The sequence below is a fragment of the Nomascus leucogenys genome, chromosome 17 (assembly GCF_006542625.1).
Source record: "Nomascus leucogenys isolate Asia chromosome 17, Asia_NLE_v1, whole genome shotgun sequence".
Lineage (NCBI taxonomy): Eukaryota > Metazoa > Chordata > Mammalia > Primates > Hylobatidae > Nomascus > Nomascus leucogenys.
The window spans coordinates 92,826,553-92,896,941 of NC_044397.1; the positions used below are offsets into that span (position 1 = coordinate 92,826,553).

Here is a 70,389-nt window from a genome sequence, read left to right on the forward strand (position 1 = left end):
TGCTGGGATTACCGGCGTGAACCACCACGCCCGGCCGAGAGTTTTAAATAAACACAGGGAGCGCCTGGTGGGGTCCGGCCTCCTGTGCCCTCGTCGCCTGGCCTCGGGATCTCCAGGTCTCTGGACCCCAGGCGTCCGCGCCCACGCAGGACAGCACGGTGACGTCACGCACGCGGGTCCCGTCCCCACCAGGACTCCGCCCCATGGGACTCCTAGCCCTTCCTCTTCTCCCCGAACAAGGGGCCTTTCCGAGGGGAAACTGAGTCTGGAGTTCCCGCGCAGTCAGGAAGGAGGACGCCGCACCCTCCCCGGACTGGGGCGAGTTCTCCCAGATCGGCGTGTCCCGGGCTGGAGGGTCAGCCACGCGTGTTCTCGACGAGCCCGTCACTCAGGAGAGAATTATTCAATCAGGACAGGTAGGGGCGGGGCCCAGGGAACTGTCCAATCAGAGACATTAAGCCGAAGTGGAGCCCCGTCCAATCAAGGGCGCTAGGGGGACGGACTGGGGAACTCTCCAATCAGGGGTGCGGAGTCGACAGTACTGTCCAATCAGAGTCGCGACTTCCCAAGATCTGTCCAATCAGACGGCGAGGACGGTAAGCCGCGTTCCTCTCTGCCGTGCGCGCTTCCCCGCCTACCCCGAGCGGCTCAGGTGTCCTGTCGTGTTCACCTGCGCCGGCCGCTGGACCGCGGGGCGCTAACCCTGGAGAGCCCAGGAGCGGGCGGGGCATGGTGAGTGCGGGGCGGAAGCCGAGCCCGGGCCCAGGGCGTGGTGGGGCGGCAGGAACCGGCGTCCCCCCCGAGTTCGCAGCCGGAGGAAGCTGAGGGACTCGCGGGGCGGCGCAGGACGAGCGCCTGGGCCCCGGGGACGCGGTCACAGCGGCCGAGCGGTAGGGCTGGGGGCAGTCTGGGGAGACTGCAGTGGCGGTCAGGGGCTCGAGGGGTAGTTTCTGGGGACAGTAGAGGTCAGGAGTTTGGGGCAATTTAAGTGGACAGTAGAGGTTTAAGGGGCACGAGGGCAGTTTGCGGGGACAGAGGCGGTCAGGGACTCAAGGGCGGTTTTGGGACAGTGGAGGAGGGGAGGGGCAGTGTGCGGGAACAGACATGGTCAGGGGCTCGGCGGCAGTTTGGGGGTTCAGTAGAAGGGAGTCAGGCTCAAGGTCAGTAGGGGGCCAATAGCGGTCAGGAACTCGGGGACAGTTTGTGGGGGCAGTAGAGGCGGTCATGGGTTCGAAGGGGCAGTTTTGGGGGACAGGTGATCGGGGCTCGAAGACAGTTTAGGGGGACAGTAGCTGCAGTCGGGAGTTTGGGGGTAGCTCGAGGGGACAGCAGAAGAAGTCAGGGGCTCAGGAGCACTTTAAGGGGGCAGTAGAGGCGGTCAGGGGCTTGAGGGCAGTTTGGAGGAACAGTAAAGGGAGTCGGGCTCGAGGGATGTGTTGGGGGACAGTAGAGGCAGTCGGAGGATCGGGGAGAGTTGGAGGAGAGGGCAGGGGCCGTCAGGGGCTTGGTGGTCAGTTTGGGAAGGTCTGCCTAGGAGGAGGTGGTGCCCTGTCCTGGAGCCTGTGAAATAAAAATAAAATCTTGGGCCGGGCGCGGTGGCTCACTCCTGTAATCCCAGCACTTTGGGAGGCCGAGGCGGGTGGATCACCTGAGGTCAGGAGTTCAAGACCAGCCTGGCCAACATGGTGAAATCCCATCGCTACTAAAAAATACAAAAATTAGCCGGGCATGGTAGTGTGTGCCTGTAACCTCAGCTACTCGGGAGGCTGAGGCAGGGAGAATTGCTTGAACCCGGGAGGCAGAGGTTGCAGTGAGCCATGAACACACCACTGCACTCCAGCCTGGACAACAGAATGAGACTCTATCTCAAAAAAAAAAAAAAAAAAAAAAAGTTTGCTAAAAAAAGTTTTTCTTTTCTTTCTTTCTTTTAGTCAGGTCTCACTTCTAGACTGAAGCAGGCCTCCTGCCTCAGCCTCCTGAGTAGCTGGGACTACATGCATGCCTCACTGCACCCAGCTGATTCTTTTTCTGAGACAGAGTCTTTCTCTGTCGCCCAGGCTGGAGGGCAGTGGCCCAATCTCGGCTCACTGCAATCTCCACCTCCTGAGTTCACACCATTCTCCTGCCTCAGCCTCCCGAGTAGCTGGGACTACAGGCACCCGCCACCATGCCCGGCTAATTTTTTGTATTTTTTAGTAGAGACGAGGTTTCACCGTGTTAGCCAGGATGGTCTCGATCTCCTGACCTGGTGATCCGCCCACCTCGGCCTCCCAAAGTGCTGGGATTACAGGCCTGAGCCACCGCGCCCAGCCCCAGCTGATTCTTAAAAAAAATTTTGTAACGGCCAGGTGTGGTGTCTCACACCTGTCATCCCAGCACTTTGGGAAGCTTGAGACCCGAAGTTTGAGACCAACCTGGGCAATCTAGTGAGACCTTGTGAATTTTTTCTTTTTCCTTTTTTTTTTTTTTTTTTTTTGAGGCAGAATCTCGCTCTGTTGCTCACTGCAAGCTCCGCCTCCCAGGTTCATGCCATTCTCCTGCCTCAGCCTCCCAAGTAGCTGGGATTACAGGCGTCCACCACCACGCCCGGCTAATTTTTTGTATTTTTAGTAGGGATGGAGTTTCACCATGTTAGCCAGGATGGTCTCGATCTCCTGACCTCGTGATCTGCCCACCTCGGTCTCCCAAAGTGCTGGGATTACAGGAGTGAGCCACCGCACCCGGCCTTTTTTTTTCCTTGTAGAGAAAAATATGTTGTCCAGGCTGGTCTTGAACTCTTGGGCTCAAGTCATCCTTTCCCCTTGGCCTGCTAATGTGATGGGATTACAGGCATGAGCTATTGCACCTGGCCTTGAAGCAGTTTTTTGTTTTGTTTTGTTTTTGAGACGGAGTCTAGCCCCATCACCCATGCTGGAGTGCAGTGGCGTGATCTCAGCTCACTGCAACCTCCGCCTCCTGGGCTCAAGAGATTGTCCTGCCTCAGCCTCCCCAATAGCTGGGATTACAGGCTTGGGCCACCATGCCTGGCTAATTTTTGTATTTTTAGTAGAGACGAGGTTTCTCCATGTTGGTCAGGCTGGTCTTAAACTCCAGACCTCAGGTGATCCGCCTGCCTCGGCCTCCCAAAGTGCTGGGATTACAGGCGTGAGCCACCGCGCCTGGCCAATTTTTGTATTTTTATTAAAGACAGGGTTCACTGTGTTGGCCAGGCTGGTCTTGAACTCCTGACCTCGTGATCTGCCTGCCTCAGCCTCCCAAAGTGGTGGGATTACAGGCGTGAGCCGCTGCACCTAACCTGGTGAATCATTTCTGTTGACAAAGAATGGGACTTCAGAGGGTCTGAATCTGACCTTGTCATCTGCGTGAATCTTGTCTAAGTCGTATGGGAAGGGAGGGTCCTGGCTGTGCCCAGTTCCAGAGCACAGCAGGATGGGGTTTCACCTTTGCTGGTTTCCAGGAGCACAGAGCTGAAGTCAGTTCAACATTGTCACCTGACAGCTGTGAACAGCCTGGTCTGTGTCCACCTCAGCACTGGTATTGTTCCTATTTCAGCCCCAGGTTTTAGTAAATGTAAAATAATGAGGCTGGCCTTGGGGATGCGCACCTGTGGTCCCCTGTGGTCCCAGCCAATTGAGAGGCTGAGGGGGAAGAATTGCTTGAGCCCACGAGTTTGAGGCTGTACCACTGCACTCCAGCCTGGGTAACAGAGCTAGACCCTGTCTGGAAAAAAAAAAAAAAAAAAAAAAAGGCTGGGCGTGGTGGCTCACACCTGTAATCCTAGCACTTTAGGAGGCCGAGGTGGGCGGATCACAAGGTCAGGAATTCAAGACCACCCTGATTGACATGGTGAAACCCCGTCTCTACTAAAAATACCAAAATTAGCCAGGCGTGGTGGCAAGTGCCTGTAATCCCACCTACTTGGGAGGCTGAGGCAGGAGAATCGCTTGAACCCGGGAGGGGGAGGTTGCAGTGAGCTGAGATCATGTCACTGCTCTCCAGTCTGGGTAACAGAGCTAGACCCTGTCTCAGAAAAAAAAAAAAAAAAAGAATAAATGCTTTTTGCCTTTTTTTCTTGTCCTTAGCGAGGGCAGTCAGTGTCTCGGATGTGTTCTTTGCCTTCTACCACTGCCTGGTGTTATACCATGGCTTAGCCCAAGAAGGCTGCTGTGGAAAAACTCTCAAACTCGGAAAACGTTGCATGTTCCATTAGGATGAGGGGAAAGGCGCACACACAGCCCCATGCCTTATTGTGAGGTAGGCGAAGGTGTGGATTGAAAACATTCATGAAACTAGCACTGACTTAGGCAGGGTGCAGAGTTTGTGACAATGTGTGACCCTGCTCCGTCTCCTGTTAGTATCTGAGCAGCAGATGGATGCGCATTCTGTAAAATACGACCCACAGTACTGAGACCCACAGTACAGAGAAGCGGCAATTCCGATTAGGGGCTTGACGAAGAATTTATCATGAGGATAATCATTAATTGATACCTGTTTTCCGCATGGACCCTAATCATTAACTGATACCTGTTTTCTGCATGGGACCCTTTGTGGGATAGAAAAACTTCTAGATCTTCTAGAATCCACCACTCACCGCTTTGTCCTTTAACACGGGCTGAAAGTGGTGATTTGGCTGTGTTCTTACTTATTTTTATTTTTTTTTTGAGAGTCTCACTCTGTCACCCAGACTAGAGTGCAGTGGCTTGATCTCGGCACACTGCAACCTCTGCCTCGGGGGTTTAAGTGATTTTCCTGCCTCAGCCTCCCAAGTAGCTGGGATTACAGGTGTGCACCACCACGCCTGGCTAATTTTTGTATTTTTAGTAGAGGTGGGGTTTCACCATGTTGGCCAGGCTGCTCATGAATTCCTGACCTCAAGTGATTCTGCCGCCTTGGCCTCCCAAAGTGCTGAGATTATAGGTGTGAGCCACCTAGCCTGGGCTTTTTTTTTTTTTTTTGAGGTAGGGTGTTTCTCTGTCACCCACGCTGGAGTGCAGTGGCGACATCTTGGCTCACTGCAGCCTCAACCTCCTGGGCTCAAATGATCCTCCCACCTCAGCCTCCGGAGTAGCTGGGACTCCAGGTGTGCACCACCATGCCTGGCTAATTTTTGTATTTTTTGTAGAGACAGGGTTTCACCATATTGCCCAGGCTGGTCCCAAGCTTCTGGGCTCAAACAGTCCTCCCACCTCAGTCTCCCAAAGTGCTGGGAGTATAGGCCTGAGCCACCAAGCCCAGCTGCTGATAGCATTTTATTGTAAAATAGAACACATGTAGAACTTTTGTAAGACAATTACAGAGTCAACGGAAACATCCTAAAGTGAGCAGTGTGTAACGACAGCCAGGCCATGCCTTGAGAGAAGCCTTGGCATCCAATTTGAAATGAGAGGTAATGGTAGGCTTCTCCCTTCAGATCAGGCCAGTATCCTACATTCTTTTTTTTTTCTCTTTTGAGATGGAGTCTCACTCTTTTGCCAGGCTGGAGTGCAATGGCGCCATCTCGGCTCACTGCAACCTCTGCCTCCTGGGTTCAAGCGATTCTCCTGCCTCAGCTTCCTGAGTAGCTGAGACTACAGGTGCCTGCCACCACGCCCAGCTAATTTTTGTAATTTTAGTAGAGGGGGTTTCACCACGTTGGCCAGGATGGTCTCGATCTCTTGACCTTGTGATCCACCCGCCTCAGCCTCCCAGAGTGCTAGGATTATAGGTGTGAGCCACCGTGCCCGGCCTATCCTAAATTCATTAAGCCTTTTTTTTTTTTTTTTTTTTTTTTTTGATAGAGACAGGGTTTCACTGTGCTGTCCAGGCTGATCTTGAACTCCTGAGCTCAAGTGATCTGCCTGTCTCGGCCTCCCAAAGTGTTGGAACTACAGGCGTGAGCCACCACACCTGGCCAATATCCTAAATTATAAGGAAATAATCTCCTTGCTTTTCTTCATAGTTGTATTTTTAAAATTAATTTAATTTTTTTTTTTTTTAAGAGACAGGGTCTTTGCTCTGTCACCCAGGCTGGTCTTGAACTCCTGGCCTCAAGCGATCTTCCCACCTTGGCCTCCCAAAGTGCTGATATTATATCTGAATAAGAAATAATAAAATTTCAGTAAGTCATGTCAATTTCCATGTCACCTGAATGATGGATTTATTTTATTTTTTTGAGAGTGGGTCTCACTCTGTTGCCCAGTCATAGTTCACTGCAGCCTTGAACCCCTGGGCTCAAGCGATCGTCCCTCCTCACCCTCCTAAGTAGCTGGGACTACAGGTGTGTGCCACCATGGCTGGTTAATTTATTGTATTTTATTTATTTATTTTTTTTGAGAAGGAGTCTCGCTCTTTCACCCAGGCTAGAGTGCAGTGGCGCGATCTCGGCTCACTGCAGGTTCCACACCCCAGGGTTCACGCCATTCTCCTGCCCCAGCCTCCTGCGTAGCTGGGGCTACAGGCGCCCACCACCACGCCCGGCTATTTTTTTGTATTTTTAGTAGAGACGGGGTTTCACCCTGTTAGCCAGGATGGTCTCGATCTCCTGACCTCGTGATCCGCCCGCCTCGGCCTCCCAAAGTGCTGGGATTACAGGCATGAGCCACCGTGCCTGGCCTGTATTTTGTTTTTTTTGTAGAGATGGGATCTTGCTATGTAGCCCAGGCTGGTCTCTAACTCCTGGCCCTAAGCAGTCCTCCCACCTGAGCCTCTCAGAGGACTGGGATTGCAAGCATGAGCCACCAGCCTTAGCATAATGACGTTTTCAGAGTTTTCAGTGTTTCCCCACCCTCAGACCTGCCGTTTCTCAGTAATTCTTTGTAAGTCTCCCGCAGAGGCCGTCATTGCGCTTTGCTCCCTGTTGGGAAGGTACTCACGGCATTGAGTGTACCGCACTTTTTCATACTGTTTGTCACCTCTCACAAGAACATAAGCTCTGTGTGGCTCAGTTCCCCAGGCTGTCAGCCTTACCCCTCTTCCTGCGCACATGGGGGAGGCGGTGCCTTTGCTGAAGTGGGATGTGTGGAATGTTTTAGGACTCCGTGGTCTTTGAGGAAGTGGCCGTGAACTTCACCCCAGAAGAGTGGGCGTTGCTGGATCATGCTCAGAGGAGCCTCTACAGAGATGTGATGCTGGAGACGTGCAGGAACCTGGCCTCCTTGGGTAAGGATGGCATCATTCCCTCACTGCGTCCTGGAGAGCAAAGAGACTTTGTTTTTCTTTTTTTTTTTTTTCTTTTTTGAGACGGAGTCTTGCTCTGTCGACCAAGCTGGAGTGCAGTGGCACGATTTCGGCTCACTGCAAGCTCCGCCTCCCGGGTTCACGCCATTCTCCTGCCTCAGCCTCCTGAATAGCTGGGACTACAGGCGCCCGCCACCACGCCCGGCTAATTTTTTGTACTTTTAGTAGAGACGGGGTTTCACCGTGTTAGCCAGGATGGTCTCGATCTCCTGACCTCGTGATCTGCCCGCCTCGGCCTCCCAAAGTGCTGGGATTGTACAGGTGTGAGCCACCGTGCCCGGCCTAAGAAACCTTGTTTTTCTTTTTATTTGAGCTCAAAAATTGAAATGTGTTGGAAAAGAGATAGACATGATCCCAACACCCATGGAACATGGGAGTCAAAACGCTTCTCCATGAAAACAAAGTTTTGTGTATTATTGATATTTAGGTTTTCTTGATCACCAGTCTTGGGCTGCCCACATTTCGTAAGTATGAGCAGAGTATTCTGTGTCACGTTGGGGCAACAAAAGCAGCTTTGTGGTTCACCGCACAGAGTAACTGTACTTTGAAAATCAAAGTACACTGTGATAAAGTAAATCAGAGTTACACTATGAGTAATCCACGTTTGACATGGTAATTTTGCTGCAGTTAAAACTCACACTCAGCCATCATCGGTGATCTGGGAAGTCAAAGTGTTGGCCTGTCTCAGGGGAACATTTGTTGCCCTTCACAATCCTTCCTCATCATGTGATTCTCCAGGAGTGGGCGGTGCTCACACCTGAGGGCAGCCGGGTACAGTGGAGGAAGGACTGCTGTAAGGGCCCTGTGCCTGTGAGCACCAGGAGAGCAGCAGCCCTCGGCCGGAGTGGGTTCTGGATAAGAAGGTTCTGTTTGGCAGTGTGGGTTAGAAACACAAACCCTTGGTCGGGCGCAGTGGCTCACGCCTGTAATTCCAGCACTTTGGAAGGCCTAGGCGAGTGGATCACCTAAGGTCAGGAGTTCAAGACCAGCCAGGCCAACACAGTGAAACCTCGTCTCTACTAAAAATATAAAAACTAGTCGGGCATGGTGGCGGGTGCCTGTAATCCCAGCTACTCGGGAGGCTGAGGCAGGAGAATTGCTTGAACTCAGGAGACGGAGGTTGCAGTGAGCCAACACAGTGCCACTGCACTCCAGCCTTGGTGACAGAGTGAGACTCTGTCTCAAAAAACAAAACAAAACAAAAAAAATAAACACAAACCCTTCTCTGAGAAGGAGGAGGTGTGTCCTCTCTCAGCTGCCCTGTTTGACTTTTCCTCCACCTTCCTGCACTGTCCTCCTTCGCAGGGGAAAGCCTCTGTATTTCCTCGTATACAAGGAGTGTTTGTGCATATGCATTTTGCCCACCAACTTCATACTTTGCTTTTCTGATAATATTTTACTTAACATCAGTCTCCATCTGTTTGGAACTCTTCTATTTCTTAGTAAAAGTAAACAGGTTGCCGTGTTCATCTCTCTTTTTTTTTTTTTTTTTTTTTTTGCAACAGTTTCACTCTTACTGCCCATTGCCCAGGCTGGAGTGCAATGGTGTGATCTCAGCTCACTGCAACCCCCACCTCCCAGGTATAAGTGATTCTTCTGCCTCAGCCTCCCGAGTAGCTGGGATTACAGGCACGTGCCACTATGCCTGGCTAATTTTTTGTATTTTTAGTACCGATGGGGTTTAACCATGTTGGTCAGGCTGGTTTCGAACTCCTGACCTCAGGTGATCCACCCGCCTTGGCCTCCCAAAGTGCCGGGATTACAAGCGTGAGCCACAGCACCCAGCACTATTCTTTTTTTGAGAGAGGGTCTCATTCTGTCACACAGGCTGCAGTGCCTTGGTGCGATCATGGCCTACTGCAGCTTTGACCTCCTGGGCTCAAGTGATCCTCCCTCCTTGGCTTCCCAAGGAGCTGGGATTATAGGCACACAACACCACGCCTGGCTAATTTAAATTTTTTGTTGTTGTTTAGAGATGAGGTCTTATTTTCCTATGTTACCCAGGCTTGTCTTGAACTCCTGGGCTCAAGCAATTCTCCTACCTTGGCCCCGCAGTGCTTTGGGATTGCAGGCATGAGCCACTGCACCTGGCTCATCTGTTTTTTATTATTGCCAAATTCTCAAATAGATGAGGTCCTCAGAGTCTCACTTTGATAGCATGTCTATTCTTCCTTATAAACTGTGGGTACATGTTTGAATTACTATATGAAAAGAAATCCGTATGTGGTCTATTTTATTTCCTTTATCCCAACATATTTCCCCTAAGAAATTGTGTAATTGATTGTTGCAGATTGTTGCATTTATGTTAGAACCAGTGGATCAAGTTCTCAGAGGGACATTTTTGGGAATGGAATATCCGATGATGAAGAAATTGTAAAGTTCACAAGAAGTGATTCCTGGTCTATTTTTGGAAAAAATTGGAGATTTGATAACATTGGAGATCAGCACCAAATGCCAGAGAGGCATTTGAGGTGAGTGGCTCTCAACCAGAGGGATGGGCCTCTCCACAGAGTGTCAAACTAACTTGCAATTAAAAGAAAAGTATCGGCCGGGCACAGGGGCTCACGCCTGTAATCCCAGCACTTTGGGAGGCCGAGGCGGGCGGATCACCTGAGGTAAGTAGTTCGAAACCAGCCTGGCTAACACGGAGAAACCCCATCTCTACTAAAAATACAAAACATTAGCTGGGCGTGGTGGCGCATGCCTGTAATCCCAGCTACTCAGGAGGCTGAGGCAGGAGAATCGCTTGAACCTGGGAGGCAGAGGTTGCAGTGAGCCGAGATCGCGCCATTGCACTCCAGCCTGGGCAACAAGAGCAAAGCTCCATCTCAAAAAAAAAGTATAAACCAGCTACACAATTGCAGACTCACAAAGACATTTTTTTTCTTTGTTTTCTCTTTTTAAAAACATATTTTAATAATTACTTTTATTTTATTATTATATTTATTTATTTATTTTTGAGATGGGGTCTCACTCTGTCAACCAGGCTGAAGTGCAGTGGCACGGATCTTGGTTTACTGCAACATTTGCCTCCTGGCCTCACCTCATCCTCCCAAGTAGCTGGGACCATAGGCACACACCACAGCACCTGGCTAATTTTTGTGTTTTTGTAGAGACGGAGTTTCACCATGTTGCCCAGGCTGGTACCAAACTCCTGGACTCAAGCAGTGCACCTGTCTCGGCCTCCCAAAGTGCTGGGATTACAGGTGTGATTCACTGTCCCTGGCCAAGACTTTTCCTAAGAGAGTATTTTCATAAATGTGATGTCAATGTCACGTGTCTGAAACAGTTGGAAACAAAATCAGGAAACCTCATCTATAAGAAACACTGTGGGCTGGGCGCAGTGGCTCACGCCTGTAATCCCAGCACTTTGGGAGGCCGAGGCAGGCGGATCACTTGAGGTCGGGAGTTCGAGACCAGCCTGACCAACATGGAGCAACCCCATCTCTACTAAAAAAAAAAAAAAAAAATACAAAAAACAATTAGCCAGATGTGGTGGCGCATGCCTGTAATCCCAGCCAGTTGGAAGGTTGAGGCAGGAGTATCGCTTGAACCCGGGAGGTGGAGGTTGTGGTGAGCCGAGATTGTGCCATTGCACTCCAACCTGGGCAACAAAAGCGAAACTCTGTCTCAAAAAAAAAAAAAAAAAAAGGAAAAGGCCGGGCGCAGTGGCTCACCCCTGTAATCCCAGCACTTTGGGAGGCCGAGGCAGGCGGATCACGAGGTCAGGAGATGGAGACCATCCTGGCTAACACGGTGAAATCTTGTCTCTACTAAAATACACAAAAATTAGCTGGGCGTGGTGGTGGGCGCCTGTAATCCCAGCTACTTGGGAGGCTGAGGCAAGAGAATGGCATGAACCCAGGAGATGGAGCTTGCAGTTAGCTGAGATAGCGCCACTGCTCTCCAGCCTGGGTGACAGAGCAAGATCCCGTCTCAAAAAAAGAAAAAAACACTGTGAAATTTATGGCTGCAATTGAGCCTTCAGCTAGAGCATTAAGCTTGTTCTCCATAGAAACCAGGCAGACAGTGCTGAAAATAGACCCATTCAGTGAAATTGGCAAATATGTAATCAAAATAATCACTAAAAACCATTAATAAATTAATCACTTACAATCATTCACAACTAGTAGTGTGCTTCCCATTTTGAACAGAAGTCAATTGGGGAGCCTCTGTGAAAGTAATGAAGGTCATCAATGTGGAGAGACCTTGAGCCAGACTGCGAACCTTCTTGTGCACAAGAGTTACCCTACCGAAGCTAAACCTTCTGAGTTCACTAAGTGTGGCAAAGCCTTCAAGAATCGGCAGAGATCTCACACTGGACAGAGACTGTATAAGGAATGTGGGGAAGCCTGCAGCTGCCTCTCCTGCCAAAGCCCTCCTATGAAAACGCAGACTGTAGAGAAACCCTGTAATTGCCAGGACTCAGGGAGAGCATCTGCAACATATGTGAAAAGTCTCAGCAGTAAAAAGTCTTATGAATGTAAAAAATGTGGAAAAGCTTTCACTTGTCCCTCATCTTTCAGGGGACATGTGAATAGTCACCATGGGCAGAAAACCCATACATGTAAAGTATGTGGGAAGACCTTTATGTATTACTCCTACCTTACACGGCACGTAAGAACTCACACAGGAGAGAAACCCTATGAATGTAAGGAGTGTGGGAAAGCCTTCAGCTGTCCCTCATACTTTCGAGAACATGTCAGAACACACACTGGAGAGAAACCGTATGAATGTAAGCATTGTGGAAAATCATTCAGCTGTTACTCCTCCTTTAGGGATCACGTGAGGACACATACTGGAGAGAAACCCTGTCAGTGTAAACATTGCGGAAAAGCATTCACTTGTTACTCGTCTCTTCGAGAACACGGGAGAACGCACAGTGGAGAGAAACCCTATGAGTGTAAGGAATGCGGCAAAGCCTTCAGGTACCCCTCCTCTCTGCGAGCACACGTGAGAATGCACACTGGAGAGAAGCCCTATGTGTGCAAGCAGTGTGGGAAGGCCTTCGGATGTCCCACTTACTTTAGAAGACATGTGAAAACACACAGCGGGGTGAAGCCCTATGAATGTAAGGAGTGTGGGAAAGCCTACAGTTTTTCCTCCTCTCTTCGAATCCACGTGAGGACGCATACTGGAGAGAAGCCCTTTGAGTGTAAGCATTGTGGGAAAGCCTTCAGCTGTCACTCCTCCCTTCGAGAGCACGTGCGAACCCACAGCGGAGAGAAACCGTACGAATGTAATCAATGTGGGAAAGCCTTCAGCCACGCTCAGTACTTTCAAAAGCACGTGAGATCACACAGTGGGGTCAAACCCTATGAATGTACTGAATGTGGGAAAGCCTACAGTTGTTCCTCTTCCCTTCGTGTGCACGTGAGAACACACACTGGAGAGAGACCGTATGAATGCCAGCAGTGTGGGAAAACCTTCAGGTATCTCGCGTCGCTTCAAGCACATGTGAGAACACATGCTGGAGCATGAATCTACGAATACGGTGGACCTGGGAGAGTGTTCAACTGCAAAACCTTGTTGTAAATGCGAGAAAACACTGGCGAGAGACCTTATTTATGTAGAGCATGTAGGAAAACCTGGTATAGCCCTTATTTTGTACCTAAAAACTCAGAGTAGGAGAGAAATCTCTTAATTATGATTAATATGGTATTGCCTTTACATGCCTCAGCCTTCATAGTGATTCCTTGTGTATTAATTTCTAGTGTATGTTTGTGATGTAAACACTTAATAAATATCCTGTTTTGTACGCTTTCAGCTATACTATGTATATTTTGTCATTTAGGACTTTAAATAATTGTAGTTGTATAAAATTTGTCTCATTTCCATTGAAATGTCTTTTGGACCCGGGGTGATTGTTTTTTTTGTTTTCATGCACAGCTTGGTGTGAGTTTAGATGAAACGTTTTTGATTCCTACTTTCTTGTTTTTTTTTTTTTTTTTTAGACGGAGTCTTGCTCTGTCGCCCAGGCTGGAGTGCAGTGGTGCAATCTCGGCTCACTGCAAGCTCCGCCTCGCAGGTTCATGCCATTCTCCTGCCTCAGCCTCCCGAGTAGCTGGGACTACAGGTGCCCACCACCACACCCGGCTAATTTTTTCTATTTTTCAGTAGAGACGGGGTTTCACCGTGTTAGCCAGGATGGTCTTGATCTCCTGACCTCGTGATCCGCCCGCCTCAGCCTCCCAAAGTGCCGGGATTGCTGGGCGCGGTGGCTCACGCCTGTAATCCCAGCACTTTGGGAGGCCAAGGCGGGCGGATCACGAGGTCAGGAGATCGAGACCATGATGAAACCCCGTCTCTACTAAAAATACAAAAAATTAGCCGGCGCGGTGGCGGGTGCCTGTAGTCCCAGCTACTCTGGAGGCTGAGGCAGGAGAATGGCGTGAACCCGGGAGGCGGAGCTTGCAGTGAGCCGAGATCGCGCCACTGCACTCCAGCCTGGGCGACAGAGCGAGACTCCGTCTCAAAAAAAACAAAAAACAAAAACCAAAGTGCTGGGATTATAGGCGTGAGCCACAGCACCTGGCCATTGTTTTTTTTTTTTTTTTTTTTTGAGACAGTCTTGCTGTGTTGCCCAGGCTGGACTGCAGAGGCATGATCTTGGCTTACAGCAACCTGAACCTCCCTGGTTCAAGCAATTCTCCTGCCTCAGCCTCCCAAGTAGCTGGGACTACAAGCATGTGCCATCACGTCCAGCTAATTTTTGTATTTTTAGTAGATATGGGGGTTTTGCCATGTTGGCCAGGCTGGTCTCAAACTCCTGACATCAGGCGATCTGCCCGCCTTAGCCTCCCAAAATCCTGGGATTACAAGTGTGAGCCACCGTGCCTGGCCTGATTCCCACTTGCCATTATATTTCCAGTGTGTGATCATGAGACTGTTATTTCTTTTCCAGTCCACTATTGCAGGTACTGGAATTTGCTGTCACTCTGCCTTTCCCTTCAATCATTTTTTTTTTTAATTAAAAGTTTTATCTTATAGAGGTGGTGTCTTGCTATGTTGTCCAAGCTAGGCTCGAACTCCTGGGCTCAAGCAGTCCTTTCGCCTTGGCCTCCTAAAGTGCTGGGATTACAGGCATGAGTCTCCATGCCCAGTGTCCTTCAGTCTTTATTATTTAAAGATGTGTCTTCCAGCTGGGTACGGTGGCTCATGCCTGTAATCCCAGCACTTTGGGAGGCCGAGGTGGGCGGATCACAAGGTCAGGAGACGGAGACCATCCTGGCTAACACAGTGAAACCTTGTCTCTACTAAAAATACAAAAAAATTAGCTGGGCGTGGTGGCGGGCACCTGTAGTCCCAGCTACTAGGGAGGCTAAGGCAGGAGAATGGTGTGAACCCGGGAGATGGAGCTTGCAGTGAGCAGAGATCGTGCCACAGCACTCCAGCCTGGGCAACAGAGCAAGACTCCATCTCAAAAAAAACAAAACAAAAAAAAGACATGTCTTCCACATTTGTTCCTTGTGGATACCACTTGTGTGTAACTCAGATACATTAGTCCTTATAGAAGACTCTTGACAGACATCATTCTCAACTGGTTTCTGGTCATATTTTGAATTACAGGCGTGAGCCACCACGCCCGGCCCTATTTTCTTGTTCACTGTCCTTGATCTTGGTTGGAAACTGGACAAACTGCATTAAGAAGAAAGACCTTTTGACATGAAGATGGAAGTTAGTGTATAGCTTGTTCTACTTGATAGTACTGTCAGCCCTAATAAGGTTGGAAACTGTATATCCCAGAGTCCCTTCTGTTTATGGTTCTGAGTTAATGTTCATGAGAAGATGAAGGCACATGAGTTTTGAAAAGTAGAAGTGAAGAAGGCATTATTCTCAGTTCTTTTTTTTTTTTTTTTTTTTTTTGAGATGGAGTCTCGCGCTGTCGCCCAGGCTGGAGTGCAGTGGCGCGATCTCGGCTCACTGCAAGCTCCACCTCCCGGGTTCACGCCATTCTCCTGCCTCAGCCTCCCGAGTAGCTGGGACTACAGGCGCCCGCCACCATGCCCGGCTAATTTTTTGTATTTTTTCTTAGTAGAGATGGGGTTTCACCGTGTTAGCCAGGATGGTCGCGATCTCCTGACCTCGTGATCCACTCGCCCCGGCCTCCCAAAGTGCTGGGATTACAGGCATGAGCCACCGCGCCCGGCCTATTCTCAGTTCTAATAGACTACCCGGAAACAAACACGTGGTAACCTTATGGACCTATGTTGCAATACATTTTTCTGACTTCTGGCTCTGCTAGTCTAGAACAGCCCCCAAAACCAACATGACATTTGACTTTAGTTTCCTCTTAGCACACTCCACAGACTGTTCCACAAGCATCCCCACCACCATCCCCTCTTTAGGATTCAGGTACACAGAGATCCTTGGATTTCACCATCCCTCTGGTTTTCTTTCTTTTTTTTTTCTTCAATGGCTTCTTTTTTTTTTTCTTTTTTTTCTTGTTTGAATATTTTTTTAATTAATTTTTTTTGCACGCAAAACAATAAACATTTTCTAAAAATACATACAAACAAAAAGATACGTATCAAACATATTAGGAAGGTTGCACATGGGAAGATGGGGAATAGAAATGGGGAGTGGGAATTAAAGAAAATGAATGAGAGAGGGACTTTGTATGGATCAATGATAATAACTCAATCCTCTATTTGACAAAGAAGAAGGAGAAGGAAGAGGAAGAAAAAGTGGGATAAAGGATCAGAAAGGGAGGAAAATAGAAAAAATTAGAGTATGACTCCAGGGTAGACCTGTTTTGTTGTCGCTGGGTTGGTTGGTAGGTTTGTCTGTTGTATTTTTCATATGTTTCGCCATGTTGGCCAAGCTGGTCTCGAACTCCTAGCCTGAAGTGATCAACCCGCCTCGGCCTCCCAGAGCGTCGGGACCACAGGCGTGAGCCACCACGTCCAGCCCCCACATTGCTTCTGGCCTCCGTGGTAGACCTCCCAGACAGGGTGGCCGGGCAGAGGCACTTCCCACATCCCAGACGGGGCGGCCGGGCAGAGGCGCTCCTCACTTCCCAGACGATGGGTTGGCCGGGCAGGGGCTGCAATCCCAGCACCCTGGGAGGCCAAGGCAGGCAGCTGGGAGACGGAGGCTGCAGCGAGCCAAGACCAGGCCACCGCACTCCAGCCCTGGCAACACTGAGCACCGAGTGAGCAAGGCTCCGTCTGCAGTCCCAGCACCTCGAGAGGCCGAGGCGGGCAGAGCACTCGGGGTTAGGAGCTGCAGACCAGCCTGGCCAACATGGCGAAACTGCGCCTCTAGCCAAAGGAGAAAAAGCAGGCAGCGGTGGTGGCATGCGCCGGCAATCCCAGGCAGGCCGGGGCAGGAGAATCAGGGGAGCCGGAGGCAGGGGGTCTGCAGTGAGCCGACTAGATTCCAGCCTGGGCCACAGAGGGAAGAGAAAGAAAAAGAGAGAGAGAGAGAGAGAGAAAGAAAGAAACATCCCTCTGGTTTTCATCAGGCCATTCCAGGCTACTGCATTTAGTGATCTCCTCTCTTCCTGTGAACCCCTTTATCTCCAACTCTTCTCATATTTACATGATTTCTGTAGTAAGCATCTTGTTCCTTAATCGTAACCTGTTTCCTCACTCCACCCTGACAGTTTTAATGTTGCAGCCAAGAATGCATTCATTGCATTGTTGATGTTGAGTGGCGGCAGTGACCACTGAGCCTCCATTTTCTTTTTTTTTTTTCTTGAGACGATTTTCGTTCTTGTTACCCAGGCTGGAGTGCAATGGCACAATCTCAGCTCACTGCAACCTCTATCTTCTAGGTTCAAGCAATTCTCCTGCCTCAGCCTCCCGAGTAGCTGGGATTACAGGTGTGCGCCACCACAACTGGCTAACTTTTTTGTATTTTTAGTAGAGACGGGGTTTCACCATGTTGCTCAGGCTGGTCTCAAGCTCCTGACGTCAGGTGATCCACCTGCCTTGGCCTCCAAAAGTGCTGGGATTACAGGCACGAGCCACCACACCCACCTTTTCTTTTCCTTTTTGATACTGAGTCTCACTCTGTTGCCCAGGCTGGAGTGCAGTGGCACGATCTTGGCTCACTACAAGCTCTGCCTCCCAGGTTCAAGTGATTTTCCTGCCTCAGCCTCCTAAGTAACTGGGACTACAGGTGCACACCACCACACCCAGCTTTTCTGTATTTTTATTTATCTATTTATTTTTTTTGAGACAGTGTCTCACTCTTTTGCCCAGGCTGGACTGCAATGGTGCGATCTTGGCTCACTGCAACCTCTGTCTCCTGGGTTTAAGCCATTCTCCTGCCTCAGCCTCCCAAGTAGCTGGGACTTCAGGCATGCGTCACCACACCCGGCTAATTTTTGTATTTTTAGTAGAGACGGGGTTTCACCATGTTGGCCAGGCTGGTCTCGAACTCCTGACCTCAAGTGACCTGCCCACTTCGGCCTCCCAAAGTGCTAGAATTACAGGCGTCGAGTCACTGCACCCAGCCTATTTACTTATTTTTGAGACAAAGTCTCGCTCTGTTGCCCAGGCTGGAGTGCAATGGCACAATCTTGGCTCACTGCAACCTCCAATTCCCGGGTTCAAGCAATTCTCCTGCCTCAGCCTCCTCAGTAGCTGAAATTACAGGAGTGCACCACCACACCCAGCTAATTTTTTGTATCTTTAGTAGAGATGGGGTTTTCCCATGTTGGCAAGCTGGTCTCAAACTTCTGACCTCAAGCGATCCACCTGGCTCGGCCTCCCAAAGTGCTGGGATTACAGGCATGAGCCACCATGCCTGGTCTTCTTTTTATTTTTATTTTTTTTTTTTTTGAGACGGAGTCTCGCTCTGTCGCCCAGGCTGGCAGTGGCGCATCTCGGCTCACTGCAAGCTCCACCTCCGGGTTCAGCCATTCTCTGCTCAGCCTCTCCGAGTAGCTGGACTACAGGCGCCCCACGCCGCTAATTTTTGTATTTTTAGTAGAGACGGGTTCACTGTGGTCTTGATCCTGACCTGTGATCCCCGCCCGCCTCCCAAGTGCTGGATTACAGCGTGAGCCACCGCGCCGGCTGTCTTCTTTTAATTATTAAAAAAAAAAAAATAGAGACAGGGTTTCACCATGTTGCCCAGGGTGGTCTCGAACTCTTGAGCTAAAGGGATCCACCCACCTTGGCTTCCCAAAGTGCTGGGATTACAGGGATGAGCCAGCGTCCTTGGCCTCTATTTTCTTTTTTCTTTTTTTTTTTGAGATGGAACCTTGCTGCTTCAGTCAGGCTGGAGTGCAGTGGAGAGATCTTGGCTCACTGCAACCTCCACCTCCCGGCTTCAAGCGATTCTCCTGCCTCAGCGTCCTGAGTAGCTGGGATTACAGGCGTACGCCACCATGCCCAGCTAATTTCTGTATTTTTAGTAGAGACGGGGTTTCACCATGTTGGCCAGGATGGTCTTGATCTCCTGACCTCATGATGCGCCCGCCTCAGCCTCCCAAAGTGTTGGAATTACAGGCGTGAGCAGCCACGCCCGGCCCTATTTTCTATTTTGGTTATTTCAGACTAGGAATACAGAGACGCAGAAAACCACAGCTATGCACTGAGACCACTGACACTTGGGAGTCACCACACTCCAGGCACAGGGACCGCCATGAACAAGTGAGTCCTCCCAGACACGCAGGAGTAGCCCCCAAGGCTGACAAAAATCACAACATTTGTTCCGGGGACAAAAGGATGGACAGACACATCCGGAGACACGGACACACCCACAAATCATCGCCCCCACTCTTCAGCCTCACAGCGCCCCCCTGGTCCCTCCAGAATCTCTGTCATCAGTCACCCCCATACACAGAGCATCATCCATCGTGGGTGGGGGCCCCGCCACACAGATGCCACTCCCCAGACCCAGAAGATGACCGCAAGCTGCTGCAACGCAGGGCAGGGGTTCAGGGTGTCCGTAATCTCCCGCCTCGCCCTGTCTGAATCCCCTTTTCCGTCGCCTGGAAAAACCACAGCAGCCGCCCTCGCAGAAGTACGGAACTTCGCCCGTGCCACAGCGGCTTCCGTAATCCCAGGGCACGAGGCTTAAGAGGCAGGGCGCGCTGTATGCCGGGAGGAGCTCGATGGGCGGGGCTTTGAGCGTCTGCGCAGCCTCCGTTTGAGGTCGCCGTTTCCCACAAGCCCCCGGGGCAGGGACCTCGCCGGCGCAGTTGTCTGGCCAGGACTGCGCGGGTGCTGCGGTGAGCTTCGGGGACTGGTCTGGCTGGTCCTTGTGCAGCCACTGCCTCCGGCCTCGGTGAATGCGAAAGTGAGGGGCAGTGGGTGCAGGTGTGAGGGACCGAGGGGCAGTGGGTGCGGGTGCGCCTGCAGGTGTGAGGGATCGAGGGACGGTGGGTGTGGGTGGGCCTGCTGGTGAGGGTAGGTGTGGGTGCGTCTGTGGGTGTGGGGGACCGAGGGGCAGTGCATTTGGGTACGGCTGCTGGTGTGGGGGGCCGAGGGTGGGTATGGGTGCGCCTGCAGATGTCGGGGACCGAGAGGCAGTGGGTCGGGGGAACCTAGGGTGGGTGTGGGTGCTTTTGCGCTGGCCGTGGTGGGGCGCCTTTGAGGTTGGTGGTTGCGGTTGTCCTGGGGAGCCGAGGTGGCTACGCGGTTGTGGGGTGGCTGTGGCCGTGGTCGGCGGGTGTCCGTGGAACATGGACCCAGCCACTCTTTTTCCAGCGCTTTCTCCCCGCAGCGGCAACTGTGCTTCCGAGAGGGTGCAGGTGCAGGTCTTTAATGAGGCTTGTGGGGAAGGAGTCATGGAACTGGGTTATGGGAGCTGGAGGGTCGAAACTGGCCTGAAGCCAAGTCCTCGGCTGATGCCTGAGGATTAGGACCCCCCACTAGGAAGGGTCCCTTTTGGGAGAACTGGAGTGCGCCTTTAGGTTTCAAAACCGCAGCATCTCCAAAGATCTGACCCTGGGGACCTGAATAAACTCAACTCTCACAGAAGCGTTCTTGGCAGGTGCGGCCGGAAAGGGCATTTCCTAACATCAGTACAGGCAAGTTTGGGGCATGAACCCTCCTTCCTCAGACCTTCAGTGCTTCCTAAGTATCCAAAGGTGGTAAAAGAAACGTTGCACGTTTTCTTTTCTTTCTTTATTTCTTTATTTAATTAATTAATTTATTTATTTATTGAGACAGAGTTTCGCTCTTGTTGCCCAGGCTGGAGTGCAGTGGCGCTATCTCGGCTCACCGCAACCTCTGCCTCCCAGGTTCAAGCGATTCTCCTGCCTCAGCCTCCCGAGTAGCTGGGATTACAGGCACCTGCCACCACGCCCGGCTAATTTTTTGTATTTTTGTAGAGATGGGGGTTTCGCCATGTTGGTCAGGCTGGTCTTGAACTCCTTACCTCAGGTGATCCGCCCACCTCGGCCTCCCAAAGTGCTGGGATGACAGGCGTGATCCACTGCGCCCAACCACATTGCACGTTTTCAAAGTTCAGGAGGGTTTACATTTTCTCTTAGTAAGAGAAAGCGGTTTGTTGTTTTTTATTATTTTTAATATACATACAGTAAGACACTTTTAAGCATATTTCTATGAGTTTTCATAAATGCATGTTTACACCACCAAAATAGAGAACATTCTGTCGCTCCCCAAATACTCTTGGGTTGCTCATTTGTACTCAACCTTTCACCCCTAACCACTGATCTGCTTTAGCTACCTGTATCTTTGCCTTTTCCAGAATGTCATGTTATGTGAAACATGTAGCCTTTTAAGCCCTGTTTGTAAAATTCGATGCCATATTTGTAAAATTAGCTAATTATACTTGTCATTTATTGATTGATTGAGACAAGGGTCACATCCTGTTACCTAGGCTGGAGTGGGAGGGGCACAGTCATAGCTCACTGCTGCCTCAAACGTCTGGGCTTAAGTGATCCCTCCCGCCTCAGCCTCCCCAGTAGCTGGGACTCCAGGCATGCATCACCATGCCTTGCTAATTAAAAAAAATTTTTTTAGTAGAGACAAGGTCTCCTTATGTTGCCCAGGCTGGCCTTGAACTCCTGAGCTCAAGCAATGCTCCCACTTTGGCCTCCCGAAGTGCTGGGTTTACAGGCATGAGCCATGGCGCCCAGCCTATTATTGTATTGTAGAGTTCTCAGTTTAAAAACTTTTGACGGGCCAGGCACAGTGGCTCACACCTGTAATCCCAGCATTTTTAGGAGGCCGAGGTGGGCGGATCACCTGAGGTCAGGAGTTGGAGACCAGCCTGACCAGTATGGAGAAACCCCGTCTCTACTAAAAATACAAAAAATTAGCCGGGCATGGTGGCACATGCCTGTAATCCCAGCTACTCGGGAGGCTGAGGCGGGAGAATCGCTTGAACCCAGGAGGCAGAGGTTGCCGTGAACTGAGATCGTGCCACTGCACTCCAGCCTGGGCAACAAGAACGAAGCTCCGTCTAAAAAAAAAAAAAAAACTTTTGACAGAGCTAAGTAAAAGAGGTGGCAGATAACAGCCCTTCAAAACTGAGAGGTTGGCCGGGCGCGGTGGCTCACGCTTGTAATCCCAGCACTTTGGGAGGCCTAGGCGGGCAGATCACGAGGTCAGGAGATCGAGGCCATCCTGGCTAACACAGTGAAACCCCGTCTCTACTAAAAAATACAAAAAATTAGCCGGGCGTGGTGGCGGGCGCCTGTAGTCCCAGCTACTCGGAGAGGCTGAGGCAGGAGAATGGCGTGAACCCAGGAGGCGGAGCTTGCAGTGAGCCGAGATTGCGCCACTGCACTCCAGCCTGGGCGACAGAGCAAACTCCTCTCAAAAAAAAAAAAAAAAAAAAAAAAAAAAAAAACTGAGAGGTTAAATTACTATGTTTACATCAAGATATGTGAGTTAAGGTTAAGATTCTGTGTTCCCTGTGCTTAACTTTCTTCTTTTGTATGATGGGAGGGAAGCTGGGAATAGGAGGTGCAATGAGATGATAAATCATATTCATCTCCGCAGTACTTAACTCGAGAAATTGACAGAATTTCATTTGCTTTCCTCATTAACAAAATGCAAAGCTATTGGCCAGGGGTGGTGGCTCTCAGCTTTAATCCCAGAACTTTGGGAGGCTGAGGCGGGAGGATTACTTGAGTCCAGGAGTTCCAGACCTGCCTGGTCAACATAGTGAGACCTCATCTCTACAAAGAAACAATGCCCCCCCCCACCACACACACACAGAAAGCTATTACATTTTCTTCTCTTTCCTATGAGCCCATTTGGTGGAAGTGCAAACTTACGAAAATGGTATCTTTGAAAAGCAAAATGGGCTTTTTGGGCTTTGCAGATCATTAAAACACAAAGCTTCCATCCACTCTTATGAAAATGCATTTAAAATTTCCCAGTTTCATGATGTCAAGTGTGCTGGGGGGCCTCAAGGCCACCCCCAGTGGTTCAGTGATAGGGGTACTGAAGGGAACTGGCATATAGTCAGCCTTACAGCTAAGATTTATTACAGTGCAAGGAAACAGAGCCAACTATTAGCAAAGGGATGAGGCACGTGGGGTGAAGTCGGGGAAACCAGCCATAAGCTTCCAAGGGTCCTCCCTGGTTGGCGGCATACAAGATGCCTTTACTGCCGGGGAAACTAATTGTAACAGCATGTGTGACTATTTACCAACTTGAGCAGCTCAATAGAGACTCTGCCAGGGTTTTTTATTGCCAGCTGGTTATGATGCACTCACTGCTTGGCAAATACCAGGATTCCAGATGCCTGGAATGAAAGGTGTTTTGCATAAACCATATTGCGTGTGCAATTTTCACACAGCTGTCTTTGTAAACAGGCCTTTCTAAGGGATAGGACTCAGGCCTGCTTTGCTAAGTTTTTTGCAGTGCAGCCTATTGGCCCCTGCTTTACAGCGAAATAATTATCAGTAGGACTGTCACAGCATGGGGATGGGGGGAAGGAGATTACAGGAATGATTCCAGCTATGCCCTTTAGGGGTTTCGGACTTAGTTAAAATAAAGGTCTGTTTTAGAAAGCCACCTGGCCTCCTCCTTAAACTGATGTATGAATCCTTTTTACCTGAGTTACCAAGTGTGTGGTAGAGCAGAACTCTTGCCAGTAATTTGAAGCTTCCACAGCTCAGACGGTGTCACCACAGGTTCCACACCTGATTACAGTCCCACAGGACACACAAGGTACTGCCGGAAACTGAGTTTACAATTTTCAGGGCAACCTAAGCAAGACATCCATTAGTCAGCAGTGAAGGTTAACAGACACTCAGTGCGGGCTCCCTCTGTAGGGAGAATTCTCAGTCCTGTCCAACGAAGTTAGTTGAGTCCCTGATTTCAGAGGGACTGCCTGAGACAGGCAGTTCCACATGGTTTGTCTGTGACGACAGATCATCACTTTCACCAGTGTGGCCCTCAGGGTGTTCTGCAGGGCAGGTAGAGCAGCTGGGCGGCTCCCTCACAGCGTGTCAGGGTGGTCTAGGCTCAGCAGTCAGTTTGCATTCAAAGAACTTACAGGGTCCAGGCACGTTGGCTCACGCCTGTAATCCTAGCACTTTGGGAAGCTGAGACAGGTAGATCACCTGAGGTCAGGAGGTTGAGACCAGTCTGACCAACATGGTGAAACCTCGTCTCTACTGAAAATACAAAATTAGCCGAGGATGGTGGCGTGTGCCTATAATCCCAGCTACTTGGAAGGCCAGGGCAGGAGAATCACTTGAACCCGGGAGGTGGAGGTTGCAGTGAGCCAAGATCACGCCATTGCACTCCAGCCTGGGCAACAAGAGTGAAACTCTGTCTCAAAAAATAAATAAAAAGAACTCATGGGAATTTGGAAAGCAGCACAGAGGGTTTTCCTTCAGGAGGAAGGAAAAGGATGCAGGAAAGATTCTGAAAAATAAGATGAACACTGGCCTCTGCCCTCCCCCAGCCACCTCCTCAGATGCTTTTGGATATTTCCTCCTGTTACAAAATCACTGTGTCCCATTGGGCAATCATTTTACATTTCAAAAATCATCCTTTAATGTTATCCAGACCTTTCTTCTGGAAGGGTTGTATGGCATAGGGACAAAGTTTTTCCACAGAAAAACCTTTTAATACGATTCACTCAAAGACACAGGTTTAAAAATTGGTTGTGATAAAATCTGAAATTTTCAAAAAAATTTTAAGATGGCTTTACATAACCTCCCATCCCTTTTGTCCTGATCATTTATCCAGTGAGCAGCTCAGAAAAGATCAGTCTGTTTCCAAGCGATAACTACCTTAGTAAGTTGTGTGTACCAGGAGACGGTGAGGGAAGCAGGGTCAAACTGCCCATCCACTGTTACAAACTGCAGTGAATCCAGAAAGCCAAACACAAGCCGTCAGCAGTGAGACATTCCCCAGGTGGGGGGTCAAGAGCCCAGTGTCAGGAATGGGTGGAGGTCACAGTGCCTGGGCTATGCCCTTGCCAAACTCCAGCTTTTGGTAGCAATCACGTTTGCCATGCAGTCATTCTCCGTATCAGATGAACCATCTACTATTTATGAAATTTCAAAACTTTAATGTTTTATGTCAATTTTTAACATTCAGATGCAAGAGCCACATACTACAAAGACTTTTATGTTGTTGTTTTTTTTTTTTTTGAGACAGAGTCTTGCTCTGTCACCCAGGCTGGAGTGCAGTGGTGCGATCTCAGCTCACTGCAACCTCCGCCTCCAGGGTTCAAGCAATTCTCCTGCCTCAGCCTCCTGAGAAACTGGGATTACAGGCATCCATCACTGCACCCAGCCAATTTTTGTATTTTTTAAGTAAAGATGGGGTTTCACCACGTTGGCCAGGCTGATCTCAAACTCCTTACCTCCAGTGATCTGCCTGCCTTGGCCTCCCAAAGTGCTGGGATTTACAGGCGTCAGCCACTGGGCCTGGCCATACAAAGGCTTTTTTTTTTTTTTTTTTTGAGACGGAGTCTCGCTCTGTCGCCCAGGCTGGAGTGCGGTGGCGCCATCTCGGCTCACTGCAAGCTCCGCCTCCCAGGTTCACGCCATTCTCCTGCCTCAGCCTCTCGGAGTAGCTGGGACTACAGGCGCCCGCCACCACGCCCGGCTAATTTTTTTTTTTTTTTTTTGTATTTTTACTAGAGACGGGGTTTCACCGTGGTCTCGATCTCCTGAACTCGTGATCCGCCCACCTCGGCCTCCCAAAGTGCTGGGATTACAAGCGTGAGCCACCGCGCCTGGCCGAAGATCCCCCCTTTTAAAATAATTGCAATTGTGCCCCTAGTATTAATTTCAGCATTTGTAGCCTTAACAGCATAGCTGTCAGATGTTGGATGTCCTCCAACATCCAGGCTGGAATGCAGGAGAGGCTGGGAGAGGGACCTGCTGCAGCAGGAGTTAGGCTAACACTCCACTTACAGCTCATGCAGGTAAGATGCTCTGTGGTCCACATCAAATGGCAACCCTCTGATCAGTGACACCCGTGTTCAAATTCATGACCACATATCCCATGGCCTAAAAGTTTAAACCATTGCAAAGATGAAGCTGAAGCATACCCCTGTGTTTATTGTTATGGGGAGTCATTACTGTTAACTCCAAGAATGCACAACTGTGTATCTATTGCTCCCCACCATTTAAACACCTCTCAGTAGTTCTTTGGTTAAGATGGTTAGGTAGAAGTGCCGGGCGTGGTAGCTCACGCCTGTAATTCCAGCACTTTGGGAGGCGGAGGCAGGCAGATCATGAGGTCAGGAGATCGAGACCATCCTGGCTAACATGGTGAAACCCCATCTCTACTAAAAATACAAAAAATTAGCCGGGCGTGGTGGCGGGCGCCTATAGTGCCAGCTACTCAGGAGGCTGAGGCAGGAGAATGGCGTGAACCCACAGGCGGAGCTTGCAGTGAGCCGAGATGACCCCACTGCACTCCGGCATGTGTCACGGAGTGAGACTCCATCTCAAAAAAAAAAAAAAAAAATCAAAAATTTTAAGTATATGAAAAATTGACCTTTAAGAAGAGTGCATGAGCTGGTACATATCCGGTAAGACTAATAAGTAGTGCCTAAATTGACAAAATTACAAAGTTGATTTCATATTCCATAATTGCAATGGAATATTTATATCTTCAGAGGAAAAATATTTGTTAGTATACAATTTATCTGAACATGGTTGACAGAATCTAAGAAACAACTACAGAGGAATTTGACAAAAAGTATCTTGTTCTTAATAGCATATAATTAAACATAGTATTGAACATATATATACTGAAGGATTGCACTCAGCTCTGAGTAATAGTAAACTCCAACAGTCTGCCTGATATGAGAGAGGTGATTATTCTTACATGGACTAAGTAGCCATTCAGTGATGCTGTACGTGATCAAATGTGTGTGTGTGTGTGCTTTTTGGCTGGTGCATAGGCTGTCATGGTTGTGTCTGCACACAGAACCATAAGCAGTACTGAGAACAAAAGAACAAAATGTTTAGTATAAAAATAAGGTAAGACCTGGGCTGGGCACGGTGGCTCACGCCTGTAATCCCAACACTTTGGGAGGCCAAGGCGGGTGGATCATGAGGTCTGGAGTTCAAGACCAGCCTGGCCAACATAGTGAAACCCCGTCTCTACTGAAAATACAAAAGTTAGCCGGGCATGGTGGTGCATGCCTGTAGTCTCAGCTACTCAGGAGGCTGAGGCAGGAGAATCGCTTGAACCTGGGAGGCAGAGGTTGTGAGCCGAGATCACACCACTGCACTTCAGCCTGGGCAACAGCAAGACTCTGTCTCAAAAAAATAAATAAATAAAATAAAAATAAGGTAAGACCTAAAGGAGGGAGTCAGAGCTTCAGAGATGATCACCACGACAGGATCAGTGGCCTGGTGGACATGGCAGGTGTTGTAGCAATCCACACTAAATGTCTTCATGTTGGGAGAGCTCATGGAGATGTCTGGCTGAAAGTTAGGCAGCTGGTGTACTGTTGTAGAGATATTCTTCATTAACAGGGGCAGGAATCAATACAATGATCCATAAGGCTGTGCATGGTACGCCTGTGTGCCACCTTTATGTCTCTGAGTATGCTGGCTCTACAAAGCGGGTAATGACTTCTCTAGTCTTGACTGCCAAACCTCATGCAAAGTAGAAAATCAGCAGATTTTAACTTGGTGCCATAAAGGAAAGACATTCAGGGAAATGTCGTTCCCAGCCTTACACATGTAGACGTAACAAAACCTTCTATAGATTTCATTCTTGTTTTATAGGTACCCATTCCTAATTCAAAGGCTACTTTCTAACTCCCAGTGAGAAATGAGGAAAAACAAATTGCAAAAGATGATTAGAGACTATACTTTATAGAGAACTCTGCATATTTACAAGGTTTTGCAAAAAAAATTTGGGAAGGTACAATATATAAAGTAGGTAAGTGATATCCACTATCTGTAGCAGTAGGCCAGTAAGAATAAGAAATACCAAAGTTTCATTGTTGTAATGATATCATACAGAAAAATATAGAAACTATAAAAATTATGTCATGTTCGGCCGGGCATGGTGGCTCATGCCTGTAATCCCAGCACTTTGGGAGGCCGAGGTGGGCAGATCATGAGGTCGGGAGATCGAGACCATCCTGGCTAACAGAGTGAAACCCCATCTCTACTAAAAATACAAAAAATTAGCCAGGCGTGGTGGCGGGCGCCTGTAGTCCCAGCTACTTGGGAGGCTGAGGCAGGAGAATGGCATGAACTCGGGAGGCGGAGCTTGCAGTGAGTGGAGATAGCGCCACTGCACTCCAGCCTGGGCGACAGAGCAAGACTCTGTCTCAAAAAAAAAAAAAAAATTATGTCATGTTCAAAGTACACTTCAAATCACCATGTGTCTAATACGGTTCAAAGTGAAAATATTTAAGAGATAAAACACTTAACTATTAAAACTTAGGTACTATAGCTGAAAGAGGACTTAAACATTTATGTTTGAAAGAGCTGGAAATTCACGACTAATGGGTCTGTTTTACAGATGAGGTATTGACAAAGACAGTATCATTACTTGTAAGATTTCTCTCCTGGTGTGAATTTTCTGGAGCATTATATATGAATTAATGTGAGGTTACCCCCTGTTACTGAGTTATAGAATTTCTCTTTAGTGTGTGCTCTCACTGGTTTTAGAAAGAATGACTTGGCAACTGAAGGCTTCTGAGTGTGACTGACATTCGTGGGATTTCTGTCCTGTGTGCATCCTCAGATGGTTGCGGAAGGAGGAGGGCCACTTGAAGGACATCCCACATTGTTTACATTTGTGAGGTTTCTCTCCAGTGTGCATCCTCACATGATTATGTAAGGTTGAGGACCAAGTGAAGGTTTTTCCACATTGTTTACACTCATAAGGTTTCTCTCCAGTGTGCGTCCTCAAATGACCTTGGAATGATCTGGAAGAGGTAAAAGCTTTCCCACAGTGTTCACATTTATAGAGTTTCTCCCCAGTGTGGATCCTCATGTGGACTCGCAAGGTTTCAGACCAACTGAATGTTTTCCCACACTGCTTGCATTCATAGGGCTTCTCTCCCGTGTGCGTCTTCTCATGTCTTTGAAAAGCCTGGGGGTAAGTGAAGGCTTTCCCACAGTGTTGACATTTATAGGGCTTCTCTCCAGTGTGTGTTGTCATGTGTCTTTGCAATGTCGAGGGATAAATGAAGGCTCTCCCACATTCCTGACATTTATATGGCCTGTCTTTTGTGTGAGTTCTCACATGTCTAGTGAAGCTTGCGAACCCATTAAACGCCATCCGACACTGCTCGCATTTATAGGTTTTCTCTGCTGTGTGAGTCTTGACGTGGTGAGAGAGGGAACGGGGATGTTGGAAAGTTTGCCCGCATGCTTGACACTTATACGGCTTCTCCTCAGTGTTGGTTCTTCCATGACTGTGTAGGTGTGAGGGACAAATGCAGGCCTGCTTACATGCCTCACACGGAGGCGCTATTCGTCCACAGTGAGACTTGATGTGCCTTTTCAGAGAAGAAAGATGCGTGAAGACTGTCCCACACTTGGTGCATTCATATGGTTTTTCTCCATCAGAAATTTCCTTGCACAGGGTAAGATTTGGCATTTGATGGATGGCTTCTCCATATTGATTACCTTCATTATTTTTACAGAATCTGTCCACCATATGATTTCTGTTAAAAATGAGAAACATTTTTATTTATGGTATGTTTAGTAATGATTTGTTGATATGTATTAACAAGTATTAGAAATACATTTCTAACTACATTTCAGTATACATGAAGTTTTTCTATTCTGAATTGTTTGAAGAGACATTTATTAATGTAGTATTTATTATATATGGGGTTTTCCTGTAATTTCTTTTTATTTATTTATTTCTTTGAGACAGAGTCTCACTCTGTCGCCCAGGCTGGAGTGCAGTGGTGCAATCTCAGCTCACTGCAAGCTCTGCCTCCCAGGTTCACACCATTCTCCTGCCTCTGCCTCACAAGTAGCTGGGACCACAGGTGCCTGCCACCACGCTCAGCTAATTTTTTTGGTATTTTTAGTAGAGACGGGGTTTCACCATGTTAGCCAGGATGGTCTTGCTTTCCTGACCTCGTGATCTGCCTGCCTCAGCCTCCCAAAGTGCTGGGGTTACAGGCGTGAGCCACCATGCCTGGCCCCCTGTAATTATTTCTAACAATTATGTTTCAAATTCTCAATGTCTAAGTCAAATACAAATTTTTTTTGTTGTTAAAATTCTGAGAAATAAACAAATTTGGAGCAATGCTTATATTTGGAGCAATACTTATATATATATTTAATTGCATACAAGGATTTTTCTCTTGTGAGTGTAACTCACCTCAGATTTTTGTGGTGGTCTTTAGTGCCATAGCCTTCACCATTTTTTTCTAAAGTGTAGGCACAGGAATTATTTCCTGTGAAGGTTGGTATTGTCTGTTCCTTAGATTTGTCTTGCCCGTACATATCCTGCTGAGAAACTGACCCATTGGCTTTAAATTGAGTCTCATCATCTGAAACAAAAAAGTAAACAAATCTCATAAGGAATAAGACACTTATTAAGCAAAGGAAGACACTGAGGAGTTTAGCATTTTGAGGACTTCATCAATAACAGACATAAGGGGTGAAAATGTTAGGTATTTCACAAACACAGTAAGTCACAGGTATCTGTGAACCACAGATACAAGGAACACAGAGATCCAGGAACCACTCCTGTGATCCTAAATGACCAATGAAATCTATACCCATACTAATGACACTAAAGGAACTTAAGGTCTTTTAAACCGAGAGAGAAATAACATCTGTTTCACACACGTTTCACTGTCAGGGAATAATGATTAGATTCTAGGTCCACGGTGGCTGTGAACATGTCTGTCTTAGTCCTTTCCCACATTTCAAATCTTGCAACAGAGCTGATGAGAAAGAAGTGAGTTCATTAAAAACCAAGTGAGGGAATGATGTCATCCTTACCTACTGAGGCCAGGTTCCGGAAGGTCTCCAGCATCACATCTCTGTAGAGGTTCCTCTGAGCAGAGTCCAGCAAAGCCCACTCCTCCAGGGTGAAGTCCACAGCCACATCCTCAAAGACCACTGAGTCCTGAGACAAACCACATAGGTGCGCAAGAGGATTGGTGACACTGAAAGTACTGGGGAACTGGACTCAGTTCATAAATTCAAACAAGATTCCGTGGTGTCCCAACACCCCTCTATGATGGGAATGTTAGATCTTCTACTTAATCACTTCCTAATAAACTTCATAGCACCACTAACAGTCTGAACTTACCTCTACCTTTTTACTGTGACTGCTCTTATTTTCCTCTACCAGCAGGGTCTAGAGAGAGATGCTTTTTTTTTTTTTTTTTTTTTTTTTTGACGATGAAGTAACTTTTCCATTTGAAATGCTGCATAACGCAGCAGGCCTCAGTTGCCCAAACGATGCACATTTCATTAGGTCTTTGGGACAAGCCTTCGATCGGCTACTGGAGAGAACCGTAAGTCCTTGGAATCTGCTGCCTGGTAAGGGGATCTCTGTATAGACAGGCCTGAGGCCAGCCAGAGAGTTTCTAACCATGTGACTTAAGAATTCCTGTTTTTGTCGGCCTGGAGCCCTGGGCAACATTGTATCAGTTTTTTCCCCCTTTATTTTCTTAAATTATTTTAAAGGCAACTGTATAAATATGTTTGTAGCCGGGCGCAGTGGCTCACGCCTGTAATCCCAGCACTTTGGGAGGCCGAGGCGGGTGGATCACGAGGTCAGGAGATCGAGACCATCCTGGCTAACAGGTGAAACCCCGTCTCTACTAAAAATACAGAAAAATTAGACGGGCGTAGTGGCGGGCGCCTGTAGTCCCAGCTACTCGGCAGGCTGAGGCAGGAGAATGGCGTGAACCTGGGAGGCGGAGCTTGCAGTGAGCCAAGATCGCGCCACTGCACTCCAGCCTGGGCAACAGAGCGAGACTCCGTCTCAAAAAAAAAAAAAAAAAAAAAAAAAAAAAAGTTTGTAAAGTACTGTTGGATGTATAACACATAAGAATACTTACCTATTTGCTAGTAACAGTACAGAGGAGGTGGGTGGGAGGGAGCAAAGGCATATTTAAGCAAGGGACATGACTATGATGGTAAAGTACTAATTAAAATGCACTGCTTTAGCGTATAATATTCATGGATGTAGTATGTATTAATAATGCCATAAAAGTTGGGGGGGGCAGGAAGGAATAGAGCTACACAGATGCAGCATTTCTGTATCTCACTGGAATCAAGTCATTAATATAAACCTGAAGCTCATCTGATAAGCCTCACATTTATAATACAGTAACCCCTAAAGAAACCAACAAATAGTAAAAAGTTAAACAATTGAAAGGTTTCATTAGAAAATACTTAATGAAAATGAAATTAGTGGCCGAGCACGGTCGCTCATGCCTGTAATCCCAGCACTTTGGGAGGCTGAGGCGGGTGGATCTCCTGAGGTCGGGAGTTTGAGACCAGCCTGACCAACATGGAGAAACCCCCGTCTCTGCTAAAAATACACAATTAGCTGGGCGTGGTGGCACATGACTGTAATCCCAGCTACTCAGGAGGCTGAGGCAGGAGAATCACTTGAACCCAGCAGATGGAGGTTGTGGTGAGCCGAGATGGCATCACTGCTCTCCAGCCTGGGTGACAGAGCGAAACTCCATCTCAAAAAAAAAAAAAAAAAAAAAAAAAAGTAAAGGAGTATAGCAACAAGAAAGACATAAAACCCACAGAAAACAAAAAGATGACAAACATAAGTATGTCCACGTCAATAGTGACACTAACTGGGAAGGAGTTACAGAACCCAATGAAATGGCAGAGGTTGTCAGAATATGGATAACAAACATAATCCAACTATATACGCTGTATAAGACACACACTTTTGATCCAAAGATACAAACAGATTGAAAGTAAAGGAGGGACGTCCGTCCTTCCTTCCCTCTCTCTCTCTCCCCCTCTGCCTCCCTCCCTCCCTTCCTTCCTCTGTTGCCCAGGCTGCAGTACAGTCGGCTCGCTGCAGACTCCCTGCCTCTGGCTCCCGTGATTCTGCTGCCTCGGCCTCCGGGCTGCCTGGGATTGTGGGCGCGCGCCACCACCCCTGCCTGGTTTTTGTCCTTTGGCTGGAGGCGCGGATTCGCCATGTTGGCCAGGCTGGTCTCCAGCTCCTGCTCTCGAGTGGTCTGCCCGCCTCGGCCTCCCGAGGTGCTGGGACTGCAGACGGAGTCTCGCTCACTCGGTGCTCGGTGTTGCACGGGCTGGAGTGCGGTGGTGTGGTCTTGGCTCGCTGCAGCCTCCGCCTCCCAGCTGCCCGCCTTGGCCTCCCAGGGTGCTGGGATTGCAGCCTCTGCCTGGCCGCCACCCCGTCTGGGAGGTGGGGAACGTCTCTACCTCGCCGCCCATCGTCTGGGATGTGAGGAGCGCATCTGCCCAGCCGCCCCATCTAGGATGTGAGGAGTGCCTCTGCCTGGCCGCCACCCCGTCTAGGAAGTGAGGAGCGTCTCTGCCCGGCCGTCCCTTCTGGGAAGTGAGGAGCGCCTCTGCCCGGCCGCCCCGTCTGGGAAGAAGTGAGGAGCGCCTCTGCCCCGCCACCTTGTCTGGGAAGAAGTGAGGAGCGTCTCTGCCCAGCTGCCCATTGTCTGGGAAGTGAGGAGCGCCTCTGCCCGGCCGCCCCGTCTGGGATGTGGGAAGTGCCTCTGCCCGGCCGCCCTGTCTGGGAGCTCTACCACGGAGGCCAGAAGCAATGTGGGGGCTGGACGTGGTGGCTCACGCCTGTAGTCCCAGCACTCCGGGAGGCCGGGGCAGGTTGATCACTTGAGGCTAGGAGTTCGAGACCAGCCTGGCCGACATGGCAAAACATATGAAAAATACAACAGACAGACCGACCAACCAACCCCGCAACAACAAAACAGGTCTACCCTGGAGTCATACTCTAAGTTTTTCTATTTTCCTCCCTTTCTGATCCTTTATCCCACTTTCTTTTTCTTCCTCTTCCTTCTCCTTCTTCTTTGTTAGAGGATTGAGTTATTATCATTGATCCATACAAAGTCCCTCTCTCGTTTATTTTCTTTAATTCCCACCCCCCATTTCTATTCCCCGTCTTCCCATGTGCAACCTTCCTAATATGTTTGACATGCATCTTTTTGTTTGTATGTATTTTTAGAAAATGTTTATTGTTTTGTGTGCAAAAAAAATTAATAAAAATAAAAAATAAATAAAAATTTAAAAAAAAAAAAAAAAAAGTAAAGGATGGGACTGGGTGCAGTGGCTCATGCCTATAATCCCAGCAGTTTGGGAGGCCGAGGTGGGCAGATCACTGGAGGTCAGGAGTTTGAAACCAGCCTGGCCAACATAGTGAAACTGTCTCTACTAAAAATACAAAAATTAGCCTGGCATGGTGGCACATGCCTGTAATCCCAGCTACTCAGGAGGCTGAGGCAGGAGAATCGCTTGACCCAGGAGGTGGAGGTTGCAGTGAGCCAAGATTGCGCTCTCCAGCCTGGGTGACAGAGCAAGACTCAAAAAAATAAATAAAAATAAAAGAAATGGATAATTAAAAATAAAAGTTGGAACATTAATACCCTTTTTTTCTTTTTTAGTTGAACACAGAATCATCAATTACCCCACCTTTTAATGATAGAACATCTAGGTGAAATACAAGGAAATAAAATAATTGAACACTGTAAGTCATTTACACATAACAGACATCTGCAGAACATTCAACCCAACAATAGAAAAACATACATTCTTTTCAAGTGCAGGAAGAACGTCCTGTAAAAGAGACCCTTTGCTAGGCCATAGAAGAAACCTCAACACATTTTAAACAATAGAAATACAAAATATTGGCTGGGCTCAGTGACTCACACCTGTAATCCCAGCATTTTGGGAGACCAAGGCAGATGGATCGCTGGAGCTCAGGTGTTTGAGACCAGCCTGGGCAACACAGACCCGGTCTCTACTAAAAATGCAAAAATTTGCTGGGTATGGTGGCACATACATGTAGTCCCAGCTACTTGGGAGGGTGAGGCACGGGAATTGCTTGAACCCAGGAGACAGAAGTTGCAGTGAGCTCTGATCACACCACTGACAGAGTAAGAGTCAGTTTCCCAAAAAAAAAAAAAAAAAAAAAAAAAAAAAAACCAGAAATAAGTATGTTCTCTGACCACAATGGAAGGAGAAATGAAATTGGAAATGAATACAGAAAATTTTGCAAATTCACTAATATGTGGATATTAACACACTCCTCCATAACTAACGGATCAAAGAGAAATCAAAAGGGAAGTCCTTTGAGATGGATGGAAAATAAAGACATTATATACCAAAACTTATATAAAGGAAATTAATAGCCATAAATACTTGTCCTAAAGAGTGCAAATCAACAACTTAACCTGGTCCACCTTAAGACAATAGGAGAATAAAACTAAACCTAAGCAATTAGGAGTAAGGAAATAATAAATATTACAGGCAAATTAATGGAATAGAGAAAAATCAATGAAACCAAAGCTAGTTGTTTGAAAAAATCAAAACTGATTTAGTGGCCGGGCGTGGTGGCTCACACCTGTAATCCCAGCACTTTAGGAGGCTGAGGTGGGTGGATCACAAGGTCAGCAGTTTGAGACCAGCCTGGCCAATATGGTGAAACCCCATCTCTACTAAAAATACAAAAATCAGCTGGGCATGGTGGCAGATGCCTGTAATCCCAGCTACTCAGGAGGCTGAGGAAGGACCATCACTTGAACCCAGGAGGCAGAGGTTGGCAGTGAGCCGAGATCGCACCATTGCACTCCAGCCTGGGCAACAGAGCAAGACTCAGTCTCAACAACAACAACAAAAAAGTGGGGAAAGGATGTAAACAGACATTTCTCCAATAAAAATAAACATTGTCAGTAATTAGTCATCAAGGAAATGCAAATAAAAACAAAAAGGAGATACCACTTCTCACCCATTAGGATGGGTAAAATAAAAAACTAAAAAGGAAAATAAGTTTTGGCAAGGATGTGGAGAAACAGGAATCTTCACACATTGCTGGTGGGAATGTAAAATGGTACAACCAATTAAGAAAACAGTGTGGCAGTTCCTTTTAAAAGTTAAATGACTTCTAGTTTTTGGTCCAGCATGTAAGGAGCTTGGAAGTTATTACTCCATCGTAACAATCAAAAAGCTGAACAAACTGAAACCTCAACAAGCTCTTCTTCAATCTTTCAGAGAACTGATGTCACAAGGCAGGCTCTGCCCCCTCAAACTGAAGAGAGAGGTGGATACAGAGAATCACAACTTACCAGAACACGCAACCATGAACAGAAGCCTCTGTGGGAACCGTTACTTAGATGGGAAACCCTGAGCTGTAACTGATGAATTCCTGGGGGTACAGCGGGCCCAAGTCTGAGTTAGGAATCTCAGGGGGCCCAGTCTTGTAGAGGAGAAAAATAATGATTTTGAAATAGGCCAGATATTTCTGCTCTTTCTCAACGGGCCCTTCCCTGAAAACTATTTGATCAGAGCCTCACCTGTTGGGGTTTCATCAGAGTCTAAGTGACCTGTGGAAAGAGACGTATCCCTCATCAGCTTCCTCTCTCTATTCATCTTGTCCTACCTAAGTGAGAGGAGAAGGAAGAACTGAGAAGCACTTGTGAAGTTCAGTGTCGCGGGGCACAGGCTCACGAAAAGACAGACCTCATCAAAGGATCAGGGAATCCTTGCCCTCTGCCCACACCTCACCACTGTGTTACTAAAGGTCTATTTACTTCAGTGCCTTTCACCCAGTACATTGCGTCTGGCTTTCCAGAAAGAAATGACAAGGCATACCAAGAGGCAAAAGACACAGCTTGAAGAGATAAAGCAGAACCCCTCAGATACGGCAGGGACGTTGGAAGTATCAGACTGGGAGTTTAAAACAAGTATGATTAACAGGTGAAGTGCTCTAATGGAAAAAGTAGACAACATGCAAAAACAGGCAATACAGGCCGAGAAGTGGGAATCCTAAGCATGAAAAAGCCCTGGGAGAGATTTGAAAAGCACTGTAACAGAAATGGAGAACGACTTTAACGGACACGTGAGTCGACTTGGTGTGGCTGAGGAAAGACTGTGAGCCTGAAGATAGGTAATGAAAACTTCTAGGTTGGGCGCGGTGGCTCATGCCTGGAATCCCAGCATTTTGGGAGGCTGGGGCGGGAGGATTGCTTGAGGCCGGGAGTTCAAGACCAGTCTGGGCAACATAGTGAGACCCTGTCTTTAAAAAGTTTTTTTTGCACTTTGGGAGGCCGAGGCGGGCGGATCACGAGGTCAGGAGATCGAGACCATGGTGAAACCCCATCTCTACTAAAAATACAAAAAATTAGCCAGGCGTGGTGGTGGGCACCTGTAGTCCCAGCTACTCGGAGAGGCTGAGGCAGGAGAATGGCGTGAACCCAGGAGGCGGAGCTTTTTTTTGTTTTTTGTTTTTGAGACAGACTCTCCCTCTGTCGCCCAGGCTGGAGTGCAGTGGCGCGATCTCAGTTCACTGCAACCTCTGCCTCTCGAGTTCAGGCGATTCTCCCGCATCAGCCTCCAGAGTAGCTGGGATTACAGGTGCCCGCCATCATGCCTAGCTAATTTTCTGGTATTTTTTTTTGAGACAGGGTTTCACCACATTGGTCAGGCTGGTCTCGAACTCCTGACCTCAGGTGATCCACCCACCTCGGCCTCCCAAAGTGCTGGGATTACAGACATGAGCCACCGAGCCCGGCCACAAAAAGTTTTTAAAAATAAGCTGAGCTTGGAGGCATGTACCCTGTGGTCCCAGCTACTTGGGAAGCTGAGGTAACAGGATGGCTTGAGCCCAGGAGATTAAGCCTGCAGTGAGACATGATTGTACCACTGCACTCCAACCTGGCTGATAGAGCAAGACCCTGCCAAATAAATAAATAAATCTCTCCAGGGCCATCACTAAAAAAAGGGAAGAGAAGCATACCTGACTTGCTAAGAAAGGAGAAAAAATGGAATCACACAAAACATGCAATTAAAACCAAAAAAGGCAGAAAAAGAGTGGAAGACAAAACAAGGAACAATGAACCAGGGCAACAAAAAAAGAAAACAGTAACGTGGCCGGGCGCGGTGCTCACGCCTGTCACCAGCAGGACATGAACGTGGCCGGGCGCGGTGCTCACGCCTGTCACCCCAGCACTTCGGGAGGCCGAGGCGGGCGGATCACGAGGTCAAGAGATCGAGACCATCCTGGCTAACATGGTGAAACCCCATCTGTACTAAAAATACAAAAAATTAGCTGGGCACAGTGGCGGGCGCCTGTAGTCCCAGCTACTCGGGAGGCTGAGGTAGGAGAATGGCGTGAACCTGGGAGGCGGAGCTTGCAGTGAGCCGAGAATGCACCACTGCACTCCAGCCTGGGCAACAGAGGGAGACTCTGTCTCAAAAAAAGAAAAAAAAAAAAACAGTAACAAATATGGAAGCTATTAATCCAACTATGTCAATAATCTCTTTAAAAGTTGATGGACTACAATTAACAAACAGATTGTCAGGATGGACCAAAAAAACTAGACCCAACTATATGTTGTCTATAATAGTCCCCAACCTGGCTGGCACTGGGACTGGTTTTGTGGAAGACAATTTTTCCACAGATGGATGGGGTGGGGGCTGGATGCTTTCAGGATGGCACCTTGCTGGCATCGGGACTGGTCTTGTGGAAGACAGTTTTCCACAGATGGACGGGGTGGGGGCTGTATGCTTTCAGGATGGCTCAAGCGCTTTCAGGATGGCTCAAGCGCATGGCATTTATTGTGCACTTTATTATTATTACATACCCATCCCAAGGTAGACTCAGTGGGAGTCCTGAGCTTGTTTTCCTGTGACTGGAAAGTCTCATCTGGGGGTGATGGGTGACAGTGACAGATCATCAGGCAGTAGATTCTCATAAGAAGCACGCAACCTAGATCCCTCTCATACGCAGCTCACAATACGGTTCAGGCTCCTATGTGACTCTAATGCCACTACTGATCCGACAGGAGATGGAGCTCAGTTTTGCTTGCTTGCCCGCCACTCACCTCCTACTGTGCGGCCCAGTACTGGTCCATGGCCTGGGGGCTGGGGACCCCTGATCTATAAGAAACCCACTGTAAAGATACATAATAGATTAAAAGTAAGGGGATGGAGAAAGATAAATCATGCTAACACTATTCAAAACAAAGCTGGAGCACATATATTAATTTCAGGCAGAGGAGGTACAAACTGCTAGAACTGTAAGGAAAAAATAGATGAATCCACCATCATAGCTGAAGCCTTAAACGCCTATTAGAAATAGATCAAGCACCTGGGCACGGTAGCTCACGCCTGTAATCCCAGCACTTTGGGAGGCTGAGGCAGGTGGATCACGAGGTCAGGAGATTGAGACCATCCTGGCTAACACGGTGAAACCCCGTCTCTACTAAAAATACAAAAAAATTAGCTGGGCATGGCAGCGAGTACCTGTAGTCCTGGCTGCTGGGGAGGCTGTGGCAGAATGGCATAAACCCAGGAGGCAGAGCTTGCAGTGAGCCGAGATCACGCCACTGCACTCCAGCCTGGGCAACAGAGCAAGACTCTGTCTCAAAAAAAAAAAAAAAAATCAAGTAGGTGGAACATCAATAAGGACAGAGTTGAATTCAACAGCACCCCCAATAAGGAATGTCTGTAGACAACTTCAACAGCAGCAGAAAACACATTCTGGTCAAGCTCACATGGAACACTCCTCAACCTAGACTGTATTTCAGGACATAAAACACCTTAACAAGTTTAAAAGAATATCACATCATATGCTCTTAGACAACATTAGAATTAAATCAGCATTGCCCTAAAATAAAATATTTAGGTATAAATCTAACAAAATGTGTACAAGATCTCTTAGGAAAATTATAAAACTCTGACAGAAGAAAGCAAAGAACTAAGTAAATAGTTATTCCATGTCTCCCTTCCTCCCTTCCTCTCTTTCTCTCTTTTCCCTCTGTGGCCCAGGCTGCATGTAATCTACTCGGCTCGCTGCTACCCCGCACCGCGGACTGCCTGCGACTGCCGGCGCTCGCCAGCCTGCTTTTTCTCCTTTGGCTGCAGGCGTGGTTTCGCCATGTTGGCCACGCTGCTCTCCAGCTCCTGACCCCGAGTGCTCTGCCCGCCTCGGCCTCCCGAGGTGCTGGGACTGCAGACGGAGTATCGCTCACTCGGTGCTCGGTGTGGCCCGGGCTGGAGTGCGGTGGTGTGGTCTTGGCTCGCGGCAGCCTCCGCCTCCCAGCCGCCTGCCTTGGCCTACCAGGGTGCTGGGATTGCAGCCCCTGCCTGGCCGCCGCCCCGTCTGGGAAGTGAGGAGCGCCTCTGCCCGGCCACCCATCGTCTGGGAAGAAGTGAGGAGCGCCTCTGACCGGCCGCCCCGTCTGAGAGGTGAGGAGCGACTCTGCCCGGCCACCCCGTCTGGGAAGTGAGGAGCACCTCTGCCCGGCCACCCATCGTCTGGGAGGTGAGGAGCGCCTCTGCCTGGCCACCCATCGTCTGGGAAGTGAGGAGCGCCTCTGCCCGGCCGCCCCGTCTGGGAAGTGAGGAGCGCCTCTGCCCGGCCGCCCCGTCTGGGAAGAAGTGAGGCGCGCCTCTGCCCGGCTGCCCCGTCTGGGAAGTGAGGAGCGCCTCTGCCCGGCCCCTCCGTCTGGGAGGTCTACCACGGAGGCCAGAAGCAATGTGGGGGCTGGACGTGGTGGCTCACGCCTGTGGTCCCAGCACTCTGGGGGGCCGAGGCGGGTTGATCGCTTCGGGCTAGGAGTTCGAGACCAGTCTGGCCAACATGGCGAAACATATGAAAAATACAACAAACCAACCAACCAACTCAGTGACAACAAAACAGGTCTACCCTGGAGTTATACTCTAATTTTTTCTATTTTCCTCCCTTTCTGATCCTTTATCCCACTTTCTTTTTCTTCCTCTTCCTTCTCCTTCTTCGTGAAATAGAGGATTATTATCACTGATCCATATGAAGTCCCTCTCTCATTTATTTTAATTCCCACTCCCCATTTCTATTCCCCGTCTTCCCATGTGCAACCTTCCTAATATGTTTGATACGCATCTTTTTGTTTGTATGTATTTTTAGAAAATGTTTATTGTTTTTGTGTGCAAAAAAAAATTAATAAAAAAATAGTTATTCCTTCCTTCCTTCCTTCCTTCCTTCCTTTTCTTTCTTTCTTTCTTTCTTCTTGCCTTTCCCTCTGTGGCCCAGACTGCAATCCACTCAGCTCGCTGCTGCCCGCGCCGCGGACTACCTGGGACTGCCGCCGAACGCCACCGCTGCCTGCTTTTTCTCGTTTGGCTGCAGGCGCGCGGTCGCCATGTTGGCCACGCTGCTTGCCAGCTCCTGACGCCGAGTGCTCTGCCCGCCTCAGCCTCCCGAGCCCCTGCCCGGCCACCGCCCCGTCTGGGACGTGGGGAGCGCCTCTGCCCAGCCGCCCCGTCCCGGAAGAAGTGAGGAGCGCCTCTGCCCGGCCGCCCCGTCCGGGAAGAAGTGAGGAGCGCCTCTGCCCGGCCCCCCGTCTGGGAAGAGGTGAGGGGTACCTCTGCCCGGCCGCCCCGTCTGGGAAGTGAGGAGCACCTCCGCCCGGCCGCCCCGTCCGGGAAGTGAGGAGCACCTCTGCCCGGCCGCCCCGTCCGGGAAGTGAGGAGCGCCTCCGCCCGGCCGCCCCGTCCGGGAAGAAGTGAGGAGCGCCTCCGCCCGGCCGCCCCGTCCGGGAAGAAGTGAGGAGCGCCTCCGCCCGGCCGCCCCGTCCGGGAAGAAGTGAGGAGCGCCTCCGCCCGGCCGCCCCGTCCGGGAAGAAGTGAGGAGCGCCTCTGCCCGGCTGCCCCATCTGGGAGGTGAAGAGAACCTCTGCCCGGCCACCCATCGTCTGGGAGGTGAGGAGCGCCTCTGCCCGGCCGCCGCGTCTGGGAAGTGAGGAGCGCCTCTGCCCGGCCGCCCCGTCTGGGAAGTGAGGAGCGCCTCTGCCCGGCCGCCCCGTCTGGGAAGTGAGGAGCGCCTCTGCCCGGCCGTCCCGTCTGGGAAGTGAGGAGCGCCTCTGCCCGGCCACCCACCGTCTGGGAAGTGAGGAGCGCCTCTGCCCGGCCACCCACCGTCTGGGAAGTGAGGAGCGCCTCTGCCCGGCCACCCACCGTCTGGGAAGTGAGGAGCGCCTCTGCCCGGCCACCCACCGTCTGGGAAGTGAGGAGCGCCTCTGCCCGGCCACCCACCGTCTGGGAAGTGAGGAGCGCCTCTGCCCGGCCACCCACCGTCTGGGAAGTGAGGAGCGCCTCTGCCCGGCCACCCACCGTCTGGGAAGTGAGGAGCGCCTCTGCCCGGCCACCCACCGTCTGGGAAGTGAGGAGCGCCTCTGCCCGGCCACCCACCGTCTGGGAAGTGAGGAGCGCCTCTGCCCGGCCACCCACCGTCTGGGAAATGAGGAGCGCCTCTGCCCGGCCGCCCCGTCCGGGAAGAAGTGAGGAGCGCCTCTGCCCGGCCGCCCCGTCTGGGAAGTGAGGAGCGCCTCTGCCCGGCCACCCATCGTCTGGGAAGTGAGGAGCGCCTCTGCCCGGCCGCCCCGTCTGGGAAGTGAGGAGCGCCTCGGCCCGGCCGCCCCGTCTGGGAAGTGAGGAGCGCCTCTGCCCGGCCGCCCCGTCTGGGAAGTGAGGAGCGCCTCTGCCCGGCCACCCATCGTCTGGGAAGTGAGGAGCGCCTCTGCCCGGCCACCCATTGTCTGGGAAGTGAGGGGCGCCTCTGCCCGGCCACCTATCGTCTGGGAAGAAGTGAGGAGCGTCTCTGCCTGGCCGCCCCGTCTGGGAAGTGAGGAGCGCCTCTGCCCGGCCGCCCCGTGTCTGGGAAGAAGTGAGGAGCGCCTCTGCCCGGCCGCTCCGTCTGGGAGGTCTACAATGGAGGCCAGAAGCAATGTGGGGGCTGGACGTGGTGGCTCATGCCTGTGGTCCCGGCACTCTGGGGGGCGAGGCGGGTTGATCACTTCGGGCTAGGAGTTCGAGACCAGTCTGGCCAACTTGGCGAAACATGAAAAATACAACAGACAAACCAACCAACCAACTCAGTGACAACAAAACAGGTCTACCCTGGAGTCATACTCTAATTTTTTCTATTTTCCTCCCTTTCTGATCCTTTATCCCACTTTCTTTTTCTTCCTCTTCCTTCTCCCTCTTCTTTGTCAAATAGAGGATTGAGTTATTATCACTGATCCACATAAAGTCCCTCTCTACCTTATTTTAACTCCCACCCCCCATTTCTATTCCCCGACTTCCCATGTGTAACCTTCCTAATATGTTTGATACGCATCTTTTTGTTTGTATGTATTTTTAGAAAATGTATATTGTTTTTGTGTGCAAAAAAAAATTAAAAAAAAAAAAAGTTATTCCATGTCAATGGTTAAAGACTCAATATCGTCAAGACATCAGTTCCTCCCAACTTGATCTATAGATTCAACACAATCCCAATCAAAATCCCTGCAAGTTATTTGGTGGATATTGACAAACTGATTCTAAAGTTTATATGGAGAGGTAAAAGACTCAACATACTAACACAGTATTGAAGGGGAAGATTAAAGTTGGAGGACTGACACTATTCATTTTCAAGGCTTTCTGGAGAGCCGTAGTCATCAGGAGAGCGTGACATAGAGTAAAGCATGTACAAACAGGCCAGGTGTGGTGGCACAGGCCTGTAATCCCAGCACGTTGGGAGGCTAAGGTGGGAGGATTGCTTGAGCTCAGGAGTTTCAGACCACCCTGGGCAACACAGTGAGGCCCCATTTCTAAAATTAAGAAAAAATTAGCCAGGTGTGGCGGCTAAAGACCTTAAGACAACTCATCTGTGAAGATACACAGATGGCAGATGAGTATATAAAAAATGCTCCCCATCATGTCATCAGGGAAATGCAAATTAAAACAAGATACCGGCGGGGCGGGCAGGCTCACACCTGTCATCTCAGCACTTTGGGAGGCCGAGGCGGGTGGATCACGAGGTTGAGACTATCTTGGCTAACAGGGTGAAACCCCGTCTCTACTAAAAATACAAAAAATTAGCCGGTTGTGGTGGCGGGCGCCTGTAGTCCCAGCTACTCAGGAGGCTGAGGCAGGAGAATGGCGTGAACCCGGGAGGCGGAGCTTGCAGTGAGCCGAGATCACGCCACTGCACTCCAGCTTGGGTGACAGAGCGAGACTCCGTCTCAAAAAAAAAACCGAAAATAAATAAAATCTATTATAAGGAAAAAAAGTTAACATAGTATTATCAAATGGAAATTCCACTCCTAAATATATACTGAAGAAATTTGAAAACATATTTAAAGAAACATTTGTATCCAAATGTTCACAGCAGCACTATTCACAATAGCCAAAAGGTGGAAACAACTCAAAGTTGATCAGCTGATAAAATGTGGTACTGTCCACACGGTAGAGATGACTCAGCCACGTAAGGAATGCGGCTCTGACAGGCTAAAACACGAATGGCCCCTGAAAACCACACATTAGGATTCCATTCATATGAAATGCCAAAAGAACAAAAGACTAAAAAGGAAAAAAAAGAAAACAAACAACATACGAAACGTCAAGAACAGCCAAGTCTCTGGAGACAGAGGCAGATGAGTCATTTCTTAGGGTGGTGGAGGGGTTCCGGGCAATAGTAGAGTGATCACTGAAGGGTCTGGGGGCTTCTTCGTGAGCTGATGGAAATGTCCTCAAGTTGACTGTGGTCTTGGCTGCAGGATTCTGTGATTCTAAAAACCAGTGGCCGGGCCGGGCGCGGTGGCTCACGCTTGTAATCCCAGCACTTTGGGAGGCCGAGGCGGGCGGATCACGAGGTCAGGAGATCGAGACCACGGTGAAACCCCGTCTCTACTAAAAATACAAAAAATTAGCTGGGCGTGGTGGCGGGCGCCTGTAGTCCCAGCTACTCGGAGAGGCTGAGGCAGGAGAATGGCGTGAACCCGGGAGGCGGAGCTTGCAGTGAGCTGAGATTGCGCCATTGCACTCCAGCCTGGGCGACAGAGCGAGACTCCGTCTCAAAAAAAAAAAAAAAAACCAGTGGCCGGGCGCGGTGGCTCATGCCTGTAATCCCAGCACTTTGGGAGGCCGAGGCGGGTGGATCATGAGGTCAGGAGATCGAGATCTTCCTAGCTATCTCTACTGAAAATGCAAAAAATTAGCCGGGCGTGGTGACAGGTGCCCTGTAGTCCCAGCTACTGGGGAGGTGGAACTTGCACACTACTGCACTCCAGCCTGGGCGACAGAGCGAGACTCCGTCTCAAAAAAAAAACAAAAAAAAAAAAAACAATAGGCCGGGCGCGGTGGCTCACGCTTGTAATCCCAGCACTTTGGGAGGCCTGAGGCAGGCGGATCACAAGGTCAGGAGATCGAGACCACGGTGAAACCCCGTCTCTACTAAAAAAACAAAAAAATTAGCCGGGCATGGTGGCGGGCGCCTGTAGTCCCAGCTACTCGGGAGGCTGAGGCAGGAGAATGGCGTGAACCCGGGAGGCGGAGCTTGCAGTGAGCCGAGATTGCGCACTGCACTCCAGCCTGGGGAAAAGCGAGACTCCGTCTCAAAAAAAAAAAAAAAAAAAAAAAAAGAAGAAAAAAAAAAAAAAAAAAAAAGAATGTGAAGTTCACTGTCTTCCTCAAAAACATGATACACAAAATGAAGGTGCCCATGACCTCACCTCCAGTGAACGTTATACTAGTTCCAGCACCACCAGAAAATTATAAAACATAAACTTGTCTTTATGCAAATTTCTAAGAATTATGCACATAAAACCCCAACAGAACAAAGAGATAATCCTAGAAAAAGATTTTTACAAAGATTCCAAGAAATTGCATTATGTTTCTACTTCATAATAGTTGGAAAATTCATTTTTAAAAGCTGATACATACTATGGGAAGATCCAAAGTTAAATAAGTACTTAAGGCTAGTCAAGGATTCCAGTGGAGAAACAAATCTTGATCGGGGCCCTGTGAGGTGGTGTACGCCCGTAATCCCAGCATTTTGGGAGGCCGAGGCAGGAAGACCGCTTGAGGCCAGGAATCTGAGACCACCCTGGGCGACATAAGGAGACACAGTCTACAATGTGTTTTGTTTTTTATTTTTAAAATTAGCCAGGCACGATGGCCTGTGCCTGCAGTCCTAGCTACTAGGGAGGCTGACGCAGCAGGATCACTTGAGCCCAGGAGGTTTAGTGAGCTGTGATCACACCACTGTACTCCAGCCTGGGCAACAGAGTGAGATCCTCTCTTAATGAGACTTTTTAGTACTTAACAAAACTACTTTCCAAACCTAACAGAGAAAAAAAAGTCTAAAAAACGCCAAAACTTTCTGCAGAACAGGGTGAAGGTTACCTACCACACGGCAAGGACTTGAGAGCTGTCAATCTCGCCAGTACGGTATTAGCAGAAGGATGGACAAACGAAGCGATGGAAAAGAATGGATCTCTCTGTGACATAATGATAATGAAGTGTAGGATGGGGGGAAATAATTCCTATGACATTATGAAGTGGAAGAGGGTAGCTGGCCTTGGGGATGAGAGGGTTTTAGATTTTAGAGATTTAATTTGTGCTTTCGGAAGAGCCAGGTGCGGGGACAGGCTCGTGGGCGTGCTGCACAACTTTCCAGGTGGGGCGAGCTGCTGCACCCCATTAGACTCAAGTCCCCACCACTTTGTTCATATTTCTGGTGGTTATTTGAAGCAGCAGCCCAGGGAGGAAGCATCCCTCATTTATCAACACCCATGGCCAGAGCGAGCCTAACACTTTTTAGGTCTGTCTGGGTTTTGGAGAGAATGTATTCCTCACTCACAGGTTTTACTCTGACCCATCTGTGCGATCACAAATCCGCCTAGTTGTGGGACAACAAGAGGTTCTAGATTCTGTGCAAAATGCAATGGCGACAGGATTCCACTGTGCCCCCAGCCTGGACTCCTTCTCTGGAGAGGCTTTCAAAGCCTCCGCTCCAGCCTCAGGGAATCTCAGACCAGTCCCGGTGGCGGTGAATTGGCCATGGGGATCTGATGCAGGACACTGTCCTCCCATGTGGCCTCCACAGCCCACTAGAGATGGAGGCTCCCACGGGCCCTGTGCCTCTCTGCCCGGAGCTGCCCTGATGCCTCTGATGGTGAGACTCAGGGGTCCACAGAACCTCCTTCCTGAAATGGAAATGACACTTACGGCACCGAGGCAAACCTGGGCCCTCTGGCCCATCCCCCGAGGACAGTCTAGTGCACACACAACACGGATGTCCAAATCATTCTAACCACACGCAGCGGACAGTGACTCTCTGGAAACTTCACAGGCAGGACGACGCTCCCTGGTAGCCACGCAGCAGATGACTGTGTGGCTTTGGACTGTTTACTGGCCAGCCAGGGAGGGGCGGTTTCGACAAAGGGACTTCTTGTTGCCTATGGGTAGACCAGCACGGCTGCACACTCAACTCCACAACGACAAAACAGTAATCAACACTGCTAAAATACTTGATCTGAGCCCCACTGGCATATTTTTCTTGCCCTGTCTTCAGTGTTCCAAAGCTCCTTCAGGGCCTGCTTGTCCTTAATAAGATACACTGCTTCGGTGTTAGCCTTTTAAAATTCACACTCAGGGCGGGGCACGATGGCTCGCGCCTTTCCGCCCAGCACTTTGGGAGGCTGAGGCGGGAGGATCGCTTGAGCCCAGGAGTTTGAGACCAGCCTGGGCAACACAGCAAGACCCTAGCTCTATGAAAAAATTTTTTTTAATTAGCTGGGTGTGGTGGCATGAATCTGCAGTCCCAGCTACTCAGGAGGCTGAGGCCGAAGATCACTTGAGCGCAGGAGTTTGAGGCTGCAGTGAGCCATGACTGCATCACTGCACTCCAGCCTGGGCAACAGAGGGATTTTATATCTAATGAAGGATATAAAATAATCATCATGGAACAATTATAAAACACTACTGAGGCCGGGGGCGGTGGCTCACGCCTGTAATCCCAGCACTTTGGGAGGCCGAGGCGGGCAGATCACGAGGTCAGGAGATCGAGACCATCCTGGCTAACACAGTGAAACCCCGTCTCTACTAAAAATTTAAAAATTAACTGGGCATGGTGGCACGTGCCTGTAATCTCAGCTACTCCGGAGACTGAGGCAGAAGAATCGCTTGAACTCAGGAGACGGAGGATACAGTGAGCCAAGATCGCGCCACTGCACTCTAACCGGAGCAACAGAGCAAGACTCCATCTCGAAGGAAGAACAAATAGTAATTAGAGGATGGTATCGGCAGGATGGACAAATAGACCAACAGAAAAGGATGGGAGGCTGTGTTTATGGTGTATGAATATATGACAGAGCAAGCGTTGCGACAATGCTGGAAACGAGGGGCAGTTTAACACCTGCGCAAGGAGAGATGTTATCTGTGGGAGAATAAGGAATGTCCACATCAACTGCAAGTTCAATCATCGGCATAATGCACATCTCACTGTGAATGACAAAAGCAGAACCCATTCAGAAGTTAGTTCTTACAACGTCCAGGCGTGGCAAGTGCTCACATATGCCCACACACAGACGTTAGTAAGCTACAAGGAAGGCCAGGTGCAGTGTGGCTCACACCTGTAATCCCAGCACTTTGGGAGGCTGAGGCAGGTAGAGCACTTGAGGCCACGAGTTTGAGACCAATCTGGCCAACATTATGAAACTCTGTGTCTACTAAAAATATAAACATTAGCCAGGCTTGGTGGCACATGCCTGTAACCACAGCTATTCGGGAGGCTGAGGTAGGAGAATCGCTTGAATCCAGGAGGCGGAGGTTGCAGTGAGCCGAGATGGTGCCACTGCACTCCAGCCTGGGCGACAGAGCAAAACTCTGTCTCGAAACAAACAAACAAACAAAAAACTTTGGCTGGGTGTGGTGGTGCACACCTGTGGTCTCAGCTACTTGGAAAGCTGAGGTGAGAGGATTACTTAAAGCCAGGAGTTTGAGACTGCAGTGAGCCATGATCATACCACTGCACTCCAGCTTGGGCAACAGAAAAAGACCTTGTCTCTAAAAATAAGTACATAAAATAAATGAACACACTTGAATTAACCCAAGCCTGACCAACGCTGGAATAATTGAACTAACTGGGTCACCCACTGTCTCAGACACTGGCATGTGTGCAAAGGAAAGAAACCACAGAAAAGCCTTTCGAGCTGATATTCACGGTGCATTAATGGTAACAGTCACTTATGGTAACAGTCACTTATTGAAATTTCAGGCCAGGTGCAATGGCCCATGCTTGTAATCCCAGCACTTTGGGAGGCCAAGGAGGGCAGATCGCTTGAGTCCAGGAGTTCAAGACTAGCCTGGGGCAACAGCGAGGCCCCCGTCTCTACAAAAAAATATAAAAATTAGCCAGGAATGGTGGCGTGCACGCACCATTGGTGGTGAGCTATGCTCATGCCACTGCACTCCAGCATGGGCAAAGAGTAAGACCCTGCCTGCAAAAAAAAAAAATTTCAAAGGAGGCAAAATTAAAACTCTGTATGGTGATAAATAATAAATGGTAAAGGTAGAGAGAATAAAAAAAAAATCAGGACAGTGGTTACCCTGGGGGCAGAACAGAGATGAGCGCTGGGAGCAGCACAAAGGTGTTGAAGAGAGGCTGAAGGCCTATTTATGCGGGCAGTAAGGCCACTGGTATTTATATTAAAACTTAATCCAGGCCGGGTGCGGTGGCTCACGCCTGAAATCCCAGCACTTTGGGAGGCGGAGGAGGGTGGATCACTGAAGGTCAGGAGTTGAGACCAGCCTGGCCAACATGGTGAAACCCCGTCTCTACTAAAAATATAAAAATTAGCCGGTCGTGGTGGCAGGTGCCTGTAATCCCAGCTACTTGGGAGGCCCAGGCAGGAGAATTGCTTGAACCCGGGAGGCGGAGGTTACAATGTGTGGAGATCATGCCACTGTACTCCAGCCTGGGAGACACAGCTGTCTCAAAAAAAGAAAAAAAAAAACACTTCATGCATAAACTAAACCAGCTGCTTAGAAACTGCTCCAAGACAACCACAGGTGCAATCTCAGAAAGGCTAAAACGCCCACAAGCACATCTCCAGGACAATCGTCTTTCCAATGCTCAGCAGCCTCAATCAGCATGAACAGTTCCCGCTGTGGCTGTTCTACGAGGCAGGAGGTCTGAGCAGGGGGAGGCTGCCTAGCCAGACCCCGCTGCACCCTCAGCGGCCTCCCGTGCAGGCTCAACTGTGGGCTCAGCTGGAGTCACTGGTCTTGGGGCTCGCCTCCCTGCTCCAGGTGCTACACTTTAAATGCCACAAAGACCCTCATCCCCTAGAGTGAGAATGCAGCAGAATCACTGCTTCCACCCCGTGTGTAAGTAGGGGAAGGGAGTTCCAAGGCAGTCTTTATGACTTTACATGGCCAGAAACTGCTTTTCCTAGTCAGCAAACATGATGCGTCAGTGAAGCAATACTCTTGGTGACAAACTGGAAATTAACCAGAATGGAACACGCCTCAGTTGTACAGGTTTTTGCAGAATGTGCATTAATCTCACGTCTAGCTGAACTGAAATGGAACACGACCACGCGCTGTTGCAAACTCTGCACCTTGTATGGAAGAATAACTACTATTATTTTTTGTCTGACTGCTTGGCATTTGAAAAACTACTATTTTTATGAACATTTTAATCCATCTCTAGCTGTTATAAGATGTGGAACTGCGCACCCTTTCTCTACAATTCTGGTGGGAGAGAGAATATTCCTGATAGACTTCCTTAAGCCATTCTTAGCCTGCACCCCAGAATAAACAGGCGTTATCCTGACGGACCAGCAGGCAGAAAACAGACTTGAACATTTTCCTATTGTCACTAAGGAGAAGAAAAAAGGCAAACAGGAGACAGTATATTTACTGAAACCAGCTGCCTGAATAAAGATTTCAGGGCATTAGTGATACCCTGCAACAAAACCCCCAGGGCAGGTCACTCCCACCGCCGAGGTCATCCCCCAAACTGTCTCCGACCCCCGGACCGTCCCTTGCTGTCCCAAGCTGTCTCCTGTAAGGTGCTCTGAGCTGGCCGCACCATGGTCAAGCCCCCCGCCCTTGTGATAATGTACTCTGTGATATTCCCCCGCCCTTGTGAATGTCTTTTCTAGGATACGTCCTCCTCGCCCTTGTGAATGTACCCCGCCCTTGTGACAATACGCGCTGGCGCCCTTGTCACAATACACGCTGGCGCCCTTGTGAAGGTACTCTGTAATATTCCTCCCAGCCCTTGTGACAATATATCCCCCACGCCCTTGTGAGTGTACTTTGAAACATCGTCCCCGCCCTTGAGAATATACTTTGTAACACCCACCAACTGTCCTCAAAAAAACCGCTCCTAACTGCCATGCCTATCCCAAACCTGAAAGGACTAATGATTGCCGGGCGCAGTGGCTCACGCCTGTAATCCCAGCACTTTGGGAGGCCGAGGCGGGCGGATCACAAGGTCAGGAGATCGAGACCATCCTGGCCAACATGGTGAAACCCTGTCTCTACTAAAAACACAAAAATTAGCCAGGCGTGGTGGCGAGCTCCTGTAATCTCAGCTACTCGGGAGGCTGAGGCAGGAGAATCGCTTGAACCCGGGAGGCGGAGGTTGCAGTGAGCCGAGATCGCGCCATTGCACTCGAGCCTGGTGACAGAGTGAGACTCCGTCTCAAAAAAAAAACCAAAAACCAATAATAATCCCATCACCCTTTGCTGACTCCTTTCTCGGACTCACTTGCACCCAAGTGAGTAAACAGCCTTGTGGCTCAAACTAAGCCTGCTCAGGTGATCTCTTACACGGACACGCGTAACATCCCCAACCTGCTGACCGTCGCTTGCCGTCCCCCCGAAACTGGTCCCTGACCCCCGACCGCCCCTACCATCCCCACAAACTACCTCCAGCCCCCCTCCTGCCCAGGACTCCCCCTAAATTACCCCCCAGCTCCTGGCCGCCCCTTTCGTCCCCGCAAACTGCCCCCAGCCCTCCAGCCCGGCCGCTGTGATGGCGTCCCCGGGTCCCAGGCGCTAGTCCTGCGCCGCCCCGCGCGTCCCTCAGCCAAGCCCGGGCGCAGACTTCGGCGGACTCTGGTTCCAGCCGGTTCCCGTAGCTCCGACCGTCCCCCGGCTCGGCTCCTGCCCCGCACTCACCATGTCTCGCCTGCTCCTGGGGTCTCCAAGGCGAACTCCCCGTGGCCTCGCAGCCGGCGCAGATGAAAGTTACAGATACTCCCGGGCCGCTCGGGGTAGGCGGGGCACGCGCGGCAGGGAGGACCAAACGTCCCGCCCTCGGGGGCGTCGGAGCGCAGGAAGCGGCGCCCCTGATTGGACATTTTCTAAGTCCCCGCCCTTTCAACGCTCTGAGTGGACAGCGTTTTGGACACGCCCCCTTCACCCCTGGGGCCTTCGATTGGACACTACTCCAAACCTGCAATCCGCTTCCTGGTGCCCGCCCCGTGCCTTGAACGGACAGCTGTCCGGACCCGCCCCCGGAGCGCCTGATTGGAAGATAACTTCCGCGCCGCCCCGCCTCCTGTTGCCTGAGTGACCGGCGCGTAGCCAACGGCTAGTGGCTGACCCGCCAGCCGTGGACTCTCGCGTTTGCGCGAACTCGCTCTGGCCCGGGGCGTGCCCAGCCTCTCCCCGCAGCTCGGCCGCCCTTCCGGCGTCCTTCTCCCGAACGGGCACGAGAAGTCCAGACTCAGTTTCCCCACGGAGCAGCCCGAGTGCTGGGTGGAGGGGAGGGGCGAGCGGGCGGCCTGGGTCGCGTGGGGCTGAGCCCTTCGTGGGGCGGTGTCCTCAGCCGTGACGTCACCGCGCTGCCCCGCGTGGGCGCGGACCCCATGGAGGCCCGGCTCCGTGCTGGAGCACGTGCTGTCAGTGTCCTGATTTTTTTTGAGACAGAGTCTCGCTCTGTCGCCCAGGCTGGAGTGCAGTGGCGCCATCTCCGCTCACTGCAAGCTCCGCCTCCCGGGTTCACGCCATTCTCCTGCCTCAGCCTCCCGAGTAGCTGGGACTACAGGCGCCCGCCACCATGCCCGGCTAATTTTTTTGTATTTTTAGTAGAGACGGGGTTTCACCGTGTTAGCCAGGATGGTCTCGATCTCTTGACCTCGTGATCGGCCCGCCTCGGCCTCCCAAAGTGCTGCGATTACAGGCGTGAGCCACCGCGCCCGACCAGTGTCCTGATTTTTTTTACCCAAACGTTTCCCAGTCTCCTGTCCTTCCCACAGGCCCCTGCACTTTGGCTCGCCCCCCACATCCGAGCCTGCACTAAAATAAGGACCAAACCTCGAGTCACCTGATCCCGAAAATGGGCTGACCCCGGGGAGCCCCTATCCTGTGTGGCCTCGCTGGATTTGTTTTTGTTGGACATTGTGTTTTGTTTTATTTATGTATCTATTTTGAGGCGGAGTCTCGCACTGTCGCCCCGGCTGGAGTGCAGTGGCCTGATCTCGGCTCACTGCAACCTCCGCCTCCCGGGTGAAAGCAATTCTCCTGCCTCAGCCTCCCCAGTAGCTGAGATTACAGGTGCCCGCCACCACGTCCGGCTAATTATTGTATTTTTAGTAGAGACGGGGGTTTCACTATGTTGGCCAAGCTGGTCTCGAACTCCTGACCTCGTGATCCGCCCTCGGCCTCCCAAAGTGCTGGAATTAGAGGCGTGAGCTACCGCGCCCAGCGGACATTCTTTAGATCAAGAAATCCGGGGCCGGGCACAGTGGCTCAAGCCTGTAATCCCAGCACTTTGGGAAGCTGAGGTGGGTGGATCACCTAAGGTCAAGAGTTCGAGACCAGCCTGGCCAACATGGCGAAACCCTGTCTCTACTAAAATACAAAAATAAGCTGGGCCTGGTGGCGCGTGCCTGTACTCCCAGCTACTCAGGACGCTGAGGCAGGAGAATCGCATGAACCCAGGAGGTAGAGGTTGCAGTGAGCCAAGATCCCGCCACTGCACTTCAGCCTGGGCAACAGTGAGATACTGTCTCAAAAAAAAAATTAAAAAATAAAAATAAATAAATTTGGGATAAACCAGTTCAATGTCTCTCAATCTTTCTCTCTTGTTTTTTTGTTTTTGTTTTTGTTTTTTGAGACAAGGTCTTGCTCTGTTGTCCAGGGTGGAATGCAGTGACAAGATCACAGCTCACTGTAAACCAGAACCCGTGGACCAGTTAACTCTTTTTTTTAATTTTTTGTAGACAGGCTCTACCTATTTTGCCCAGGTTGATTTTGAACTCATGGCCTCCCGTCAGACCCCCAAAATGCTGGGGTGACAGGCATGAACCACCGTGCCTGGCCCACTTAACTCTTAATATGCTTACAGAATGCAAATGCATTTGAATTGAGGAGTCTCCACCCCCACAATGTTGTTTATATACCCATGGGCGACCTCTCTGTCACCTTCTCATGAGATACCTGAAATTGTCCTCACACAGACCCAGCAGGTAGTGTTTAGCCTATTCCTCAATATTTTATATAGTTTTTCCAGAAAATGAAATTGTAGTCCACCAATACATTTAACTATGTATATTGCACATATTTTATCAAGTTCTGGCAGTTTTGCAGTTATGTTTAGTTTCTCAGAAAAGCAGTATTATCACTTCCAATAACAAGATTTACTTCTACCGTTACAGTCTTTTTATCGATCACGGTGATTTTTGACGATGTTATACATTCAAGCAGGGATAAATAATTGAAGTGAAAATGGTGTTCCTTTCACTTGGAAGCCTGCCGGCACCTGTTCTTCTCATGTTCTGCAGCCAGACCTTCCATGAGTAGCAGCCTGGCCTGTCAATCATTGTGTCTGAAATTGACCAGAGAAATTTTAGCAATGGAAAGTAATTGTAAAAAATGTGGCTGCCGACTTAGAAGAGTTTATGCAAGTTGGGCCAGATGTGGTTGCTCACACTTGTATTCCCAGCGCTTTGGGAGGCCGAGGCAGGAGGATTGTTTCAGTCCAGGAGTTCGAGATCAGCCTGGGCAACATAGGGAGAGCCCAGCTCTATAAAAAATACAAGCCGGGCGCGGTGGCTCACGTTTGTAATCCCAGCACTTTGGGAGGCCGAGGCGGGTGGATCATCTGAGGTTGGGAGTTCAAGACCAGCCTGACCAGCATGGAGAAACCCTGTCTCTACTAAAAATACAAAATTAGCCGGGCATGGTGGCATGTGCCTGTAATCCCATCTACTCGGGAGGCTGAGGCAGGAGAATCGTTTGAACTTGGGAGGCGGAGGTTGCATTGAGCCGAGATCGTGCCATTGCACTCCAGCCTGGGCAATAAGAGCGAACTCCGCCTCAAAAAAAAAAAAAAAGGTCGGGTGCGGTGGCTGACGCCTGTAATCCCAGCACTTTGAAGGCTGAAGCGGGTGGATCACCTGAGGTCGGGAGTTCAAGACCAGCCTGACCAACATAGAGAAACCCTGCCTCTACTAAAAATACAAAAAACTAGCTGGGCATGGTGGTGCATGCCTGTAATCCCTGCTACTCGGGAGACTGAGGCAGGAGAATCGCTTGAACCTGGGAGGCAGAGGTTATGGTGAGCGGAGGTTGCACCATTGCGCTCCAGCCTGGGCAACAAGAGCGAAACTCCATCTCAAAAAAAAAAAAAAAAAAAAAATACGAAATTAGCCAGGCTTGGTGGAGTGTGCCTGTGGTCTCAGCTACCTGGGAGGCTGAAGTGGGAGGATCACTTGAGCATGGGAGGTGGTGAGGTGAGATTGCACCACTGCACTCCAGCCTGGGCAACCAAGTGAGACCCTGTCTCAAAAAATTTTTTTTTACCCAAATATAAAAAAGATCTGTTACCCAGTGGGTAGTTTAATGAGAGTAGCGAGAAAAAAAAAAGTTGTCTGTAGTCACATAAAGAAGGCCATTCCAGTTAAGGAACCATTTGTTCTAGTTTTTAATAAGACGGCAGTGTGTCTAGTGGCTAAAATTGTAAAGTAATAGCCACACACTCGCCCCGCCCTCGGAGGCGCTTAAATTGGGTGGGGAAACAGACAAGAAACACCTAAATGAGCTAATAAAAAATGACGCAGGCACGATCTGAAGAAATTCCTAATAGAGTGGCGAATACAAGGAAAGATAGTGCTTGCAGGGAATGCTCCTCAAAAGGCAGTCTGGTAAAGGGACCTTAGAACTGCGAACAAAGAGTAAAACTGGAGGCGCCAGACTTGTGGGGAGATAGCGGAGGGGATGGATCGTTCTTACACCGAAAAACTCGTTGACTTTGTAACCAATTGATAGAGGTAAGACGGAGAGTGTTGGTGTGGATATATCCAGACCTCTGACTCCAGACTTCCAAGCAGAAAATGCACAAGCCACATACAGGGAATAAAAAAATAATGGAGGGAAGGAACAAGAATCTAAATAGAAACATTGGCAGGAAAAATGCTGATCATAGGTTAAAGTGATATGTATTTCAGATAAACTAACCACAATCAGATCTGTTTTTTTTTTTTTTTTTTTTTTTTTTTTTTTTTTGAGACGGAGTCTCACTCTGTCGCCCAGGCTGGAGTGCAGTGGCATGATCTCGGCTCACTGCAAGCTCCGCCCCCCGGGTTCATGCCATTCTCCTGCCTCAGCCTCCCGAGTAGCTGGGACTACAGGCGCCCGCCACCACGCATGGCTAATTTTTTTTGTATGTTTTTAGTAGAGATGGGGTTTCACTGTGTTAGCCAGGATGTTCCGGATCTCCTGATGTCATGATCCGTCCGCCTCAGCCTTCCAAAGTGCTGGGATTACAGGTGTTCACCGCCGTGCCCGGCCAAGAGATAACCAACTTTAACTGTAATTTTCCACTACCTACCCGAATCCTGTAAAACTGTCCCACCCCTATCTCTCTCTGCTGACTCTCTTTTCGGACTCAGCCCACTTGCACCCAAGTGAAATAAACAGCCTTGTTGCTCACACAAAGCCTGTTGGTGGACTCTCTTCACACGGACGCGCGTGACATTACCTAATTAAAGAACAATCAACACATTTCGAGACCAAACTGGAAAACAGGTTTTCCCTGAAAATTCGGGAATAATACCAATGTTTAGCACAGGCGGTGACATAGTAGAGGCAAAGGTTCCTAGGAAGGCCCGCAGCCGTGCCCGTGGTCCCCAAAGCCCAGGCCCACCCCTGATCCTACAGCCACTTGTGCCCTGTCCCCTCCTCCTCCAGACAAGGGCTGCTCGGTGGCGAAACTGAGCCTGGAATTCTATGCACCCTTAGGTCCCTTAGGTCTTCGAGGAGGACGTGGGAGACGCTGTCCCGCTGTAGGAGGCCGTGTCCGCTAGGGGGCAGCGCAAGCTCTGCCCAGGTGCGAATGTTCCTAGGCGGGCAGGTAGCGGTCATGGGGAGAAAGCCAGGCAGGGCAGGGCTGAGGCCGAGAACCCGCATTTCCGCCCAACGCCGCCGCGTGATCTCACATCCGCCTGTCACTCAATGTACACATTTGAGGTGGGTCACATGCACACAGAAGAAAGCAGGATCTCAGGAGAGAATATTAGTGTGCCATTTTAGTATGTGTGTAGCTACAAGTCAGAGAGTATGCAGTCACAGAAAATTTTCGCAAGACAGTTTAGAAAAGTGATACAGATGTTGATTGAGACATAGTTCGCTTGTAAATAAATGTCAAGAAAAAAACCCTTATATTAAAAAATAAAAAACAGGGGCCGGGAGCGGTGGCTCACGCTTGTAATCCCAGCACTTTGGGAGGCCGAGGCGGGCGGATCACGAGGTCAGGAGATCGAGACCACGGTGAAACCCCGTCTCTACTAAAAATACAAAAAAAATTAGCCGGGCGTGGTGGTGGGCGCCTGTAGTCCCAGCTACTCCGAGAGGCTGAGGCAGGAGAATGGCGTGAACCCGGGAGGCGGAGCTTGCAGTGAGCCGAGATCGCACCACTGCACTCCAGCCTGGGTGACAGAGCGAGACTCCGTCTCAAAAAAAATAAATAAATAAAAATAAAAAAATAAAAAATAAAATAAAAAACAACACTGCAAATGATCCCTGTGGTAGAGCCCTGTCAGAGCATTCCACTTATAATACTTTTGTTTTGTTTTCTTTTGTTTTTTTTGAGATGGTGTCTTGCTCTGTTGCCCAGGCTAGAGTGCAGTGGTGCGATCTCGGCTCACTGCCAGTTGTGCCTCCTGTGTTCAAGCGATTCTTCTGCCTCAGCCTCTTGAGTAGCTGGGAATACAGGCGTGCACCGCGATGTCTGGCTAATTGTTTTTTTGTATGTGTATATTTTTAGTAGAGACAGGGTTTCACCATGTTGGCCAGGATGGTCTCGATCTCCTGACCTCAAGTGATCTGCCTGCCTCATCCTCCCAAAGTGCTGGGATTAAAGACATGAGCCACTGCACCCAGCCCCACTCATACCACTCTGAAGCAATTCAGAGGTGAAAAAACATAACATTCACTGGAAATGGTGGAAATGTAGTCATACTAATCAGTAAAATCCATCAGCAAATCATTAACAAATAAATAATAATATGATCTTTATTTTTGTTTTGTTTCATTTTGTTTTTTGAGACGGAGTCTCGCTGTGTTGCCCAGGCTGGAGTGCAGTGGCACGATCTTGGCTCACTGCAAGCTCCGCCTCCCGGGTTCACACCATTCTCCTGCCTCAGCCTCTGGAGTAGCTGGGACTACAGGCGCCCGCCACCACGCCCGCCTAATTTTTTGTATTTTTAGTAGAAACAGGGTTTCACCATGTTGGCCAGGATGGTCTCGATCTCCTGACCTTGTGATCCACCTGCCTCGGCCTCCCAAAGTGCTGGGATTACAGGTGTGAGCCGCTGCGCCCGGCCATGATCCTTATTTTTAACGGAAGTCTTGTGGTAGAGATGACCCCAGAAACTAATGAAAGTAATCACTATGGAGAAACCTTCGACCAGGTTCCAGGACGTAGTGCTCATCAGAGACTTGCTGCTGGAGTAAAAAGCTTTGGAAAGAATCAGTTTGAAAAAGCCATCATGGATACTTCATCCCAGCATCACCTCAACATGGACAAAGACCCTCTCAATGTAAGGAATGTGGGAGAACTTTCCTCGGTTACTCATCCTTCAGGGCACATGTAAGAGCTCACACTGAGGAGAAGCCTTATGCGTGTAACAAATGTGGAAAAGCCTTTATATACCTCTCCAAACTTCCAGTCCACATAAGAACTCACACTGGAGAGAAACCTTACGAATGCAAACGATGTGGGAAAACCTTTCGATCTCCCTGAAATCTCTGGACACACAGAGAAACTCGTACTGTAGAGAAACCCTATGCCTGTAAAGAATGTGAGAAATCCTTTTCTTCTCCCTCTTAGAACACACATGAAAGGCCGGGTGTGGTGGCCCACGCCTGTAATCCCAGCACTTTGGGAGGCCGAGGCAGGCGGATCACCTGAGGTCAGTTTGAGACCAGCCTGGCCAACATGGCGAAACCCCGCCTCTACTGAAAATACAAAAAAATTAGCCGGGCATGGTGGCCCATGCTTGTAATCCCAGCTACTCGGGAGGCTGAGGCAGGAGAATCGCTTGAACCCAGGAGGCAGAGGTTGTGGTGAGCTGAGATCAAGCCATTGCACTCCAGCCTGGGCAACAAGAGCGAAACTCCATTTCAAAAAAACAAAACAAAACAAAAAACAAACACACACATACGAAAGTTCACGGTCCAAGCTGGGTGCAGTGGCTCACCCCTGTAATCCCAGCACTTTGGGAGGCCGAGGTGGGCAGATCACGAGGTCAGGAGATCGAGACCATCCTGGCTAACACAGTGAAACCCCGTCTCTACTAAAAATACAAAAAATTAGCCGGGTGTGGTGGCGGGCGCCTGTAATCCCAGCAATTTGGGAGGCAGAGGCAGGTGTATCACGAGGTCAGGAGATCAAGACCATCCTGGCTAACACAGTGAAACCTCATCTCTACTAAAAACACAAAAAATTAGCCGGGCGTGGTGGCGGGCACCTGTAGTCCCAGCTACTCAGGAGGCTGAGGCAGGAGAATGGCGTGAACCCGGGAGGCGGAGCTTGCAGTGAGCTGAGATCGCACCACTGCACTCCAGCCTGGGCAACAGAGTAAGACTCCGTCTCAAAAAAAAAAAAAAAAAGTTCACGGTCCAGAGAAAGCCTACAAATGCAAGGAATGTGGGATGGCCTTCTTTCGTTCCTTCTACCTGATCATACATGCCAGAATGCACACGGGAGGAAAAGCCTACAAGTGTGTAGAATGTGGGAACACCTACAGTTGGCCCTCGGACCTTAGGGTTTACATGAGAACACACTCTGGGGAAAAGCCTTATGGATGCAAGCAGTGTGGAAAATCCTTCAGTTCTCCCTCCTCCTTTAGGGGACACATAAGAACTCACACTGGAGAGAAACCATACGCCTGTGTGGAGTGTGGGAAAGCCTCAGTAGTCCCTCACACTTCCGAACACACGTGAGAATTCGCACTGGAGAGAAACCCTATGTGTGTGAGCAGTGTGGGAAAGCCTCCAGTTGGTCATCATCTTTTCAAGGACATTTGAGAACTCACAGTAGAGAGAAACCCTACGAATGTAAGGAATGTACAAAAGTCTTCGACAGACTCTCGTCCTTACAAAGACATAAGGATTCACATTGGAGAGAAACTCTCTAAATGTACACAGCGTGGAAAAGCTTTCTGTGGTCTCCCATCCTTAAAATAACACATGAAGCCAGGCGCGGTGGCTCACGCCTATAATACCAGCACTTTGGGAGGCTGAGACGGGCAGATCACGAGGTCAGGAGATCGAGACCATCCTGGCTAACACAGAGAAACCCCATCTCTACTAAAAATACAACAAAATTAGCTTGGTGTGGTGGTGGGCGCCTGTAGTCCCAGCTACTTGGGGGGCTGAGGCAGGAGAATGGCGTGAACCTGGGAGGCGGAGCTTGCAGTGAGCCGAGATCGCACCACTGCACTCCAGCCTGGGCGACAGAGCGAGACTCCATCTCAAAAAAAATAATAACACATGAAAACTCACACTGGAGGGAAACCCTATGTTAGTAAGTAACATGGCAAAGGTTTGGTGCAGATGACTTACTGTACTGAATAAATTCAATTCCGTTAGAAAATGTTTATAAAGGTCTTAAGTCTAGCCATGGGTTTATTAGTGCCTTATGTTAAAGTTGACCTCTAGCCCATTATTTCTTGTTCTTTTTGAGAGGAACACAGCTGGTAAATACTCCTTTAAGTGTTTGCAAGGGGTGCTGTAACAAATCACCACAAAGTTGGTGGCCGAATGAAACAAATTTATTATCTCATAGTTCTGGAGGCTGAAGGTTTGAACTTAAGGTTGTTGTTATGTTTTGTTTTGTTCTGAGACGGAGTCTTGCTCTGTCGCCCAGGCTGGAGTGCAGTGGCGCGATCTCCACTCACTGCAAGCTCCGCCTCCCGGGTTCACGCCATTCTCCTGCCTCACCCTCCCAAGTAGCTGGGACTACAGGCACCCATGACCATCTCCGGCTAATTTTTGTATTTTTAGTAGAGATGGGGTTTCACCATGTTAGCCAGGATGGTCTCGATCTCCTGACCTTGTGATCCGCCCGCCTCGGCCTCCCAAAGTGCTGGGATTACAGGCGTGAGCCACCACACCCGGCAGTTACATGTTTTGCATTTACCTGAAATTCTTACCTGAATTATTCCAAATTGGAGTTGCCCAGAATCAAAAATTGCATGAGATCTGGAAGGCAGAAATGAAGAATATGTCACACTTAGTTTTTGCACCTATTGTACAGGAAGACTAACATAGAGGGTGCAAGGTGCTTAAAGGGTTTGATGGGCACCAGTTTCCACGTTATTTTCGCGCTTTCTGGCCACACTGATAAAGGACGTCCACAAACCAAACACCCAGTATTTGACTCCATCCCTCCTGTGTCGGTGCCTTCCACAGATATCCTCGGGAACTCTACTGCCATAGATCCACTTCCACGCTCATTCAGCCAGCGTCCACCCTGGCCACTGGTTTGTACTTCAATTGTTGGTGACTGTCTCTGATGCTCTGACTCCCCTTTCTCTAATTCTTACCATACTTGTATTAGGTTTAGTTTGTAGTGAATATCTTCTTCCTGTGTCTACTGTCCTCATTTTCTCTCTTTCTTTTTCTTTTTCTTTTTTTTTTTTGAGACAGAGTTTCACTGTTGTTGCTCAGACTGGAGTGTAATGGTGCGATCTCGGCTCACTGCAACCTCTGCCTCCCGGGTTCAAGCAATTCTCCTGCCTCAGCCTCCCGAGTAGCTGGGATTACAGGCGCCTACCACCACGCCTGCCTAATTTTGTATTTTTAGTAGAGACGGGGTTTCTCCATGTTGGTCGGTCACGCTGGTCTCAAACTCCCAACCTCAGGTAATCCACCCGCCTCAGCCTCCCCAAGTGCTGGGATTACAGGCGCGAGCCCCCGTGCCCGGCCTGTCCTCATGTTCTTGACTGTACCCTGAAAGTTACAATTACGGCATCAGGAAATTGTTTCCTGATGGTAGTGTTGAGTGGTTGCATTTACCCTGTACTTTTTGTTTCTGGACAATTCCATATGAGAAATATGCACTTTGTAGATATACGAAGCAGATTATAGGAGTCTTCTGTCATTCAGAGCTGAATGCAGTTTCTAAATGATAAACCTAATATGTGTTAATCACAATTTTTATGTTTGCAAAAATAATCTACTTTTTTGCTAAACACAAGATTCTGTATGTATTTCTTAGAACAACCCTGGAACTGTTTTTATATTTGCTGTAAACTTAAAATTTTAACTATCTTTCATGTATCGAGAAGGGATATGTTAAAATATTCCAGTACAATTATGGATTGTTAAAACATGTGTATAATTGTGTATTTTTAAATATGTTCTGATGCTATAGTGCATGTTCTAGAATTTTTATGTGAATTTTTAAACTCTTATGTTAAACATGTTTCTTATTAAAATGACTTATTCGTAAGAAGACAAGCTCACACATTGGTTACGTCAGTGCTCACCAGCCCAAACCCATGAGAAACACAACTGCAGTTGAACAAAGTAGGGTCTGTTGACTTATTTCACAGTGAGATGATCACACAGCATGAGGAATGGGAATCTCAGAAATTGCATGTTAGAAGGCTGAGCGCGCCAGGGGTGGTGGCTCGTGCCTGTAATCCCAACAGTTTGGGAGGCCGAGGCGGGCAGATCACGAGGTCAGGAGTTTGAGACCAGCGTGGCCAACACGGTGAAACCCCGTCTCTACTAAAAATACAAAAATTAGCTGGGTGTGGTGGCGGGCGCCTGTGATCCCAGCTACTTGGGAGGCTGAGGCAGGAGAATCACTTGAATCCGGGAGGTGGAGGTTGCAGTGAGCTGAGATTGCACCCCTGCACTCCAGCCTGGGCAACAGGGTGAGACTTCGTCTCAAAAAAACTTTTTTTAATCTTTTTTTTTTTTTTTTTTGAGACGGAGTCTCACTCTGTCACCCAGGCTGGAGTGCAATGGCATAATCTCGGCTCACTGCAACCTCCGCCCCCCGTGTTCAAGTGATTCTCCTGCCTCAGCCTCCCGAGTAGCTGGGATCACAGGCACCCGCCACCACACCCAGCTAATTTTTGTATTTTCAGTAGAGACGGGGTTTCACCATGTTGGTCAGGCTGGTCTCGAACTCCTGACCTCGTGATCCACCTGCCTCAGCCTCCCAAACTGCTGGGATTACAGGCGTGAGCCACAGCGCCTGGCCTGTTTGCATAAATTTTTATTCTATGTAATGACATGATTACACAGTACTCTTTGTGAAGCAGATTCAGTGTGCACTGGTTAGCAACTTGTCTGACTCTGGTGAGAGAGAACACCCACATACAACAAGTTACATGGAAGTCGTTGAGTTACATGGAATTTCATGGGTTTATTACTTACAAATAGGCAGCAAGGGACAACAGAAGCCTACAATTCATTGTGAGCTGCTCCTCCAAGGCTCAGACAGCTGCCTGGAGCAGATGGAGTCTCAACTGGAGCAGACGGAGCCTCACTTGCACTCCAGATTAGGGACCCCAAAAGGCAGCCTGCCCCAGGTTATATACCTCAGGGGCAACAGAGCATGCTGGGCTAAAGCACAACATCCTGTTTTTGCCAGGACTAGGGCAGAACCTGTGTTCTAGCCAGCTCCCTGCTTATCTCAGAATGTTGCATTCCCAGTACATTCTTTTTTTCTTTTTTTTTTTTGAGATGGAGTCTCACCCTATTGGCCAGGCTAGAGTGTGATGGCAACCTCACTGCAACCTCTGCCTCCCGGGTTCAAGCAATTCTCCTGCCTCAGCTTCCCAAGTAGCTGAGATTACAGGCATGCACCACCATGCCCGCCTAATTTTGAGTTTTTTGTTTTTTGGTTTTTGTTTTTTTTGAGATGGAGTCTCGCTCTGTCGCCCAGGCTGGAGTGCAGTGGTGCGATCTCGGCTCACTGCAAACTCTACCTCCGGGTTCACGCCATTCTCCTGCCTCAGCCTCCCAAGTAGCTGGGACTACAGGCGCCCCCCACCACGCCTGCCTAATTTTTTGTATTTTTAGTACAGACGGGGTTTCACCATGTTAGCCAGGATGGTCTCGATCTCCTGACCTCATGATCCGCCCGCCTCGGCCTCCCAAAGTGCTGGGATTACAGGCGTGAGCCACCGTGCCCGGCTAATTCTGTATTTTTAGTAGAGACGGGGTTTCACCATGTTGGCCAGGCTGGTCTTGAACTCCTGACCTCAGGTGATCCACCCACCTTGGCCTCCCAAAGTGTTGGGATTACAGGCATGAGCCACCGCGCCCAGCCGCATTCCCAGTACATTGTAGTTATTCTTGAGAGCTACAGTCAAGAGTGGGGAGGATTGGGTCAGTCTCAGGCCTCCTGAAGACCTTCCCTGCATCCTTGTTTTCGCTTTGCTCGTTCGTGATCACCACATGGCCCCATCTGATGTTGGGCTTGTGTAAAATCATTTCTGTTCCACAGAATCATGTGGCGTGGGGTGAATGCCAGGCCATGTCCCAGTTCTCAAGGGCTGATTTTTCTTTCCATGTAAAGAGTTGAATATTGCTTACCATATATCTGGCACTGTTTTGTTTCTAATAAATTAATTCAATAAATATACACAAATTCACTTATTCCTCCAAAACTACAATGTAGATACATTCATCGTCTCCTTTTGTGAGTAACAGACTTACAGATTACAAAGCTAGCAAGTTATAAGGTAGGATCAGGATTCAGAACAAGTCTTTCTAGGCTGGGTACAGTAGCTCACGCCTATAATCCCAGCACTTTGGGAGGCTGAGGTGGGTGGATCACTTGAGCTCAGCAGCTCAAATCCAGCCTGGGTAACATGGAGAAACCCCAACTCTACAAAAAACACAAAAATTAGCCACATGCAGTGGCATGTGCCTGCAGTTCCAGCTACTTGGGAGGCTGAGGCAGGAAAGTCACTTGAGCTCGGGAGGCAGAGGTTGCAGTGAGCCGAGTTTGCACTACTGCACTCCAGCCTGGGCAACAGAGAAAGACTCTGTCTCAAAAAAAAAAAAAAAAAAAAAAAAAAAAAAAAAAATAGTCCTTCTAGCCCAAAGAACATGATTTTTACCTGATCCTAATTTTTGAGCCTCTCTTATATACCAGGCATTGTAAGCTCAAAGCAAAAAAATTAGGCTGAAAACTAATCAAGGCATAGTAGGCTCTCAATATAGAATACGTCCTTGTAGTTCGAGTGCGTGTATTTTTCTGGGAAAAGAGATTTTTTTTTAAAAGTAAAGATTTTAATGTAAAAAGTAGAGACTCAATATAAAAAATATGGGTCTCAGGGACCAGGCTCAGTGGCTCACGCCTGTAATCCCAGCACTTTGGGAGGCTGAGGCGGGCGGATCACGAGGTCAGGAGTTCGAGACCAGCCTGGCCAACATGGTGAAACCCCGTCTCTACTAAAAACACAAAAATTAGCTGGGCCTGGTGGCAGGCACCTGTAATCCCAGCTACTCGGGAGGCTGAGGCAGGAGAATCACTTGAACCCGGGAAGCGGAGGTTGCCGTCAGCCGAGATCCTGACACTGCACTCCAGCCTGGCGACAGAGTGAGATTTTGTCCGAAAAGAAAAAAAATGGGTCTTGGAAGAAAATAATCCACAAGGGAGATAATTGGGAAAATAGAGGGATGTATTTTGCATTTTTTCTATTGATGGTGGGGCATTGGAGAATGAGGACGTATTTATTAATTTATATTTCCATCACTAAGTATGTGTTAAGTAAACACATTATTAGTGATTACACTAATAGTGAAACACTATTAGAGGGACTGCTCAGGATGTTTGTAAATAGTGTGGAGTGATACCCAGTCCTGCATTCATGGAGTTAACAGAGTAATAATTCCCTACAAAATAAAACCCTCATGGTCCGTCTTTATTTATTTATTTATTTTTGAGATGGAGTCTCCCTCTCTCGCCCAGGCTGGAGTGCAGTGGTGCAATCTCGGCTCACTGCAACCTCTGCCTCCCAGGTTCAGCTGATTCTCCTGCCTCAGCCTCCCCAGCAGCTAGGATTACAGGCACGTGCCACCATGCCTGGCTAATTTTTTGTATTTTTAGTAGAGACAAGGTTTCACCGTATTAGCCAGGATGGTCTCGATCTCCTGACCTCGTGATCTGCCCGCCACGGCCTCCCAAAGTGCTGGGATTACAGGCGTGAGCCACCATGCCTGGCCAGTCCATCTTTATTTTTGCAATGCTCAAAAGCTTTAGGTCATATGATATGTACCTATGAAGTGAAAAGTTCACCAGGGTCTCACCAGTTATTCGGGCCATCAAGTGTGGCTGTGTATAGAGTCCTTTTGAATGAATTGTAAATTGTATTAAAGAGGTGGCCTTCTCAATTTGCTGCTAGTCTAGTCTGAGAGAATTTGTAGCCTAGGAAGCCACAGAGTTGCCCCTGGTTTGTAAAAGGATGTGGTCATCTGCACAGTTTTATTCCAGCATGTGCCCTTTCCTACAAGCAGAATGATAGCTGTGCAAGTTCTTGGGGATCTGGTGGATGCAAGAAGAGCTGTGGATGGTAAGGGAGATTCTAGGAATAATGAAGGTGAGCTGCAGACACTGTGTCATTTTGAACACCGTCCCAATTTAGTATCAAAGGACATTTGGCATTCTCAAAAATACTTTGATACTAAATTGGGACGGTGTTCAAAATCCCAAATTTTGGAAAATTTTAATGCCCTTTCATAGGAGACGGTAGTTTTTGTTTTGTTTTGTTTTGTTTTTGAGGCAGAGTCTCACTCTGTCACCCAGGCTGGAGTGCAGTGGCACAATCTCGGCTCACTGCAACCTCCGGAAATGGCAGATTTTTTTTCTAATGATGCATAATGCCCAAACAGGAGCACATACTGCTCTTCACATTCATTATTTCCATATGCTCAATTTTCCAATACCTGTCACAGCAAAGCAGAAATGTAACACCTTTTTGCTGAATTAAACAGCAAGTCAGCCAGGTATGGTGGCTCATGCCTATAATCCCAGCACTTTGAGAGGTGGAGGCGGGTGGATCACATGAGTTCAGGAGTTCAAGACCAGCCTGGTCAACATGGTGAAACCCGCCTCTACTAAAAATGCAAAAATTATCTGGGCGTGGTTGTGAATGCCTGTAATCCCAGCTACTCGGGAGGCTGAAGCAGGAGAATCGCTTGAACCCGCGAGGCGGAGGTTGCAGAGAGGTGAGATTGCACCACTACACTGCAGCCTGGGCGACAGAGCTAGGCTCCATCTCAAAAAAATAAATATATATAAATAAATAATAAAAATAAACTCACCTGAACCTTTTTAGGTAAGCAAATCCAATTTTTTCCACTTCCTTGGCAACCGAACAGAGAATGGCATACGTGAGAAAAAAGAAATCGCAAGCTGTCATTGCTTTCTTGGAACCCAACCTGAAATTAAGAAAGGCCACCAGGGCCACGCCTCTCTCACCTCAGACACAGATTCAGAGAGAAGCGAGAAGGCACCACTGTCCCCAAGTTCCTGGGGCCTGAGCTCCGCACATACCGTAGGTCTGAAATGTGAACTTCCCTTTGAGGGTCGTCCTGGGCGGAATTCCAATCCTTAGGTATCTGCATGTATTCCCAGGCTTGAGGCCATTTCAACCCTAAATCAGGAATTCCAAGTCTGGTTTTGTGTCTTCTGACTACGAATCTTGGCTAGAGATGCAAAGGTGTGACCGGGTGCGGTGGCTCACGCCTGTAATCCCAGCACTTTGGCAGGCCGTGGTGGGTGGATCTCCTGAGGTCAGGAGCTCGAGACCAGCCTGGCCAACATGGTGATTCTCCGTCTCTACTAAAAATACAAAAATTAGCCGGGCGTGGTGGTGCGCGTCTGTAGTCCCAGCTGCTCAGGAGGCTGAGGCAGGAGAATGGCTTCAACCTGGGAGGCGCAAGTTTCAGGGAGCCAAGATGAGGCCACTGCACTCCAGCCTGGGTGACAGAGCGAAACTCTGTCTCAAAAGGAAAAAAAAAAAAAAAAAAGAGGCCAGGCGCCGTGGCTCATGCCTGTAAACCCAGCACTTTGGGAGGCCAAGGCGGGCGGATCACGAGGTCAGAAGATCGAGACCATCCTGGCGAACACGGTGAAACCCCGTCTCTACTAAAAATACAAAAAATTAGCCGGGCGTGGTGGCGGGCGCCTGTAGTCCCAGCTACTCGGGAGGCTGAGGCAGGAGAATGGCGTGAACCCGGGAGGCGGAACTTGCAGTGAGCCGAGATCGCGCCACTGCACTCTAGCCTGGGCGACAGAGCGAGAGTCCGTCTCAAAAAACAAAAGAAAACAAAACAAAAAGAGATGCGCAGGTGTCCCATCTTAAGAGTATTCCCCTGGAGGCCTGCCATGTGGCAGTGAGGTGACCGGAAGTAGAAAACGAGGACAATCAGACCTCGAACTCACACCCCTCAGCTACAGGAACCAGCGATGCCACCTCGTCATTTCAGCATCAGTCCGGCAGGCGTCATGCTACGTCACATCTGGGAGAGGCCGCGCTGCCCACAGGTGCAACATGCGGCGGCGTCCGGAACACTAGCCTGAGGCTCGGGATCGCAAATGCGCATTCCACACCAAGGCCACCGCCCCCCGGCTTCCTGGTAGTCCGTGGACACCAGGCGGTGTCTATAGTCTCCTCCTTCTCAGGCACCTTGCTCGTCCACTGCTTGGGACACCACTGGGGGAACCCAAGCCCCTTGGAAATGTGGTTCAAAAAATGACAGCCCTTAAACGCTAGGGTCCCGCCCCTCAGATTGCTCCCAGCATGCAACGCGGCCCCTCCTCCAAAGCCTCTGTGTCCTGGAGGCCGCTGGGAGCTCCAACCGAGCACAGTGCGCAGGTGCAAGCGGGTTGTGCTTCCTGTTGGGGGAGTTGTGTGGCTGATTTTCCGGAAAGCTGCGAAGGAAGGGGCTCCACCACAATAGGGATTTGTGTATCTAAACATATCGAGCCATGCAAAAGGCATAGTTTTCCAAAGACATTGTAGCAACTTAGCATTTTTTTTTTATTATTTGTTTTTTCTTTTTAGAGATGGGGGGGAGGGTCTCACTATGTTGCCCAGGCTGGTCTTGAACTCCTGGGCGCAAGCGATCCTCCCGCCTCAGCCTCCCAAAATGCTGGGACTACAGGCGTGAGTCACTGTGCCAGCCACAACTTAGCATTTCTGTTGCGCGTATTCAGCAATAGCATTTTCCTGGATGTTTTGGCCTTTCAGCCAGTACGGTAGGGAGGAGTAGTATGTCATTTTCGCTCTAATTTGCATTACCCTTACGAAAAAACTGAATTATCATTTAAATATTAGCCACTCGGACAAGCTTCCTTTGTGAATGATTAATCAAATCTGTAATTTTACTTCTCCGTTGTGCTGCCTGCCTTAGTAATTTACAGGAGTGTTTATACTGTGTACGCAAGCCCTTAGCCAGATTTGTGTATCGCACGTTTCTGCCTCCATTCTGTAGACTCTCTTTTCACTCTCCTATGGTGCCTTTTGTTTTGTGGCTTCTATTATCTCTTCATTATGTTTTATGGTTTTTTTATGTTTTCAGAAATGTTTGCCTATTCCAATTCATGATCTCTTATGTTTTCACATTTATCTTCAGTGATAAATCTTGAAACAATTTTCATTTATGACATGATGTAGAGGTCTAGATACATTTTATGCTTGTGTAAAGTTCCTGGCTAAGGGGCAGAGGCAAGGACATGACCAAGCAGACACATATTGGCTAGAAATGCTCTCAGAGAAAGGGGGAGAAGCTCAGCTCAGATCCACGTGGAGATGCACTGAAGAGTTCCGGTGGATGGCGGGTGGTACCAAAGTGGAAAAAATGGTTGTGACCATCAATAAGGCCACGCAGCACTAAATGCCAGCCTACACTGACAGCCACTTGGCAGGACACAAGGTGCAACGGTAGAGGACCTTACAAAGTTTCCTGGGCCCCACGTGTGTGTAGAATGGGTGGGCTGCTTCAGCCATAGCCTTGGTCTGAGCAGCTTCCTAAATACTACAGCCATTGGCTTCACTTGCTTGAGCTGGTTTAACCCTTTTAATTCCGACAGGTGCTCTCTGCTACCATCTAGTGATAACTAATGGAAACGCAGACTACTTAAAACCTTAAAACAACTGATGTCAGGCTATTTACAAGACTGCAGAGGACAATGACTTGTACGTTTTAGAGCTCAAGTCAGAATAACCTTGCTCTTTTTTGATGGGTTTGACTTTCTTTCATATTGGATTAAATCTAGACTTACTGATGGTGCAGTAAAAATGGACACTTCTGTGCACAAAAAGAGAAAAATGATA

The 70,389-nt window shown here is 49.2% G+C and overlaps 2 protein-coding genes across 6 annotated transcripts; one reads left to right on the top strand and one right to left on the bottom strand.

Moving 5' to 3' along the window:
• The first annotated feature begins 604 nt into the window (after positions 1-604).
• Positions 605-30,943, top strand: LOC100585796 (zinc finger protein 77). Of its 3 annotated transcripts, none has more exons than XM_003277016.4 (4): positions 605-732; positions 7,011-7,137; positions 9,506-9,686; positions 11,370-12,981. In XM_003277016.4, the coding sequence occupies exons 1-4, from the start codon at positions 730-732 to the stop codon at positions 12,694-12,696; spliced, it is 1,638 nt and encodes a 545-aa protein (XP_003277064.2). In that variant the 5' UTR covers positions 605-729; the 3' UTR covers positions 12,697-12,981. The 3 variants fall into 3 exon arrangements, with proteins under 3 accessions (XP_003277064.2, XP_030652685.1, XP_030652684.1); XM_030796825.1 differs by lacking the exon at positions 11,370-12,981 and adding an exon at positions 30,924-30,943 and having other exon boundaries at positions 650-732; XM_030796824.1 differs by having other exon boundaries at positions 650-732; positions 11,994-12,981.
• On the bottom strand, positions 28,150-51,903 carry LOC100585205 (zinc finger protein 57). 3 transcript variants are annotated; one of them, XM_003277014.4, is made up of 4 exons: positions 51,752-51,903; positions 30,566-30,692; positions 29,937-30,108; positions 28,150-29,265 (listed from the first exon to the last, which is right to left on the bottom strand). In XM_003277014.4, exons 1-4 carry the CDS (start codon positions 51,752-51,754, stop codon positions 28,236-28,238), a joined length of 1,332 nt encoding a protein of 443 aa, XP_003277062.2. In that variant the 5' UTR covers positions 51,755-51,903; the 3' UTR covers positions 28,150-28,235. The 3 variants fall into 3 exon arrangements, with proteins under 3 accessions (XP_003277062.2, XP_030652686.1, XP_030652687.1); XM_030796826.1 differs by lacking the exon at positions 51,752-51,903 and adding an exon at positions 36,112-36,760; XM_030796827.1 differs by lacking the exons at positions 28,150-29,265; positions 51,752-51,903 and adding an exon at positions 36,112-36,760 and having other exon boundaries at positions 29,826-30,108.
• Between the last annotated feature and the right edge of the window lie 18,486 nt (positions 51,904-70,389).

Bases quoted from the DNA above. Each gene is read 5' to 3' on its own strand.
- LOC100585796 (XM_003277016.4), top strand. The intron at 7,138-9,505 runs GTAAGGATGGCA...TGATTGTTGCAG, and splicing joins CAGGAACCTGGCCTCCTTGG to ATTGTTGCATTTATGTTAGA. The intron at 9,687-11,369 runs GTGAGTGGCTCT...CATTTTGAACAG, and splicing joins ATGCCAGAGAGGCATTTGAG to AAGTCAATTGGGGAGCCTCT.
- LOC100585205 (XM_030796826.1), bottom strand. The intron at 30,109-30,565 runs GTAAGGATGACA...TTTTTGTTTCAG, and splicing joins CCGGAACCTGGCCTCAGTAG to ATGATGAGACTCAATTTAAA. The intron at 29,266-29,936 runs GTGAGTTACACT...CATTTTTAACAG, and splicing joins GACCACCACAAAAATCTGAG to AAATCATATGGTGGACAGAT.